Here is a 51,660-nt window from a genome sequence, read left to right as displayed (position 1 = left end):
GGCACGCTGATCTGCTCGTCCGACAGAGCACGGGGGAATCCCTGGTGCGGCGCTTTCTCGGGCCGAGGGGCCTTCCCGGCCGGTCCCGTGAGCTGGGCGGCTGCGGGCGGCTCTGGCACGGTTGCAGCCTCCCTCTCGCCAGTGACTCACTCGCAAGGGGCGGGGGAGGGGGGCTTCCTGGAAGCCGTGACGAGGAGGCTCGACCCGGACGCCCGGGTTCCTCTCTGTAACCAGGGTTTTGGTCGCCTGTAAACAGAGGCTTGAGGACTACGGGAAAAGGGGGGAAAAGGGAGATGCCCGGCACCCGCCGCCCAGTTGGGCTCCAAATCCCTGTGCCGATAGTAGGACTAGGGCGGGAGAACGAGAGGTGGGAGGCATTCTGGGGTTCCTAAGGGCCGGCTCGGCTCTGGCCGCGATCCTGGAGGAGGGAATACCAGTTTCGATTCCCTGGAGACGGGGAGCAGTTCCCATCCCTGAGTCAGGCTGACCCCCTCCCCTCTCCCATCTGCTGAGTCATCGGCCCAAGGGCCAGGGCGCTTCGGATTGGGAGATCTGAGAGAGACTGGAAGAGGCTTTGCGCGCCGAAGGGCTGCGCACCCATCGAAACACTAACAGGGGCGGGGGTACTGAGAATCCCGGCCTTTGCCCCCTCTTGCTTAGATCAAGGGGTTCGGGTTTCCAAGCCGCCTCCTTGCTCAGACCCAGGACACCCGGCTCCCAGGCCGTGGCTTCACCAGACTCAGGAGTCCTGGCTCCCAGCTACCCTGTCTCTCAAACGGAGGAGTCCGAGCCCCCCCAACCCCTCTCTCTCTGATTGAGGAGCCAGGCTCCCATCCCCCGCTCCACCCCGTCCAGGCCTCAGGAGTCCCAGCTCAGGAGGAAGTTCAGAGCAGGACTCCGCCCAGCTCCCCACGTAGCCAGCGGGAAAATCCGTGGCCTCGGCGAAAGCCGGGAATCCCCTCTGGAATGACGGTGGGGAAGGGGATGGCCGGGGTCCCCCGCGGGGCGCAGGGGGGCAGGTCCGGGACGGGCTGGCTGGGGGGAAAGGGGCGGAAACCAGAGAGGCTAAAAATACAGCGAGCGCTTCCGGCCTAGGGGGAGGGGAATGGAGAGCATAGTTTCCAGAAAAACAAGCGGGGACGGGAAACGCGGGGGTGTGAGAGCCGGCGCGAGTGCGCGGGCGAGCTGGGGACTGTGTACGCGCTGCACGTGTGACCTGGGCCCGTGTGCTCCTGGCGTGATTGACTGGCGGGAGCCGTGTGCGCAGCTGCGCGGGCCCAGCGGCTGGCGTGCCGTGCGGTGCGTGTGGACCGCGTGAACGCCGCATGTGCAAAGGCGGGCTGCCCTGGAGCGCCTGGGTATGTGGTGGGGCAAGTAGGTGTCGGACACAAATGAGCCCACTGTCCTATGTCAAGGCCATGTCCTTACAACCCTCTGACACCGCTCTGAGAATAAATACGGGAAACCGCCTCTGCCTGTGTGACCATACTGTGTTGACACACCATCGCTGGGTGAGGGAGTGTGTACTCAAACGTAACTGCCTTTGAAGTGGCATCCCATGAGAACTTGTGACTTCCATACCTACCTGCACATCTGTGTGTAGCTCTGAACCACCACGGGATCTGGAGTGACTAAGAGCTGGGAACTCCTTGAGGGAGGCCGCTGAGGGTGACTGTGTGTCCTTGGGGGTGATGAGGAGCTGTGAGCACACAGCCTGGGAGCTGAGGGTGTGTGTGAGAGCCTGTGTGGCTCTAGGTGGCTTAGCTGTGTTCAAGACCTCTGGAACTGTGTTGTTATCAGGTATGTGAATACTGTTCCTGTGTTTGTGTCCTTGGGGTGTAGCTGAAAACACCCAGGAAGCCAGTGTCTGGAAGCAGTTCCTCTGTGGCCAGGTCACAAGGCAGTGAAACTGGTGAACTTTGGTCCCTGACGTCTGCAGCGCATGATGGGAGGGTGGCTGGCGCACTCCTGCTCCTCTTGGTGGCCTCCCTGGGCAGAGCAGGGGCAAAAAGGCAGGCACACTTGAACCTGAGAAGCCTTATCTAAAGCCAGCCTCACTGCTTTTGATAACGTTGAGCTGAGGACAGGGCTGAGTCAGCTGGTGATGGGCAAAGTCTGAGATGGGGTAGGAGATAGCGGCTTAAGTGGTAGTTAGACGGTTGTTTATGTATTCATATGGTTGGATTGTTCTTCGAGTCTGTCTGTGGGACTGTATCTGGGACCGAGACAACCATGATTGCAGGATGGCGGGTCACGCTGTTCTCTACTAGAGAAGAGGGGTTGTGTGCCTGTTTCTCCTGGTCTGGTTTGCCCTGTGCAGTTGTGCATCTCATGTACACCCTTCCCTGGAGTGGGTGGCTGTGCACCAGGCTGTACAGTTTTCCTCTGGGCCTGCTAATCCACTAAGAACCTTCACTAAGTCTTCTACCCTGCCTCTTCACTGTGGTCCTGGCATCCACGTTATTCCATCAATGCACCAGCACAGCTCTGCCACAGGCAGGGCCTCTGCATTTGTTCCCTCTGGAATGTCCAGGACTTATTCCCTCTCCTTTAAGTTTACTCCAATACTGCCTTCTCAGGGAGGCCTTCATGACCCGGGTCAAGGATTAGAAAAGGTTTAAAAATAACCTTGTTATCCATTTAACAAATAATAAATACATCCATGGGGTCACAAAGAGTTGGACACAACTGAGCAACTGAACCAACAAAATACATGTACCATCCATTTACCCCCCCAACCTAAACTCTCAAACTTTCATGTTTTCCAATAAAGTAACATAATTCTCCATGTGCAAACCTTACACCTTTAGATCTATTCCTAACACTACCCTCCACCCCACCCCCCCTTCTACTTCTGGTCTCTTTTCCTTCTTAGAATTTCTCACTGCTTGACAATCTGTGTTTTACTTTATCACACTTAACTGTCACTAAAATATCAGCTCCAGCAAGGCAGGGATCTTTGGTTCACACTATACAGGGCTTGGCCCCAAACAGACACACAGCAAATGCGTGTTGCATGAACTCAGCTTCCTGGTGCACAATTCCCACCGTGTGTGCTGCTGAACTGCACATCTCTCACCCCACTGCCCACCAGGTGTCTCCCGTCTGTCTGCTGGGATGTGGTTTTCGGCACTGCTGGGTCCGGGGTCAAGGGCTGCTGGGATGTCCTGCCCCCATCTGTGTGTGATGCTACCTCACAGGGCCAGCTGTGCCTCATGAGTGTGGGCCTGTGGACTGTGTGCTGTGTGCCCCCAGGCTGGAAGCCAACAGGCTCTCACGGGGAAAGAGTGTTGTAGGCAAATAATTGTTACCATGTTAGGTGGAACAGGGACTTTGTTTTTGTGTTGATTTGGAGATTAAGTGTGGTTAAGGAGATGTTTAGGGGTGCCAAACTGACAAGGTTATGATGGTCAGTTTTATTTGTCAACTTGGCTAGGCTATAGCCGCCAGTTATTTAATCTAGATGAGGCTGTGAAAGAATTTTGTGGATGTGATTCAAGTCTATAGTCAGTTGATTTTAAGCAGATTATCCTAGATGTGGGGAGTCACATGGGTGGGGGACTGATCTAGTCAGATAAATGGGCAGAGCTGTGGCTTCCTCTCAGAAGAAATTCTCCCTGTGGAGAGCAGCTTCAGCTTGTGCCTGAGAGGTCTGCTACCCTGCCTGGAGCTTGCCCTGTGTGCCTGGTACTTCAAGGAAGGTCAGGGAGAAAGGGAAGGAACTGCTGGGATGTATAAACACACACACACAAGAGCTGGCCATTTCCCAGAACTTCATCGTGGGGAGTTGGGCTCTGGGTGATTTGCAGGGCTCCATGGTCCCAGGTGTTCTGCAATGATGTGGGGTCCAGGACAGCAGACTTCTGGGCAATGCCATGGGAACCAGGGTACAGAAGGTTCTGGGTGGGGCCATCCGTCCCCCAACCAGGCTGAGTCACTTGGGCCTTTCACACCCCACCAGCTGGGGCTGAGCTGGTAGCTCCGCCCTACACTTGCCCAGGCCTGACGGCCATGGCTGAGCTCCCTGAAGCTGCCTCTTGGGGAAGTGGGGAGCCCGGTGGGGCACACTCTTCCTGAAGCCTCCTCCTCAAGGTCTGCTTCCCGGAGCTGAGGCCAAGGTGCCTAGGTTCTTCCCCAGGACTGATGATTCATCCCTGCTGGGGCCTTTTCACTTCTCCTTTGGGGCTAAAAATACAGGGCTTCACCGCGGATTGCATAACACCCCTTGTTTGAGTGCTGCTGACGCAGGCCCTGGGTATGGCGGGGTGGGTGGGGGCGCACGCTGGGTTGCTCCCCGACTGGGACTGGGCATGCTGTCAGGGCCCAGACCTTCCACTTCCCTTTTTTGGGCCAAGCAGACTGGGGGTTGAGCTGACATGAGAGGTGCTGGGGATTTCTGGGTGTGGCTATGGCCCCTGGAAACGAAGCTCCTTCTAGCCCCAGGTGACCCTGGGGTTCTGTCTTCCATTCTGGCCCTGTGCATAGACACAGAATCCCAGTTAGGAGCTGGGGACAGTCTCAATTAGCAAAGGGGCACTGGGCAAGAGATGGTCAGAGACAGGGAGATGGGAACAAAAGGAGATCGAATGACACCAAGAGAAACAGCTAGGAAAAGGAGCAGACACAGAGCCACCCCCCAAACTGGGACAGAATCAAGAATGGACTGAGGGAGAGGGGTCCAGACAGGACTCCACAACTAGGCTAGGTAGGGGGAGACCCCCTGGAAGAGATCACCAAGGGGCACAATCCAAAGTCCACCCTCAGCCAAGGATGAGAAGGCAGCCCACAGAGGCAAGGCCCCACCCTGCGCGCGCCTTGCTGGCCTCTGCTGCCCCCTGCTGGCGCCGGCCACAGTGTTCAGGCAGGAAGAAAAGCCAGAGACAAAGCTGCTTTGAAGCCGCTCTTCATTCCCTCCCTGTCCCTTACCCCACTCCCAGCCCTGATGGCTCACAGGGTGCCTCCAGGGCCCGTAGGTGGTGCAGGTGTCTTGCCTGTGACCTTGTTGGCACAGTCCAGCAGGGCAGTGTGAATGTCCTTGGCACAGGCAATCTGGGCTTTGATGACTGCCAGGTACTGCGGGTAGGGCAGGCTGTCAGGCTGGACGGCATCAGGCTTGGTGGCTGTGGGCACCAATGTCGGAGAGTGCTTGGCACTGTCACAGCTCTGTGACAGACACTCATGTGCCAGGCGCTGTGGACAGGCAAGCAAAGTGCAGTATTAGCCTCACTCCGGGTACTGCCAATCCCATCCCAAGGGCCAGCCTGGGGTAGGCTTTTCAGCCTCTGAAATCCTGGGGTCTTGGGGTCAGAACTTGGCCCTGTCACTCACTTGCTGGGTGACCTCAGGCATGTGGCTTCTCCTCTCTGGGCCTGTTAACTCCTTTGGAAAATGGGTTTGATAAGTACTTCTGCTACCTCATAAAACGAGAATGGTGAGCACAGTGTGTGAGACACAGGCATAGGTCCTAGCAAGTTATTTAAGTGCTAGTTGATGGATGTCAACTACTATTATTGTGACTCTCCTAACCCTAGGCTTGGCATCGACACTAGCTTCTCTGGTGGCACCTGCCCCTCCTAGTTTTCCTTCTGCTTCTCTGGCTGGTTCTTCTACATGCTTGTTAAACTACCTAAGCTTTAAGTGTGGCAATTGCTGAATCCTGTCTCCTCCTCTCATTCTCATGCCCTCTAGGAGGTGTTTCACCCACATACACACCACTCTGCTCTGAACTCTGCACTGATGTGCCCACTTGCCCTAAAATTCCAGAGCTCCTATACTCTGCCCCCCAAACCACTCCCCTTCCTGGGTCCCTGTCTCAAGGAGGGTTCTACCATCCAAACCAGACCCCTGGGCCTCATCTTGGAGACTCCTCCCACAGCCCATCAGTCCCACTGCCCAGGCACAAAGCCTTCTGACTATCTCTCCCACCTGCCCTTCCCCACTTCCTCAGGACCCCGCCCTGGTGAAACCTAGTGGCTCTTGAATCCTGCCATGGGCCCCCAGCCTCCACTCTAAGCCCCTCGAACCCATCCCTCATTTGGCGACCAGAGGCATACCCCTAAAAAGACAAATGGGTTGATGTTTTTCCTTGCTTGAAACCCTCCATGGCTCCCTAGCAACCTCTGGGCTATATTCAAAATCCAACAAGCCCCAGTGCCTACCATACCTCAGCCAGACTGAATTTCATGACATTCTTAAAGGGAACTTAAAGTAGAAGCTGTTCCTCTTGGTTGGAACATCTTTCTACCACTACAAAGCTCCTCAAACTGCCTTTTCCTTTAAAATCCAGTCCAAAATGATGATGACGCTATAAGATAAAACATTTGCCACTTGTCTAAAACATTTGCCACTTGTCTAATACCATGTTAAATGCTTTACATGCAAGATCTTGCATGTAAAGAGTCCTTCGCCAAAATCCATTTTTCAAAGGAGGAATCCAAGGTTCAGAGGTAGAGATTGGTGGTCCCTCTGACTCCAAAGGCTGTGCTCTGAGCCATCGGCCCTCCTCTCAACTTCTGCCCTTCTTCCCTTTTGGTTCCAGCCTTGGCTCAGATGTGCTCTCTACTAGTAGTCTATCCTGAGCCACTTCCTCCCTAGACCCACCCTAGGTGGGGTCAGATGCCATCTCTGGATGTCTACAGACCTCTTATTTTAACCTTGCCCCCTCTGCCTGCCCCTCACCCCCACATCCCAGCCCTGAGCCTTCTGCCCATTTTCCCCTTCATGGTCTTCCATGTCTTGAGCTTCTCCTGTCTGAGCCCTGACTCTCTGAGCTATCACTGCTGGAGGATATATTTGTCACCCACTGAACTGGAAGCTCTGTGAAGGCAAGGACTGGGCAACTTTCTGTCCCCAGTATCAGGTGCAGTATCCACACAGGTCTGGGCCATAGGAGGTGCTCAGTGAGCATGTGTCAACTGAGTGAATGAAGGTTTCTGAAGCACAGGAACTGAGGTAGCTGTGGTCACCTGGTGGCTAGGAGGCCCCTTACCAGGCAGAGCTCTAGCTGGTCACAAAGTGCATAGAACTCTTCCAGACACTTGTCAAAGCGCTGAATGGGTCCATCGCTGCTCTTTCTACAGTCCAGGAGAAGAAGGTGGGAGATGGATTTCCAGTCTCTGGGACAAAGTGACTACCCAACCAAGTATCCATCAGAAAACGAGGTATAGGCCCAGGAGACCCAAAGCAAGACCTAGGGGACAGATGATAGTAGAAGGGGCAAAAAGAGCAAGGCCAGGGGGTAGGGAGTAGGCTTCAAAATAAAGAGAAAGGAGGGATGGATGGGGTACAAGGGGGATGTTTTTGAGACTAGGATGGAGATACTGACATCCTGGAGAAAGGGGAGTACTCACTGCCCATTGTCAATGTTAGTGTTCTGAATCAGGTTCTGGGCTGCAACCTTCATCAAGGTCTAAAGAGGGAAAGGAAAAAAAAAAAAAGGTGTGGGAGATGAAGAAACAGAAGAGGACACTTTTGATAGATCTTCACTCTTCCTTAAGATACATCCAACCTCAGGCCTCCTCTTGTTACTTCTCCTATCACTGCAGAGTAATTTCAACTTCCATACCTTTACAGCAATTACTATCTATATTTTTCCAGAGGTCCGCTTTCTCTTGCCAGTAATTTCCCAGACATACCTTAGGGTCCTCCTCACCCACCAATCACGGTCAGTCAAGGCTAGTCCTTTCCTCAGGCTTTAACGTCCAGAGCTAGGTTTTTTCTTTAAATTCCCTCCAACTCAAATTCCGGTCAGTCTCAAACTCAAGATTCTCTCTGATCCCACCTTACACTGTCAATCCACAGAACTTCGCTTTGGCATCACGAAGACAGTCTCATTCCTCTTTCCTTCTTAACGCTTCTTTTGCTCTCTCCCAGACTAAACAATCCCTCCGCCCACCCCCCGGATGGCAGAGAGCCAAATCTCCCAACCCATCACCTGTAGACTCTCCTTCAGCTGCGGGATGAGCATCTTATAGCGCTGCACAGGATCGAAGTCCTGTTGCTGTTGCTGCAAAAGCCCGCTCTGGGCAGGTCCCACAAGTTGTGCTGGTGGTTGTGGCTGCTGCTGGGGGCCCGACCCACCAGCTGAACCCGGACCCGACACACTGGCAGTAGAAGTCGCTGAAGCTTGCTGTTGGGATGCAGCCATCTTCTTCGCCTCGCGCACCGGAAGTGCATCACAAGTGCGTCTCCCCGTTTTCTTTTTAGCGTCTTCGTCTCTGGGCCATGTTTGCTGATTAGCTCCGCCTCCCAGACAATACAATCAATGAGAGGAAAGAACCCACCCTTCAACTCGTGACTCTCAAATCCGACGGCTACAATAAGACATCGATAAACCAATCACAAGAGGCTCTTTCCGCCTCGCTCCAGCCTTTGCACAGTCGCTGGCCAATCCGGGTGTGGATCCAATCAGACTCTATTTCCCAGAAGACCTAGCGGGCTGAGGCGACCTGCGGTCCTCAGAGTCTTGGCGGCAGTTGGTGCAGACGGACCTGTAGGGCAGTCCTTGGCGTTGTTTGCGCGTTTACCTGAGTACTACGTAGTACTCCAGTGTTCCGGGAACTCTTCTCACCAGCCCACCTCACTCCGGCCCTATCCGTGAGGAGAGCGGTGCCAGCCCGAGCCCTGCCTGGGATTGGGCGCCCGCCGAAGTCGGCACGCCGTTTGCCGTGGCTCTGTGAGGCTCTTGTCAGGATTGCCCTCGCCTCATCGCCATGGCGCCCACTATCCAGACCCAGGCCCAGCGCGAGGATGGCCACAGGTAGGCACTCCGCCACCTTACTGTACCGCTTTTCTCTAGGTCTGGGTGGGCGTCAGCGAGATGAGAGGGTCAGGTGGGTTTGTCAGTCTACAACCTTGCCAGCCCCCCAGGTCGGCCCGTGTCGTCACGGAGCGCACACCCGCTCAGGGGGGCGGGTCCCGGACGTGGTGTTCCCTAGCTCCCCCCACACCTTCCCTGCCATTTCTGGAATTAAGCTGTTGAGGATTGAGTTTTTATTCTTCCAGTCAAGCGTTTGGAGACCCCTTTCCCCCCAAAACAATTATTTTACTCTATTATTAAAGTATTTGAAGACGTGTCCTTGAAAAGGGATTTAAAAACATTTAGGGACACTGTCTCTAAGAGGCATACTTGACTCCCTCTGTTAGAGTACTTGAGGTACCGCTACCAAGAGGAATTATCATTTGTCACCCTCTTCTTCCCTTTTAAAAGCTTGGAAAAGCCCCCTTCGCTCTCCTGTCAATCCTGTTCTTTCCATCTTTTGTCATCGTCTCTCTTTTACCCACCAGGCCCAATTCTCACCGGACTTTGCCTGAGAGGTGAGCTCCATCGTGTTTCCCCAGGATGGGTGGGCCAAGTGGGGCTGGGCACAGAGGTGGGGCAGCAGGAGCCAGGTTTTGAGCCACTGTGTTCCCAGGTCTGGAGTGGTCTGCCGAGTCAAGTACTGCAATAGCCTCCCTGACATCCCCTTCGACCCGAAGTTCATCACCTATCCCTTCGACCAGAACAGGTGAGACTAAGAATGGGGCTTTGGGAAACACCTTAGAATGTGAGATCCTTGAGGGTAGGGACTGCTTTTTCTGACGGTTCAGGGCACAGAATGGTACTTAACCTGTAATAGTAGGTGTGCCGTAGGTGTGTGTTAAGAAGCAAGCAGTATCCAAGTCTCTTTACACTTAAGAGCTGCTAGCCTCCTGATTCCAACGTGGTTTTTTCATTCTGAATTCCTCCCTGGAGTACCTTAGCCTCTAGGAAGCTGGGCTGTAAGGGGTAAGGCTGGAATCAGGAAACAATAATGGGCATATTTTCCCTACCCAGGTTTGTTCAGTACAAAGCAACTTCCCTGGAAAAACAGCACAAACATGATCTCTTGACTGAGCCAGACCTGGGAGTTACCATTGACCTCATCAACCCTGATACCTACCGCATCGACCCCAATGGTGTGTTGGGAGACAGGGAGGGCCTGCTCTAGGCTAGCGAGGGCCAGCTCTGGGCCTCCCTCAGAGTCCTCCTCTCACCTTGCTTTTTTCTAGTACTCCTAGACCCAGCTGATGAGAAGCTTCTGGAAGAGGAAATTCAGGCCCCCACCAGTTCCAAGAGGTGAGGGGGTGCTGAGTGGGGACTTAGGACTGGTGCTGATGGGAAGGCAGTGGGGTCCTGAGGTGCCTGATTCTCCCACTCCAGATCCCAGCAGCATGCGAAGGTGGTGCCATGGATGCGGAAGACAGAGTACATCTCCACTGAGTTCAACCGTTATGGCATTTCCAATGAAAAGCCTGAGGTCAAGTAAGTTAGGGAGGGTAGAGAGGGAAGGTGGAGATTTCAGGTATGTCCAGTTACCTCTAAATGTTTCTCTCTTTCTCCTCAGGATTGGGGTTTCTGTGAAGCAGCAATTCACTGAGGAGGAAATATACAAAGACAGGGATAGCCAGATTACAGCTATCGAGAAGACTTTTGAGGATGCCCAGAAATCTGTAATTGAAGGACTGGGATAGAGGAAGCGGGGATAAAGCTGTGGCTCCAGAGCACTTTGTACTTTTTCTTACCCTGCTTTTTTGCCTCTGCCAGATCTCCCAGCATTATAGCAAGCCCCGAGTAACACCAGTGGAGGTCATGCCTGTCTTTCCAGATTTTAAGGTCAGATCCAGGGGAGGGGGGCAGAGAGGGACAGCCTGCCATCTCTGTCTATCCTAGTCTAACCCCAGTGCCTCCATCCCCCAGATGTGGATCAACCCTTGCGCTCAGGTAATCTTTGACTCAGACCCCGCCCCCAAGGACACAAGTGGTGCAGCTGCACTGGAGATGATGTCTCAGGCCATGATCAGGTGAGTGGCCCTGCTGTCCACCTCGGCCGCTTTTCATTGATTCTGTCCTCACTCAGTCTTCACTGCTCCTCTTTCCCCCTCAAACAGGGGCATGATGGATGAGGAAGGGAACCAGTTTGTGGCTTACTTTCTGCCTGTGGAGGAAACACTGAAGAAACGAAAGCGGGACCAGGAAGAGGAGATGGATTATGCACCAGATGATGTGTACGTGGGTTGGGGTTAGGTTTCAGGTATTGAGAAGTGTCTCCTTTTCTTCCTCATAGGGAAGCAATGGGGCTGACCCTGTCCCCTTCATCCTCAGGTATGACTACAAGATTGCTCGAGAGTACAACTGGAATGTGAAGAACAAGGCTAGCAAGGGTTATGAGGAAAACTACTTCTTTATCTTCCGAGAGGGTGATGGTGTTTACTACAATGAACTGGAGACCAGGTACTCAGCACAATCGTACCTCACTCAGATTAGCTTGGGCTTGTACTTCAGAATCAGGATCTTGGGGTGTACAAAAAGCCACCTTGGAGGTCATTTGTATCTAGGGATTTGCCACGTGCATTTATAAGAGTGGAAGCCTATAAAGCTGGAGCCGTTTCTAACACAAGAACCCAGAAGAAAAATCTCTACCTAATACTGGAGATATTTGGAGCTTTCATGTAAGAGTAGGACTGCTAAGTTGTAAACATAGCTCAAAAATATGGAATAATGTGTAAAATTTAATGTTTTAAATAAATGAAATGCTAGATACCCAAGTTCAAAAAACATGACCCCTGAACTTCCCTGATGGTTACAAGTTTACTGCTGTGCTGGGACCCTTGGTGTAAAGGTTGGGAAAGAGTGACCTTGAGTTTCTGTTTAAAGCAGAGATCACAAATTCTGATCCCATTAAGCCAGGCAAAAAATGTAAAATGCACAGTAGGCTGTTGGGGTCTAGGTGACCTGGAGCCCTTGGCAACCTTCAAGAACACCATGACCCAGCATAGCAAAGGGCTCCAACCCACTGCTGCTATTTTGGGGGGGTGGGGATCAGAGGCCCAGTGGAGTCATAGAATCTTATTTTCTAAAAGCCAGAAATCCAGATTCTCTTTTTAAGTGTTGGTATCTAATTCACATTAAAATCTACTTTATACATTTATGTGTTTATGTAAAGGACATACATATACACATATATAAAGTACAAGGCACTCAAACTGATACCTTTGGAGCTATCTATTTTCTTGCCTGTGAAAGTGAAGTTGCTCAGTCATGTTCGACTCTTTACTACCCCATGGACTGTAGCCTGCTAGGCTCCTGCGTCCATGGGATTCTCCAGGCCAGAATACTGGAGTGGGTTGCCATTTCCTTCTCGAGGGGATCTTTCCTGACACAGGGATCAAACTCCAGGTCTCCTGCACTGCAGGCAGACTCTTTACCATCTGAGCCACAAGGGGCTCCTTTTCTTCTTGCCTGTCCCCTATCCCAAATTTAGTTTCCCTTATTCAGTTTGTATTTATTCTGGTCTTTTCTGGGCTAGGTATAAATGAGTAAAGATGAGTAAGAACCAAGTTAGACCAGATTCCCCACAGGGGTCTTTAACTGAATCTCATGTACTTCTCCCCAATTCTACCACTGCAGGGTTCGCCTGAGTAAGCGCCGAGCCAAGGCCGGGGTTCAGTCAGGTACGAATGCACTGCTTGTGGTCAAACACCGGGACATGAATGAGAAGGAATTAGAAGCCCAGGTAACAAGCACCACTGACCCCGGTCTCCCATGGGGAGGGTGGTAGTTGGTAGAGTGGCACAGGAACCAGATTGAACCTTCTCCTTCCCCTCAACTGTCCTGCTTCCAGGAGGCACGGAAGGCTCAGCTGGAGAACCATGAACCCGAGGAGGAAGAAGAGGAGGAAATGGAGACAGAAGAGAAAGAAGCTGGGGGCTCAGGTAAAGCTGGACAGACCGAACTCTGACTCTGGGTGGGTGGGTGGGTGGGTGGGGAACTTGGGCCTCACTTCTTGCTCCCTTGCAGATGAGGAACGAGAGAAGGGCAGCAGCAGTGAGAGGGAAGGCAGCGAGGATGAGCGCTCTGGCAGTGAGAGTGAACGGGAGGAAGGTGACAGGGATGAGGCGAGTGACAAGAGTGGCAGCGGCGAGGATGAAAGCAGTGAGGATGAGGCCCGGGCCGCCAGAGACAAAGAGGAGATCTTCGGCAGTGATGCTGATTCAGAGGATGACGCTGACTCTGATGATGAGGACAGAGGACGGGCTCGTGGCAGTGACAATGACTCAGACAGTGGCAGTGATGGGGGTGGCCAGCGGAGCCGGAGCCATAGCCGGAGCCGGAGCGCCAGTCCCTTCCCCAGTGGCAGTGAGCATTCTGCTCAGGAGGATGGCAGTGAAGCTGCAGCTTCTGATTCCAGTGAAGCTGACAGTGACAGTGACTGAGTCCCAGAGCCTTCAGCCCTGGCGCAGATAGTTATTTTGTGCAGGAACGCACTTTTCGAGTGGTCTCTTTGTGAGCCTACTGCTTTGTTTTCATCTCCTCCAAACCTTTGCTGTTAATAAAGCCAGCTTCTCTTTACTTCCCCTCCCAGGCACCATGGTCTCATTCTGCCTGTCCCACACAGAACCCCCCTGAACCACCCCAGGTGCTTAAGGCACAAAAGCAAAGGCCACAAAGGCAGGGTCACTATGTTTTTCAGGAAATGTAGCATAACAAAGATCAGAATCCTTTTTGTTTGTTTGTTTGTTTTTTTTTTTTTTCCAAAATAAGCCCAGACCATTAAACAAGTGAAACTCCATCAAATAAGTCTTCTCCAACAGCGAGAAAAACTGTACAGTTACTCAAAGCTGATTCTGCCAGTGGGGCTGGGAATAGAAGGGAGGGTGAAATCATGGTGGAGGGGCAGGGGCTGGGGAGGGGCAGGAGTGGGTCAGGATCCTGCCCATCAGAGTGGGGCCGCCTGCGTCCTGCACACTCTGCTGACAGGTAGGGGGAAGGGGGCAGCTCTTGCCTCCCATTATGTAGGGGGTGTCCCTCACCGCCTCCCAGTGCCAGGCAGACCCAGCTCACCCTGATGGGTAGTGAACAAGACAGGACTGGCTGGGAGGAGGTGAGGGTCTCTTAAGAGGGACACCCTGCTGATTCCAAAAAACGAGGTGGCCCCTGTCCATCCCACTTCCCCGGGCTAGGAGGAGGATTGGAGAAGCCCTGGGAGTTGGAGGGGAATGAGCAAAGGCACAGAAACATGGAGGGGCCGGGATGGGGGACTTGCATAGGTTGATGAGTGTGCAAGAGGTACATAAATAAACCTGACACCCCACCCAGCCCGGCACTGGGAGAGGAGGTAGGGACCTAGAGTAGGTCCCCAGGGCCACCCCACCCCCTGGCTTCCTCCCCAACCCTGGGTCAGAGTTGAGGGAGGTCCACACCAGGGAGGCAGAGGCAAGAAGGACTGGGGAATGGGTGGGTGAGTGCAGGGAGGGTGGTGGTTTAAAATTTTTTTTTTTGGTTTTTTGTTTTTTCCCAACATTTTGTTATCTTTAATAACATACACAATGGTTACCAGCCATATTCATAACAAAAGTTATCATAAAATGTATCTAAAAATAACATTTTTTCCTTTTCGGTGTGAAAAGCTTGAGAATGTCCCAGTGAGGGGGGGAACGTTGAGGGGATGGGGTTGGAAGAGGGGACCCTGGCTTCCCCATAGCCTGAACCCCCAAATCCCCTCCCTCCAACTGGGCCCCAGCACAACCCCTCAGTAGGAACAGAGATTGGTATGATTCTGGGGCTGGGACGAACCTCTGGGTTATGATATATAGTGTTCCACTTAAGTGAGGTCATGACAATGAGGGGGTGGGGTGGGGGAAGGGTAAAAGAAAAGGAGATACGGGTGGGGAAGGAAACCAAAAACCATCCCCTTTCCCTTATTCTTTACCCCCAAGTCTTTCAGCAGCTAGACTTGGGAGTGGAGAAGAATTTGTGTTGGTGGGGGTAGGGTAGGAGACGTTAAGGCAACAGACTTCCTGACCTCGCTGGCTGCCCTGGCTCCAGCCTTCGACCTCTGCATCTGTGGAGCCGGGGCTAGGGGTGGGGTGGGGAAGGGCTAGGGGGTGTGGAGGGGGCTCTGCCCTCTCCCCTCGTAAAATTCAGGCTCCCCCTGCCACTTTCTTGGCTCAGAGAGAGGCCTGAGGATTCTAAAAATGAGAGGGAATGATCAGAGAGAAAAACCGTTAAGAACTATATAAATATGTATCTTAAATAGACCTAAGAAATTAATTGCAGAGAACCTCTGATAAACAGGGCAAAAGGAAGTGAGTGAGAGGAGGGTGGCTCCTGTCCTTGGGGAATGATGGGAATGGGGAAGAAGAAGGTGTAAGGAGGTGAGGGAGAGAGAGACAGGCAGACAGACACGCTCCTCTCCTCACCGGCCTTTATCTCCTCAGCTCCTCTCAAATAACATTCAGGAGAGCAGATTATCTACCCCACTCATCTCTCCCCAAATGTCAGATAGTTCTGAGCGGGCCCCACAAGAGAGTGGGTCAGTGAGTCTGGGGGAGACTTTTTCCTTGGGAGGGGCAGGTGGCCGGCAGTCTAGAGGAGGCAGGGGTGGGACAGGGCCAGGTGGGGGGTGAAGGAGGGAAGGAGGGGGCAGGCAGGCTGGCCAGTCCCTGCCCCCTTTATCCTGGCTGCCCCCTACCTCCCCGGGCCTCAGCAGAGATCCCTCGACGGGCCTGGGAGTGAGCAAGGCGTGTGCCAATGTTAAACCAAAGTTAAAAGGGTGAGAGAGTAGAAAAATATTAGAATGTATAGCTGAGCCAGCCCACCCTCTCGCTGTTGCGGAGAAGCCCGTTGGGGGTTGGCCCCCGCCCGCCGCCCGGGGAGCCTATGGGTGCGCTGGGCTGTGGGTCCTGTCAGATGGTGGAGGTTTTGTCTGTCCCATCTGTGGTAAGAAAGGGAGGAAGGGAGGAAGATCAGGAGCTGGTGGGAGGCCCAAAAAAAGGTGCTCAGGTAGCCTGTCATCCCAGTCAGGCCCTCCCTGGAGTCCAGCCTCCCCTAGGGACCCCTCAGGATGACTCTGAGTTGCTCAGTTCAGAGGTGGAGACGCTGCTGGGTAGGTGGGAGCTGGGTCAGGGAAAGAGGAAATGCTCACCACCCAAGGCGTGTTCTGTCATGCTCAGACATAGAGACTCCAGAGTGGGATTGATCTCCAGGTCAGGCCCAGGGACCGGGCAGTCTGGGTGGGAGAGAGGAGAACAGAAGCAGTAAGGACTAGACTGGGGTGAAGGGTAGAGTCATGAAGACAGAGGCTGGTGTGAAGGAGAGGCTGAGGGGGACGAGAAGGAAAGGAGAGGCAAGAAACAGAGACACAGAGCCTGTAAGACATACACACCCTTGGTACTGGGCAGACCTAACACCACTCACTGCTTAAAAGCCTTTCTGGGTTCCTTACTGCTTCTAGAGGAACTCTGAGCTTTTTACCTGGGTTCACAAGACCCTGCTCTTTCACCTTCCAGCCTCACCTCTCATGATGTCCCCTATAAATCCACAAACCATGTCGGACCATCTAATTGTCTCTCCTTAATAATAAAAAAAAAGTTGACCTCTCTGAGACTCAGATTCATGACTAATAAGATGGGAATATCAGTGCCTTCACAAGTGCAGCTGGGAGGATTTGACTCAACAGTGCAGGAAAGCTGTCTGACACATAGCATACTGGTGAAAAGAACTGGTCTCATTTTTCACTCCTGCAGTTCAGCCATCCAGTCATTTAATAGTGTTTACAGATGCTTACCATGTGCCAAGCCCTGTGCTAGGATAAACAGGACAAATGGGGTCTCCTGCCTCTCACATAATCTCATAAAAGAATTCTTTGTGACATAAAGAGTTTGGCGTCACAAGCAAATCTAAGCTCTCTCTAGAGGCAGCCCTTTCCAGACCAGACTTCTCTGCTTCTGCAGCCTCAGTGCCAGGACAGGGGCTGGCAAAGGGGAGTCACTCCTGACTTGCTGAGCAAGGCAGGGCTGCTGCTGCTGCTGCTAAGTCACTTCAGTCATGTCCGACTCTGTGCGACCCCATAGACTAGCGCATCTCTAACCTCCCTTTTGCCTGCTTTGCCCTCCTTCTGATGTCCCATCTCTAGACTGATCTGTAAGCAGAGGGAAGACAGCCCTTAGGGTAGAACCTGTTCAAAGAGCCGAAGTCTACAGGTTCCAGCTTGGTCACCTGGCTTCTGAAAGAACACTAGTGGACTGACAGGCAGGACTCCCTTCTACAGAAACCTGGCCGCTCTGTCTCATCCCCTCCACTCCTTTCAAACTGAGTACTTAACAATCCTTGAAAAAGATGCAGACAGACACCAGGATGAGCACTAAGATTATGACACTGGGAGGGAGAGAGATAAAGATGGGGGGTGGGTGGGGGTAAGGAGTGAGAGAAGATGGGGGGAGGGGGAGAGAAAGAGAACAAATGTATGCAAGGGATAGTGTGTCTAAGACCCAGAAGAGAAAAGAAAGGCCAGCTAAGAGTAGTGTTGAGGCAGAGTCCTAAGGGTGGGCACCTTACCTGGAGGGAACATGAGAATGGCCTGGGGTGACGAGTGGACTGGGAGCGAGTGGGTACGCTGCACAGAGCTGCGGCTCTGGCTGGGCATACTGTTGCTGCCTCCAGGGTTGGCGAACCACAGGTTCTGCATGGGGCATGGGCAGAGAGAAAGCAGTGGGTGGGTAGGGCAAAGGCCCAGACCCAGGAGTGGCAGAGTTGGCAGGAGTCCCCTCCCCACTAAGCTGGGCCCACCTGGACGCAAACATATGGACACACACATCACAGGCACCACCACTCCAACCCCAGAAGTGCCAGGCTCTTTGCTTCCAGCTGGCTCACCTGTCGGCCCTGGCCCCCAAGGCTGGGGCTGGTGAGGGCATGTCGAGGGGAGATGCCCCCAATGCCCGAAGGGCTCAGAAGGCCCATCCTGCCAGGCGGAAGGGCCCGGGGAGGCATTGGGAACTGCCGCTGGGTCCGCCGGGCCACCCCCATCCCCACAGAACCAGCTATGGGGAGTGAGTTCGAGCCAAACGCCCAGCTGTGAGAGAGCAGAAGGCAGGGTATCAGTTTAGGCGTATGGGCCCATCTGTTTAACTCTTCCTCTCACCCCCCACAACCCCTGTGGTAGGACAGAACATAGACCTGCATGAGCAGGGATTCCCTGTCCAAGTCCTTGCACTGTAATTCTGTCTCCTTCTGCCCCAAGGGGACTCCTAAGATGGAGATGGAGAGAGTCCAAAGGTTTCCTCAAGCCCACTCAAAGCAGTTCTAACTTCAGTTCTCAAGTGTGATATTTCTGTTGTTTGTTTGGGGTGAGAAGCGACTTCAGCCCTCTGCACACAGGTGAAGAGAACAAGGGACAGGCAAGGGGCCAGCTATCGAGATGGGTACTAATTCTGCTAGCTCAGCACTCTATTCTAATGGAAAATCGGGCACCACCTGATTTTCTAATGGGAAAGTCCTCACTGGGTGACTTATACAAGGCCACTCAGTTACTGAATGAGGACAATTGGACTCCCAGCCCAGGATGCAATCACCCCTCTAAGCACTATCTGTCAAACAACAAGGGCCTACGAAAGGAAGGTCCCTGTGCCCTGGCCGCCTGCCTACCCTTTCTGCTGCCTGTAGTTCTGCATCTCTAGTGCAGCTTTGCGCGGGAAGGTCCGGAGGAGCTTCAGCACTTGCTGTTTCCAGGACAGCAGTCGTTTCTTCTGTGTCTCCGTGAAAGCCTAGAATTGGGGGGGGAGGGGGGGGCGGCGGGGGAGGTGAAAGAGGCGTGTGTGCTTCTTTCAGATCTGCCTTCTATCCATTCGCTCAAGTATTTATCAACTGCCTGTCCTGTGCTGGGCAACGCTGGGACACAGAGGTGACCTGTGCTCACACAGCTTACAATTTAGCTGGGGAGACGGTACATGAGAAGTTGTAACTAGGGAGCATCTCAGGAGGCACAAGAAACCTGATGTTATGAGGGGCTGGTGAAGGCATCTTGTTTTACTGAGAGCTGAGAGATCAGCAGGCAGGAGGGGAACTTACTCCCCAGAGAAGAATTATGTACTAAGGCTCTGAGAATGGGAGCTCAGGGCATCCACGGAACCCAACACTGGAAGGATGGGGGCTGGAGAGGTGGGCAGGAATCAGTTAGGCGGGGCCCTGTTGGACACATAAGGAGTGTTGGTCTGAGAGGATGGGGGCAGCCTTTCCATTCCTGAGAGCCCTAGGGAAGGCCTCACCTCATGAGACAGGCACTTTTCGATGAGCTGGAGGTAACTGGTGATGTTCTCTTCGTCTGGTCGGGACACCAGCAGCTGGGTGCACACTTGGGGACATGGAAAAAGGTGGGAGGTTAGCCCCCAGAATGCCCTCTGCCATGTTCCAGCTCCCCTGGCCCATGAGAAGGTGGGTCAGGAAACTCATGCTGGATGAGTACTAGCTATATGCCAAGCATTGCACCTGGCTTATTATGAGGATATATAAAGGGCCCACCGTACTGCCGGGCATACGGCAGATATGAAGTCAATGATACTTTTCCTCCTTTTAAGTCTTGTGATAGTCTCATCAATGGAGAGATTTTTAGCCTGATGAGTCTGAGGCTCAGAGAGGTTGAGTCACTTGCCTCAGGTCACACAGCTAAAAGAATTCAGACCCAGGTGTAAACTTGCCTACGCTGTGCTGCCTTAGGGAAAGGTGAGCCCATTAAGAGCATCAGGATACCCATCCCGTGAACTTCAGTCCCCTCTGAAAGAACCAATGGATTTGCCTTATCTGTTTACTCTTTGCTGTATGCAGTTTCCACTGACATAATGTCCTGTCTTCTGCTCAGGTTGGAGATGCTTTGAGGGTAAGGGCTGTCTCTCATCGTCAGCCTGGACATGCCAGAGGGAAAGGGGCCTTGTCATCCTTAGTCTTAGTCCCTTTCTTCAGTACTCTAGTCCCCAGGGTGCTTTGAAAAGTTCTGCTCCCATCATTTAAACTGGATTTGACCCCTGATGCCTGGGTCAGTTGGTACCCTGGCCCAGAACTTCCTGCTGGGCCCTGGGTGGTCTCACCTTTGCCCATCACCCGTGTAAACTGGCTGGGGATGTCTCCATCAGCGACGGGAGCGGGGGCTGGCTCACTACCATCAGTGGGAGCCGGAGCTGGTGGAGGGGGGTAGCTCTCTGCAGCTGGAGGGTCATTGGTCTCACTGCCCTTGTCTGTGCCAGGGTGAGCCAGGGGAGGCTCAGCACCTGGCAGCGGTGGCTCCCCCCGGCCCCCATCCTTGGCAGTAGAGGTGGCGGCGGCGGTGGCGGCCACGGTGGCCTGGAGGACACTGTAGGCCTTGATGGGGGTGATGATGATCTGCTGCAGCTCCTGCAGAGCATTTCGCAGATTTCCGCCTTCCAGCACATCCTGAGTGGGGAAGACACAGCCTGGGTCACATGCCAATCCCTACAGCTCTGCAGAATGACTACACGTATGGGGTCAAACAGCCCCTGCAAAGAGCTGGCGGGACCCTGGGTTCCACCACACAGAGAAGGCAGGTAAAGGTGCTGCCGGAGTGTGCACACACACATACACACATACACACACATTCGTACATACATATTCCCTCTTCCCCACTTCAAGGTGGAGTGCCATGGAGATCTGGAGAAGGTGGGCTAATCCTGGGGTCTCAGGGTCCCACTGAGGACAGAACCAGATTCAAACCCACAGATTTGGACTAAGACATTGAAGGGAGCAAAAACCAGAAGGCAAGTGGCAGGGAAAGAGGAAAAGGAATGCAAATCAAGGCAGATATGTAAGGATAGGGTGCAGATAAGAAATAACCAACTGGAAAGAGAGATCGTGTGCACAGGGAGACACTCTGCTCTATCAGAAAGAGCTGTCAGAAATGGAAAAGTGAAATGGAGAGAAGGGGTTGAGTCAACAGATAAGATTCCTGAGACACAGACCAGGACAGACAGGGAGGAGAACTTCTCAGCTTAGCCACAAGCAAGTGAGCCCTGTGATCTGACTTGCACTTGGTTCCCAGAGCGTGGATCCCTAGGGTTGGGGCGATCCCGAGGTAGGGGGCCACATGGGCAGCAAGGTGGACCCAGAGCCCTCAGCCATTAGCACTACTGGGCAGTCAGTTGACCTTGGAGATGGGGATACCAGGTCCTTACCTTCTCCAGGGATTTGAGGACGCTCTGCCTCTCGCGCAGCTTCTGGATGCTCAGGGCTATCTTGTGGCGGGCACCTTTGGTGACATTCTGTGGAGGGGGCAGAAGGGGACAGGAAGCTGGAAATGGGAGGTTAAGGTACTCAAGGTGCCCCAACAAGGCCCAAAGAGAGGAGGCTTGGACTGCAAGGGTCATGTCAAAATGGTACTGCCCTCAACCTTGCCCTGATGGTCCCCTCAGCTTCACCTGAGACTCCAAGTGCTGTTCAGTCAGTGTCATCATCTCTTCATAGCTCATCTGTGAGAAGAGGGCTGCGTACTTGTGCAAGCGGAGGCTCTTGAGCCATGAGGGCACGTCTGCAGAAAAGAAGGGAGGGCATAAGGTCAGGAATCTGGCCCTGGTGACAGTTGTGGGGAAGGACTAGGCATCAATCACAGGCAGCCTTAAAAGCTGTAGGATGTTGGAAGGGGGTAGGGAGAAGCCCAGGATCCATATGCTACTTTTCAGCCAGACCCTTCCAGGTGGCCTTCCCTGGTCAGGACACCCTATCCTTCTGAGTTGCTGGGTTGGACATGTCCTAGGATAACCTCTGATGTCCTTAAAAGTATTCCTGGAACCTCTGTTCCATCAGTCACCTCTAGATCGTAGCTTTCTTAGTCAGACTGGGCTGCCTGAGTGCAGGGGCTTTTCCCTAATCAGGCTGGGACTTGTGGGGGTCTCTCTGCTCAGTCTTGAGCCCTTAGATCAGGGACTGTCCACTTTCCTCAGACCTGTATCCCCTTCTCAGAGGGCGGTGGGTGTGGGAAGAGGAAGAATTGGGTGGGGAGGGGTGGCAGCTCCAAGCTCTCTTCTGTCCTTTTAAGCTCTGCACAAGCCTCTTGAGGAGGTCCTAGAGCTAGTCTCCCCAACCGTACCTTTCATGCCACTGCCGTCCTCCTGGAAAGTGTTCCGGCTGGAGCCCTGCTCCTCCGTCTGCTCACTGCCAGAGGAGGCCACGCTGCTCTGGGGTGAGAGGGGTGCGTGGTCGGGCGTGGTGAAAACAGCCCGGGCCCCAAGCTCCTCTGGACTCGGCCACTCACCAGGGGCCTGGGGGCTCGTGGGGATGAGCGACATGGAGCGCTTCAGCGGGCTGGGGTGGATTTGGCAGGGGAGACCTGGCCAGAGTGGGAGAGAGACAAGAGGTCAGGACTGGGAATCTGACCACAGGAGACCATGTTCCCCTGGTCGGTGCCATGGATGGCAGCTCAGCCTCGGAACCCAACAAGGGGAAAGGACCCTGGGGTCTGAGGGGAACTACCTACCAGCTACTGCTAGTTCCCTCATTCCCCTACCTACCCAACCCATCGGCAAGCTGTCAGCCACTTCTCTGAACTGCTCTACTTTCTCTGCTAGCACCCTGGGCTAAGTCACTGGAGTCCTTAGCTGGAATTGCCATCACAGCCTCCTCACAAAATTTCTTGCCTTCATCTTCACCCCCTACAGTCTATTCAACTCACAACAGCCACACTGATCTTCCTTTAAATGCAAATCTGACCCACTTAGTCCCTGATTAAATCCTACCTGTAGCTTCCCTTTACAAAAAGAATAAAATTCAAATCCTCCTCCCAACACCTATAAGGCCTTGCAGGACCTTGCCCCTGCTCATCTCTGAGGTCTCATCTCTCATAACTCATCCCTCTGGTTCAAGCTTTTCTAGCCTTTACCGCACCCCTACCCCCAATTTGTTCCTGGAACAGTGGAGCTTGTTCCAGCTTCAGGACTTCTGAGTTTGCGCCTCCTCCTTGTTCTCCTGATCTTGGCAGCTGGCTCCTCCAGGTCTCCTCTCAAAAAAGCATCACTTCTTCGGAGGCTCTCCCTAAACCCTCAGTCAGAAGTAGCTCCTCCTCACCAACCTCCTATCATATTACTATGTCCTGTCTTTCTTACAGCACTGATCACAACTTTAAATGACCTTATCTAATTATCTGTTCACTTGTTTATAACTGTACCCCCTGCTTCAAGACCTGTGACAACAGGGCCCCATCCTGTCTTAAACATTATTAATTAAACTCAGTAATTACAGGGGGGTTTCTACTAGAGGAGGTTCTGCACAATTATGTGTAAAATAAGTGAATGAGGTACATAAACTGCTTCCTCAACATCTATTATTGGGCTTCAACACCTCCCAAAGGATGTTTTCTTGTTCTGAGCCCAAACAAGGGTGAATCCAGGCCCTTATTCACCGGATGTTTCATATCCTCCATCCATCCCATTCCTGGGATAGGAAAAGGGATCCGATTTGATTTTTAACCATTCTAAGGACAAGGCAGGTGCCCACGAGCTTCCAGACCTTTATGCATGCTCCTCCCTTCCCGTAGCTCACCAGTCACCTACTCTTAACTGCCAGCCACTTTGGCCTTCATTCCTGGCTCAAATGTCCCCTCTTCTGCAACTGTCTCCTCTGTGTGCCCTGAGCCCCTGTGCTGCTATCTCAAGTCCAGCCCTCCTGTCCCTTCCCTAGGCTGCCTCCCACTGGAATCTGGGCTTGTGTAGGATGGCGGCAAGCTTGCCCAACCATTTCTGCATCCCCAAGACAGGCCAAGACACAGGAATGCCTGAAAATTCAATGACTCCAAAAGGAGGACACCCATTATCCTAAGAGTGCTAAGGGGGCCTCTGAGCTTGACACAGGAAATCTAGAAGTACCCCAAGTCAAAAAGGAAAAGAAAACAAAGCCAAAAAGCCTCATGCTGGGTAGGTGAGACCATCAAGGTCTAGGGAACAGAAGTCCCTCACCCCAGTTCCCATAAAGAGTTAGGAGGCAGAGACAGAAGAACCCTAGCCTCATTTCTGATGGAACGGCTGGGTTTCCTGTGAGTGCCTCACTGATACCCAGATTCAGGACACCCAGCCTGGCACAGGCCCCCAAAGCACCTTCCCTCACCTGTGACAGTTATCTACGCTCCTAACCAGGAAGTCACTTCAGGGAGGGGGCAGTGCACTGATCCCACCGATGAAGGCTACCCTCCACCCATTATCAGTGACCTCTGGGATCCTCTGCATGGGGCTCCTCCAAAGCCTCTCGACTTGTAATGGATGTCACCCCCTGGGCATGGGGGGCTGGAGAACCCTTAACGCAGGGCTTTTTTTTTGGCTTGTCCTGGTGCCCCTGGCTTCCTCCTTTCTCCCCTCTCAGCCAAGAAGGGGGCAGGCGAGGCTTAGAGGACAGGAAATTATCCTGATTGGAACGATTGTGTAGTTCCTGAGAAGCCCTGCTTGGCCCCACACTAGGGTGGAGGCTGGCCACAGCATGAGAACTATAAAAACAGGAATGCTGGCCAGATATCCAGGGCCTTGCACTCTCCAAGAAACCCTGGTCTGTCCTTGGCAGAACCCCAAACCCACCCTGCCTGCCCTTACAGGCCAATCCTCACTCCCCACTCAAAAATATTTTAATGACTTCCTGTTTCCTGCAATTGCCTTAAATTGAAAAGCTTCATCTTATCCTTCAAGCCCTCCTGCCCTTGCCCCCAAATGTGACCCTAATCCTTGTAGCTCAGTTGGTAAAGAATCTGCCTGCAGTGCAGGAAACCCGGGTTCGATCCCTGGGTTGGGAAGATCCCCTGGAGAAGGAAATGGCAACCCACTCCAGTATCCTCGCCTGGAAAATCTCATGGACAGAGAAGCCTGGTGGGTTGCAGTCCATGGGGTCGCAAAGAGTCGGGCATGACTGAGCGACTGAACTGAACTGAACTGAACATACTGAGATCTGAGAGTCAAGACAGACCTGAGTTCAAATTCTGGCTCAGCCACCTATTAACTTCACGATCCTGGGCAAGTCACTTCATTTCCTCCTTTGTTTCCACTTTCATGTGAAGTTTTTGGTACAGGGGCAGACCCATGGTAAACATGAGTATTTGCTATGGCTATTACTCATTTAAATCCCTGCACCTCTCCATCCTTGCCAGACCTGTCTACATACCATTCCCTCCAATTTGACATCCCTATCTATACCTTCAATCCATGCTATGCCCTGTACTTGAAATGTCCAATTTCTCTTCTGGTTCAAATCCCCTATCCAACATTGCTCCAGCCTGGTCTTTTAAAGTTGCTGCAAGTATGGGCACCCTGCATGGATGACCCCTCCCCTCGATGAGCATCTCTGGGAGGGTCACTTTTAGGTGGGGGTGGTGTAGCACAGTAATAAAGAATATGAGCTGTATAGCCAGACTGCTGGGATTTAAATTCTGGCTACACCACCTTGGACAAGTGACTTTTCTGTGACTCAGCCAATGAATTTTTAAGTATAAAGTTCTCAGAACAGCTCCTGGCAAAGACTAAACGTTGAATATATTTTAGCTAGAATTATCAATATACCCTCCCAAGTTGGACACAGGAACTGTCATGCTCTGAGACTGGAAAAAAAGGTCCAAGACACCTTGGGTTGTTGCTAGAGCTCCTGGAAATGCCCCTCTATCCCTCTATCTTTCCTGATTCTTGCCAACACTTGGGAGGGAAGCAGGTGACTAGGATATCCACATTCAACTGGGGAAGAAAGAGGCTCAGGGGTAACTGATATGTACTAGGCGCCATACAGCTCGGTACCAAAGACCCAAGGTTCACTCTGCCCCTGGCACAGGCAATGTTTTTATTGTCGCCCTCACCTGGCCTGCTTTAACCAGGGCTTGCAAAAGGCAGCTGGCATTTTGAAGTTAAATCTTGGCAACTTCTTGCCCTGAGTCAGGTCACGTGACTATCACTTCATCAATCCTTGGAAATGTCAGTCTCCTTTATCCTATTCATTTCAACTAACACTTTAAAAACCAGAAAGCAACTATACTCTAATAAAAATTAAAAAATCAAAAAACAAAAATCTGACTGGAATACCAGCCCCCTGCTCACCCCAGCCTCTGGAGGTACTAACTAGGAGAGTCATTTTGAGACCACTTAGTTGGAGGATAGCATAGCATCAGAGGCAAGCACTGGTATCAGGCTGCCTGGTCTAAACCCTGGCCAGTTTCACTACTTGCTTTGTCGCCTTGAATACAAGACTTCATCTCTTTGTGTCTCAGTGCCTTCATCGGCAGAATGGAGCTAATGATACTGTTGTGATGAAGATTAAAGGAGACCATGCCTGCAAAATGCTTTTAAAAATAGAGCACCTAGCACAGTCAATGCTAAACAATGTTATCTACTATTACTAATGCCTTGCAGTATGAGTTACATCTTATATGAACAGGCTTACAAACATACACTTCTCAGAAATGAGTCTGGTAAGCTGGAGCCAGATACAAAAATCCAGAATGTCTGAGCTAGAAAGAACTTCAAATTATGGTCATGAACTCAATGCTTTCAGAGGTCAGGCAGTTATCACACGTGCCCGAAGTTGGATGGTTGCGGCAGAGGCCTATTGGGACACGTGTAGGTCTAAAGGTGGTAACCAATATTTAACTCCATCTTATGACTGCCACCAGACCACAGGCCTTGATTTACCTGATCATTTGATTTTTTAAGAAAAGCTGATATCTGGATTTTTAGGGGAAAATTCCTTACATTGCTGATTTATTTTAAAATGTAACAAAATAAAACCAAAGTTTTGTTGAGTTTGGGCTCAATAAAGCATGTTGGCGTGTCAGAAATGGCTCTGGGAATGCCAGTTCACAACCTCTACACTGACTCACAGGCCCAGAGAGGTTGGTTATTTGACTTGCCCAGGGACAGAGTGAATGAAGAGAGAGCCCAGTCTGACCCTTTTCAAGTAGGCGTGGCTTCCCAGGAACTCCCACCTCCTCACCTGCATTTGCGTTGCTCCCAATACTGTTGATGGCTGGCGGCACTGAGCTGGGTGGGTGGAAGGGCACATGTCCATTTTCCCGGGGTGGCTTGTCCTGCCAGGCTGGCCCTGCATCCCCAGGGCCCAGCTCTGCAGGGCCACCCCACTCATCCGAGCCCTGGCGAGAGTGGTAGGTGGGCTCAGGTCGGGTGCGAAAGCCGCTAGCTAGCCGCTCTTCCAAGTGGCTGAGCCAGAGGGCCAGTGCATTGCGGTCCTCCAGTGTGGTGGCCGGGTGGATGAGGGCATAGGAAAGCAGCTGGCGGCTCTCCTCGATGAAGGCATTGCTCTCGATCGAGTAGGCCAGCACTTTCTGCAGCAGCCTCATGTACTCCGACTTGGCTTCCGTGTTGCCTGGCTGAAGCAGGGGTAGGTGGGACAGCAGGAGGGACACCACCTTCTCTTTGGACTCCTGCTGCCACTGGCTGACAATGGCTGCAGAGGGGACAAGAAGGAATGTCAGGGCAGCCAGGGTGGGGGACCCCCCATAAAACCAGGAAAGGTGTCTACAATCCATTCCCTCAGCTCCAATCTCATTCCCTTCTCCTTTCATGACTCCAATCTTGTCCCTCATATAAGTGATATCTAACATACTCTGCGTGCTTCCACGGTAATTTTCTTTTTTCCGGTTTCATTATTCCTACTCTCAGAAACCTGCTATGGCTCCTAATCAGCCAAACATGCCACTCCAGAACCTGAGTCCCTCCTGCTGTCCCCAGGCCTGCTCTTCTTGTTGTATCCCTACTCCTTACCTTCATGGCCTCTACCCTCTTTCCCCTGTCAAAACAGCCTTTATCCTGACTTGGAGGACAACAGAATATAATATATTGGTTAAAAGCTTGGGCTCAGGACTTCCCTGGCAGTCCAGTGCAGAGGGCAGGATTCAGTCCCTGGTCGGGGAACTAAAATCTCACATGCTGTGTACTGCTGCTGCTGCTAAGTCACTTCAGTCGTGTCTGACTGTGTGTGACCCCATAGACAGCAGCCCACCAGGCTCCCCCATCCCTATTCTCCAGGCACATGCTGTGTAGTGCAGCCAAAAAAAAAAGCTTGGGCTTGGGAATCAGATGGTCTGGACTCCCCCAACTTACTAGCTTGACCTTAGAAAAGTCACTTGAACTTCACAGAGCACTGATTTCCTCACCTGAAAAATTTAGTACCCAATTCACAATGTTGCTCTGAGATTCAATGAGTTAATAAAAAATGGAATGTGGCCTGGCATATAGAACATATCTAATAAATGCTGATGGCTGCTTTTTAAATTGCAATCAGCCTCTAGATTCTACCCTTCCAGTTCATTCCATATACCAGATGGATTTATCTTCCTAAAGCACACCAGGATATCATGTTCCTGACCTGAAGCTTATAATGGCAACCAGCACCAATAGACTCAAGTTCAAGAGCTCCTAGCCCAACATCACCTTCATTTCTAGGGCATTCTTCCAGATAAAGACTTGGTTTAGGATACCCCATCTTCCCTGGAGCTCTCTAAATGCCATATTTATCCAAACTTCTACACTCAGGCTGAGAATCAAGGTTTTAGTCTGCAACAGTCTTCTTCCTCCTATCCAAATTATGAGTCTTTTATGGATTGCCTAAACACCTGTCCTTCTTCAGGACGTCTTCCCTGGCTACTCCACGCCTTGGGGATCTGGTGATGTCTCCTTTCTATACCAACCCATAGTCTGAGGGCCTATCTGTACTGTGAAGATGAGTGAGGCTTCCTTGTTCTCAGAAGTGAGCTCCCAGAGAATAAGGCCCCAAGCTAGTCCCACAAAGGAGGCCTTGGGAAGGAACTGTTAAAGGACTGACTGTCCCTCCTTGAAAACCTTGTTATCACTTCCACAACTAGCTTAATGGAGTGGAGGATGGCAGGTAATGCTGACGGGGAAAGGAAAAAGGACAAAGAATACCAACACTTGAAAAAAAAGACAATGATCAGGATCAACTCTATTCTCACTCTTGGGCAACTGAGCTCATACCTGCACCCACAGTAACGATCTTCCAACAATAAACAAGGGAGTTCTGAGAGGTGAGTTATTGGGCTAATGGTAAGGTCTCAGAAAGGCACAAAGGAGCTGAATGGAGCTAGAACCCCAGAGGGGAGAGTGAGGAAAAAGAACAGGCAGTGATGTGGCCCATGTCCCTCCTCTCCTACTTACTGACATAAACATGATCATTGCAGAGAGCCCTTTCTCTAGCTTAAACAGAGACTTAGAATCATTCCTACCTGGCATGGTTGCCATGAATTTAGACCACAGCACAAAGCAGGACGTGAAGTAAGTCCTCAGTAAACATCAGCTGTCATTCCCAACACCATCGTGGTTATACCTTACACAAGCTTCTTCTTTTCAAATACCCACAAAGATTCTCAAAGCATAAGCTAACTCCCAGACCAGGAAACAGAGAGGCTAGGAATGGACATATACAGAAGAGGCTCAGAATTTCAGGCATCTGGATTTCAAGTGAGCCCTGATCTGGGTCCCTCTGCCTCCAAAGGTGTCTCATCTCAATATCCTTAAGGCTTAATACTCTAAGCACTTCTGGTCACCTCTGCCCACACTATAGGCTGGACACCTGGCCACTGGGAACATGGCATAAAAACCTGAGAAATACCTTTTTTATACACATTTATTTCTCTTAATGATGTGTCTGGAAATCTGTGGCTTGGGAATTCATATGAACTTTTAATTCTTACACTTGTAGCTCTAAGAAAACAAAACACATACAAGTCCAAACTCCTGGCCATATCAGTGCACCTTTTCTTGCCTGGCCTTTCTACCCTAAGCTGTTAAAGTGCTCAAGGGTTCATCCATTTATTCAGAGTCACCAGTTCATGCTTATCCACAGTACTGGCCAAAATAGAACTAACTACACAATAACAGTACTAAGCATAATCCCATAACCCTCCACTGTATCTCTCCAATACCATTATCTTCTTCTTCCCCTTGTTCCTGGCTTTCCAGATCCCTTTCAGGACCTGGCACACGAGGCCAGGAAACCTCATCCCCTCCGTCTTTAATCTCCTGAACTAGCTCCCCATGACCATGAAGCGTTCTCTTAGGTCATCTCCATATCGAAAGATCTTTTCAAGGTGGGACAAGTCTTCCTGACTTCAGGGAGCCTTCACTGTTTGAGTTCTCCCACCTCCATATGCCACTGGATCACAGGGAAAGGAACTCCCTGGCACTCTATCTCCTTGACTAAGTCCCCAAGTTTTCAGTTCCTGATGAGAAGGAAGAAGAAATACAGTGACTGAAGATGAGGGACAGAAAGTCAAGGGCTTGCACCCTAGCTGTGTGGTACAGATTGGGACAACGTGCTTCCTCCTCTGTGAAAGAGGGATCACAGGGCTGCTAAGAGGATTTAGGGAAGACAATCCACATAAAGCACCTGACAGAGTGTGCCCATAGTAAACATTCAGTATGTGACTCAGTGATAGGTGATTTTCTCCCTTCTCCTCCAGCGCAGTTGGCCTACCCCTTTAGCCCTACCCTGATGCTCTCAGTTGCTGTTGTTTAGTCCTTACAGGGTAGCTGGAGGCATCTGGGACAGAGAAAAGCCTTGTCTAGTCCCTCCCCCACCCCCAGAGTACTGCCAGGACTCCAGAGCTAAGGGGCACAGTTTCTCCTCTGGTACTGCCAGGGGACATGACAGAAGAGCCCCAAGGGTTGGGCTCAATGAAGGACCTTGTTCTACTGCAGTGAAAGGGGAAAGTGGTTTTAGATGAATGGAGGCTGACCCTAGGGAAATGTGTGTTCATGTATCTGTGCGGCAATGTGCTGAAAAGGGTGGGCCTCTCAAGAATGGAAAGCATCAGTGAACACTGGAGCTGGTCCAAGGACTCTGGGCAGCCTCAGGGCCCTTGGGGTGAGCCCAGTGGGGGCTGAAAATGATGGGTGGGGATGAAACTTCTAGGTTCCTGCCCAGATCAGAAGAGTCTGGCCCAGAGCTGAGGCACAGCAGAGCCCCAATGAATACTGGTACAGCTGAACCCAGACGGTCCCCTGGAAGGCAGTATTGTCTGTGTGTGTATAATATACCCTGTCTAGGATCACTCTGTCCTCAGGTCACTCTGTCTCATGTCCTAGCAGATTATATGGTGTAAAGAGTATAAGTTCAAGAGGCAAAACTGCCTGGATTCAAAATCTAGCTTTGCCTCTAAGACACAAGTCAGTATAACTGTGGGCCAGTCCTTTAACCTCTCTGAGCCTTGGTTTCCTCTTCTGTATAATGAGGGTATTTAAAGCCTTTAAAACACAGGGTTGTTTTAAAGATTCAATGAGATAATCGTGCAAAGCATCTGATCTGTGTTAACTGCTCCATGCACTTCAACTATTATTGTTGTTGGCTGCTGGTTGAGATCTAGAGTCAAGCTATTTTGGGGCTAGAGGGAGCAATTCACATAGGAGAGCACATCTGGGTCTCCCCCTTAAGATTCCCGACAAGGGTGGGGAATTTCATGCAGTTATTTACCAAAAACAGACACGTTTCTGGTTCCTCTGAGCTAGAGGCACAATATGCAGTGATGAAATTCTGGAGGTGGGCGGATGGGGGAGGGGACTGGGGAATGCCATGACGTCAATGACTGCAGCTCACCAAGCTGCAAACCTGGACTCCAGAGAGGATGAGGGAGACTGTGTAAAAGTGCTCTCCTTGGCCAGGTGACCAGAGCTAAGTAGGTCATGACCCTGGGTGCTGCAAATCACAGGAGCCAAATATATCTTGGAGACTGCCATAAGAAGAAACTCATTTTTACATGCTGGGCTGTTGCAACAATCTCGGCAGCCTGTGGCACTAGTCAGAGGGGCTGGGTTTTGGCTCCAACATGCTCTTCTATGCTTCACCCCATCTCACACAAACGTAGGGGAGGGCAAAGGGGCTCACATTTTTGTTTGATGAACTGTGTTAGTAGAGCTTGAAAGGGGAGGGTGGAAGTATCAGAGTTGAGCTTGGGTGACTCACTCAGCCACAGGCCCCTCTTGACCTCAGTTTCCCCACCCAGATTCAATGAGCCAAGGAGGGAAGGGCTTAAACCTGCTGGATACAGGGACTCTGACTCAGAGAACAGGAGGAGAGAAGAAACGCAGGAAATGTGGCCCAGGAAGCCAGAGGACCAGGGAGAGAAGGAGACTCCAGCTTCCCGGGCCCCACCCTTGGGCTCCAAGTCATCATGGGAAGGTGGGGGTGGGGCGCGGGTGATAGGATTACTATTGTAGCTGCAAGTAGGCAGGGCAGACAGCACTGAGACAAGGAACAGGGATAGTGACAACGGGAACCTGGGGCTTCTCCTTCCCTGTTTCCAGAGACCCCTGGGGTGTTGCTTTTCTGTTTCCAGGTTTTATCTCAGACTCTGCTCCCATGAAACCAACACTGGCTGCGTGGGCTGGGGGACTTCCTTCTACCCTTCTAGCTGCTTGAGAGGAAGGGACAGCCCAGACCAGTGCCTCTTCCATGCCTCCCAACTCTCCACTTCCAGTAGGTCATGTGACAGTACCCTCACCACCTTAATGGGCCCACCCAGAGTCAGTGTCAGCAAGAACAGCAGTTCTCCACTGAATGTACGTAAGTGCCAAACAGCAAGCTTAAAAAACACCAAAATCTCTGGAGATAGGACCTAGGCCTCAGGTTCTTTTTATAAAGTGATTCTGACATGAAGCCACCATGGGGACCCACTTACCAAAATTCAGCTCTCTGTACTCTCTGGCCCATTCTGAGGAGGCTATGGGGGGGTAAGCAGCTCTGACCCAGACCCAAACTTGAACCCAGGCTCTCCCTGGGAGAACTGAAAGAAGTAGCAGGGTTGGGTGGGTGAGACATGAAGTACAAACCCCCAGAAAAAGGCAGAGAATCTGCCTCACTGTTCTGCTCTCCTGGCCCAAAGGGATTGACAAAGAGCATCAGACCCTATAATAGGTAATCCTTATCCAAGAAAAGGTAGACCAACTGAACTGAAAGATTTGGTTTGCAGGGTAAGTGTGCATCTTGGTGGGAAGGAGGGACAGGTTCTCTGAGGTGCCCATTCCATAAAATACTAGGAACTACTGCTGCACTAGGAGAGTATCTAGAACAATCCCTTCCTTGTCTAGATGAGAATCCTCAGGCCCAAGAGGGATGGGGCTGGCCCAGGTCACAAGAGGTGTTAGTGGCAGAGCTTGATCTAGAACTCTTGGGTGTCCTGATTCCTGTTCTCATGTCCCATGACAAATGAATCATCAGTACAGAATCATCTCTCAAACTGCCTAGTCAGCAGAAGAACCAGGGTGCCCATTAACAGGCCTATCCTCTAAGGATTCTGATTCAGTGGGTCTGGGACAGGGGCCCAGGAATCTGATTTTAGGTCACATTCTCCCCCATCAGGTGATTCTGATGATGACGTAAATTTGGGAAACACAACAGGATGGGAAAGCCATAATGGACAAGAGAATGCAGAGCTCCTCCTACAAGGGAGGTCTCCAAGTCCAGCGCATAGCTCCTTCCTTCACCAGTGAGATTGGGAGTGAGACAGGAAACACAGGCTTGGAGCCCCCATGCCTATTAGGACGAGGCATTCAGGGTCCAAAGGACTGATCTCTATGATCACCTCTCTTTCCAGTCATGTTTTTGCTCTAATCCTGGCAGGCTTCCTGCTGACTCCAGAACACACCATTGCCTGCCCTCTCTTCCCTCACTCTAAGTTTTCCCTAACTCTCCATCCACCTAAGTACCAACTTGTTTTATTCTTACCACCTGACATGGGGCTGGGGATAAAGACCTTGATTCATATATTCATTCACCAGTCAAGTCATTGCAAGGCAATTCTCAAGGACAGGCATTAACCACAACATCTTAAGGCCAACTGTCTGAGATGGGTCTCAGGTTCTTGGTATAAGGTATGTCATGTCTTTCAACGGCAATGTGGTAACAATAGATATTTTAAATGTATATAACTTCAAACTAGCAGTCCCACAGAATTCTAGGAATTTATCCTAGAGATGCTTAAAGGGTACTCAATATAGTACTCCTTTTAAGAGCAAGACCTTTAGAGTCAAACTCCAGCTCTACCTCTGACCAGTTGTACAATCAAGGCAAGTCACAGACCTGTCTCATTTGTAAATGGGGGAGTTATAAGATCTTCCTTACAGAGCTGTTGTGAGGATTATGAATAATATAAGTAAAGCACTGCTTGATACACAGGTCAGGCTCTGTTACTTTACTATTCTTACTATCAAGCAGCCATTAACAACAATGAGGTGTATGTGTTGAATAAGGAATGATCCTAAAGTTCCATTTTTAAGTGGAAAAAAACCCAAATTTATATGTGTGATGCTCTATGTGCTAAAACCATCAAAATAAAGAAAAAGCTGGAGGGAGAACTTGAATGTACTCAAGTGCAGAATGTGCTTTAATGTGCACAGAATCTCTTATAAAACATACACAAATTGGGAATGTGGAAGTCTAGAAGACCTCACTTTTCATCTTTCATATGGTTTGATTTTACTGCAAATTTTGAAAACAAAAGCAAAAACTAAAAATGCTCTAGTAAATAAACGACAGTAAGCAACCAGCGATTCTGATAGATGGCCAGGATTGGCACCCAGGGCTCATCCAACTCTCTGCTCAGAATGGCATGGTGGGGATGCATGACCAAGCTGCTTAAGACACTGGTCTGCCCCAAAGGAGCTCCTATGCTGGGGGTACAGCCATACCACAACCACAGGTCCCCTGCCCTGGTGCTAGAACAGAGAAGAACCCTCCTTGGTGGGGAGGATGGGAGAACTGTGAAACAGCTGAGGTGTGAGCTGGCTGCAGCCAAGCTGGGTTCCTGCTGCTCACTGTCTGAGACAGGAACATAAGCTGGTGACTCCTGGCCTGAGGAACTGACTTCCCCTAAAACCACGGCACTTCTGTGATTTGTAAAAAAAAAAAAAAAACGTGACTGCTAAGGTGGGTAGGCCTCAGAGGAGGTGGAAGCAGTTCTGGGGGTCCCCAAATCCCAATCCTAGCATCCCATGATGATTTTTCTCACCTATAAAAAGGGGAAAGCAACATTACCTATCTCAAGGGGTTGTTATATGGGCGAAACGAGTTACTGACAATAAAAACAACAATTAACATTATTGAGTGTTTACTGCATGCCAGACATTGTTCTCAGGGCCCATAACTAACCTATAAGGTAAGCACAGTTTTCATCTTGATTTTAAGGTGAGGAAACCAGGGCTTAGAAAGGTGAAGTTACTTGATTATATAGCAAGTGACAGAACTGGGATTTAAACCTAGACAGTCTGATTCTAGAGTCACGAAGAACACTTTTCAAAGTTACTATATAAGTAAAGTTAGTACTTGGCTTGTTGTAGGGACTCAGTGTGAACTGCTATCATGAGGAAGAAGGTGGAAACATTAGGGCACACTCTACATGGGTCCCTGGGTACCACCCCCATCCAGCTAGCTTTCAGGTGCATATACTCCCTCTCTTTGGTTTCCATGGGCTTCCCTTGTGGCTCAGCTGGTAAAGAATCCGCCTGCAATGAGGGAAACCTGGGTTCAATCCCTGGGTTGGGAAGATCCCCTGGAGAAGGGAAAGGCAACCCATTCCAGTATTCTGGCCTGGAGAGTTCCATGGTCTGTATAGTCCATGGGGTCGCAAAGAGTTGGACATGACTGAGCGACTTTCACTTCACTTTGGTTTCCATCTCTCCCACCTGTCACCAAGGTCAACACCTCTCCATCCAGACTTGGGAAGCCCCAGAAGGCCTGAATGGCTTCAGCAGTGCCCTGTGAGATAGTTCTCTGGACTGACTTCTATCTACAATTCAGGTCTGAGGGAGAGGTTCTAGAGAAGCCTTGCTTCACCCACACCAGTGTCACCCTCATGAGACAAAGAGTACTTCTTTACTTTACTGAGTGTTCAGGAAACTAATTTGGACTACATGTAAATTCAAAACTCTCTTGAAACTGTTTATGCCTTAGGTGCAACCTACCTTCGAGGGGGATAAAGAATAATATGACTTGTAACTTTTGGAAGAGTTCTAAAATTCCCTCTTAGCTCTGATGTCCTGGAGCTTGAGAAATGAATGAATGCTCACCTTCCATCCCCCTTTCATAGGTAATGGCTTCATTCTGTTCTTGTCAGCTGCCCTATGTAATCCCTCCTCTGCTGTGGGTAGTTTCTAATCTGCACTGCACTCCCCCAGGAGTGTCCCATTCCATGTCTGAGGATTCTGACAGCAAAGCCCCAGAAGAGACATGATGATGACTTTAGAGGTCAGGGACTCCTCACCTACCAACAAGCCTAGAACCACATTTCTTAGCACCTTTGCTGGGTAGGCCTCCTCAGCCACCTGACATGTTTCCATCCCAGGTCTCCCTCCCACCTTGCGCCCATCTCTGGGGGTGGAGACTCACCAGCACTGTTGGCCTCCGACTCCAGCAGGTGAATGTCATTGCAGTCTGCCAGTGAGTGCTCCAGGCAGAGCTGCAGGAAGCGAGCCTGGGTGCGCGTGACTCGCTTCAGAAGTGACAGCAGGGCCACTGTCTGTTCACACTCATTCCAGCCCTTGAACCAGCCAGCAAGGATGCCCACCTGGTCTCGGAACATCATGGTGCCAGGCCTGGGGCCAGGGTGGGGGGACGGCGGTGGCGAGGGCCAGCGCCGTCACATGGTCTCGGCTCTGGGCTCCTGTTTCCTCTCCCCTGAGGGCCAGGGCTTGAGGACGTTCCCTGGCGTAGCGGCAATGGGTGATGAGGGGAAGAGGACACCTGCTCACATCAGGGGAGGTGTTGGTCCAGCCACGCCTCTCCAGGCTCCTGGAAAAGGAAGAAAGCGGGTCAGAGGGAAGGGGCTGGAACTGGTCTGGTGAGTGTGGGTTCAGAGGTTAAGGAGGCCTCATGTCTTCCCTTTAGCTCAACTCTGCTGAGCTCCCGGGAGAAAGAAAGCCAACACCAGATACTAAGCCAACTCTCCCTCCAACCTTAAGAGCCAGAGAAAACTCTTGATTGGGACTCAGAGACTCAGACAAAGGAGAAGATGCTGCCCCTCACTTTTGGCTGTCACAGGGCCAAAGGAAGTGGATTTAAAGCAGAGAGTAAGTTGGTAAGATTTTCTAGATGGAAACAGGAGACAATGCACACTATGGCAAAAGATGTGAGTTAATGGAGACCTGGCCCCAGGTGACATGACTAAGCAGACATGTGATGCTGAGCACATGTCCTGACCTTGCTGATCTCTGGTCACCTCCTCTAGGGGACCGGGCCGAGTCACTGCTTGCCTGCTAAAAGGATCCTACAGAGTCTGTGTATTATTTCAAATTAAGATGCACAAAGCTGGGATATGGGTGAGTGGTGACCCCAGTGGAGATCTCAGGTACATGGATAGCCATCTGATCAGCAACTGGGTGCCTAACGGTAGGAGGTCTTTTCAAAGATCTCTAACATGCTGGTGGGGCGGAGGGGATCTCATCCCCTCCAACCAAGCTCTCCCACTCTGATCTCTAAGACCTCATTTACCCTTGCTCTGAGGTGAATCTCTCCCAGCGTTCTTCCTCATTCCCTTAAGGATACTCCTGACTCAAGTCCTCTGGAGTGGGATGCCCCCTTGGCTCTCAGAGGTGCGAGCTTGTCATCCATTTTCCTAAAAGCCAAGAGGATACTAACCTGAGAAGGGGATACATCAAATGTTAAAAACTCCAAAGCAAGGAAGTGTCCAAATTCCTTAGGCAGGAACCACACAGAAGCTGTGTCAACTGGGCAGACAACAGATCTATTCTTCAGTTGATTGGTTTCTGGACACTACTCTGAAGCCTTTCTTTAAGTGGCTCCTGATCCAGGTCTCCACTCACATTTCCCCTGTCTCTCCTGAAACCCGTGCCCTTGGCTCCATCCCGAAACCACATTTGGCTCCATCTCCCTCTGACTGCCAAGAGGACTGAGAACTCCATACAAAGATTCATTGAACCTGCTGGGCTAGGTCTTAGGGAGCTACTGCTGTCTCCCTGAATTCCAAGCTCCTGCTGAGGACAGCTGGGAGGCGCACCTGGCAACGGCAGTGCCTCACCTCACAGACCCTCATGGGCCACCTGAACAGAGCAAACTGGCCTGGCTGTCGATCCTTTTGGATACAAGAAACAAGAGAAAGTGTGGGGGGAAATGAAACCTTATTCCCAATTAAACAACCCTCCCAGAAATCTTTCTAAACGACCTATCAGGAGCTTCCCCAGTGGCTCAGTGGTAAAAAATCTGCCTGTCAATGCAGGTGACACAGGTTTGATCCCTCGTCCAGGAAAATCCCATACACCACAGAGCAACTAAGCCTGGGTGCCCTAACTACTGAGTTTGTGCTCTAGAGCCCATGAGCTGCAACTACTGAGCCTACGTGCCAAAACTACTGAAGCCCTCGGGCCCTAAAGCTTGCACTCTGCAACAAGAGAAGCCACTGCAATGAGAAGCCCAAGCACCGCAACTAGAGAGTAGTCCTTGCTCCCTGCAACTAGAGAAGAGCCTGAGCAGCAACGTATATCCAGCACAGCCAAAAATAAAATTAAATACATTAAAAAAAAAAAACCAAACAACCCAATGACAAATCAAATATTGCCTCCCTGGCTTAAAATCCTCCAATGACTTTTCACTGCATTTAAATAAAATGCGTAGAGGGCTCCCTGTAAGACTCTGGTGGCCGCTCCAACCTCACTGTGTACCGAGTTCTTGTTCACTTGGACTTATGCACAGCTTCCCCCAACCTATCTATGGCTTGCTTTTATTTGTCACTCAGGTCTCAGCTCAGTGTCACTTCCTCAGAGAGATCTTCCCTGATCATCCAAATCTAAGAAATTTCTGTCACTCTACTGAATTTATTCTATATAGTTTGGCACCCTCAGATATCTTATTTGTTTGTTGTTTCTCTCTTCCCAACAATTGCAAGCTACACAGCTGCCCAGGGCCCAGAATAGTGACTAGCACTTAGAAGGTGTTCAACACATACTTAATGAATGAATGGATGAATGAAAGTGAGCATGGAAGCCACACTTGGGACTTCTACAGCCCTTGGGGCAAAGACGACAGAAGGAATGATCAAAAGGATGGTAAAGTGATTTGGAAACCTTGCCCTAAGAGAAAAATTTGAAGGCACTGGGGAAATTTCCCCTGAAGAGAAGACTCAGGAGGAATGGCATAACTGACTTGAAATACCTGAAGGGGTAGCGCACAGAAGAATTAGAGTTGTTTATTTACTTCAGAGGAGAATCAGGGTAGATGGCTCTAAGTGAGAGGCAACCTGAGACAAGAGAAATGTTGAAAGTCAAGAAAATTCAGTTCTAGTCTTGCCCCAGCCACTGTGTCACTTTAATCTTTGAGCTAGTCTGGTCAGACATGACAAGTGGGTTTTACCTCACAGGCTAACTCCAATCAATTGGTAGTGGCTGCCTCGAACACTGTGGTGAGAAGGATCCTAAAAAAATGAAGCAATAGGAATATCCATCAGTGGAGAAAGATTAATAAATTGGAGAATACCTCATACAAGGGGATATTATGTAGTAATTAAAAATGTGCTTGGTTCTGACAGCTGAATACAAACAATGTGCTTCTAACTATGTGTAGTGTTTGATCTTTAACTACAACGTAGAGTGTTACAATTAGTCCATAAGTACATAGAAATGTGTTCAGTCATTTTTGTAAAGTGAAAAAGAAAAAGCTGTATATAAACTCCTTATATATATTATATATGAATGCCTATGCACCTATGTATATAGAGAAATGTGTAGAATGATACACCCTGTGCCGTTCACATTGGTTACCTTGGGGAGAGGGAGGAATTAGTTACACTCTTTTCATATAACTTTGTGCTATTTCACTGTTCCACATGAACACAAATTACTTTTGTAATTTTTAAAAGATAAATTTAATTTTAAAGAAATCTAAGGCAGCATTCTACTTTCTGGCTCAGTGAGAGAGTGCTGTGATTGATTATCAATGTTTCCCCTGGATACTGGACAGATGAGTGGTAGTTCATGTGCCTGAAAAAGTCAGTTTCCCTTCCCGGCTCCAGTATTTTGTGGCTTTCAGTCCTAAGGAGACAGCAGCTGCCTCAACATAAGGAAGAATTTTAAAATAATGTATCTGTCCAAGAATGGAACTGGCTGCCATGTGAGGAGGTAATAAGCTCCCCGGCTGCTGGAAGTGGTCAAGCAGAGGCTGGATGAACATCCCTTGGGAGTGGGAGGGATTCCTTCACTGGGTGGCAACGCATAAGACAGAAGGACATGTTACTATTTCAGAGGGAACATTTGTGATGGGATGTTTGCTATGCCAACAGTGTTTACGGCAAAAAGATGACCAAATCCACAAACAGACCTAAGTTGTGAACTCTTGCCTATAACCATTTTTACTGGGTGGCTACTTTTTCTAAGCAACAGCACTGTGCCCTCGAAATAAAACTACTGACTGAACATTAATCCAGCTTCTTCCCCAAGCCAAATGCTAGAAGCAAAGCCTTGGGACACAGTAGGATCTCAAACATGATGCTTACAAGGCCAGATTTTGAATGGAGCAGACCGGTGAGTGCAATGGTGAGCTGAAAAGCACACACATTGTCTAAAGGGAGAATTTACTATTGAGCTCTAATCAACTGCTGCCATGTAGGAATTTGGGTCCAGTATTGTTAGATTTTTTTTTTTTAAAGAGGAGCCAGAAATCTAGATTTTTAAATTAAAATTCCCCTATTTTTAAATGTTGGAAACGAATTCATATTATAACAGCAACAATGAACCCTATATAGAAGAAACAAAGCCTGTGGCTTAGGCCAGATAGACAGAAACTGTGAAAAGATCAAAAGTCTGATATATATCCCTCTTAAGGGCCTCTCTGGTGGCTCAGACAGCAAAGAATCTGCCTGCGGTGTGGGAGACTGGGGTTCGATCTCTGGGTCTGGAAGATCCCTGGAGAAGGGAATGGTAACCCAGTCTAATATTCTTGCTTGGGAAATCTCATGGACAGAGGAGCCTGGTGGGCTACAATCCATGGGGTTGCAAAGAGTTGGACACCACTGAGCAGCTAACACTTAGCAAGGGCGTAGAGAAGGTCCTACATCTTCAAGCCATTTCACTGCTCAGGAAACGTGATGAGGAGAGAGGACCTAGTGTCCAAGGAAGGCTTGGAGACTCTGCATGAAACCCTGGGGCTTTAGGAAACAAACGGTCACTATCACGGGAGAGAAAAATAAGGAGTTTGGGATTAGCAGCAGATACAATCTACTATATATAAAACAGATAAAACAACAAGGTCCTACTGCATAGCACAGGGAACTTTATTCGATATCTTGTAATAAACAATAATGGAAAAGAATATGAAAAAGACTACTCATACATAGCTGATTCACTTTGCTGTACATGAGAAACTAACACAACACTGCAAATCAACTATACTTCAATAAAAATAAATGCATAATTAAAAATAACCCCTAAAGGAAGTGTTCCTATGTTTTAGACAGAAGAATGCTGGGTGTTTGGTCTAGATGGTGACTGCAGACGAGGACTGGATGGCTTTCTTCCACCAAAGGGCCAAAGACCTCCAGCTTCTCTCCTGGGTGCTTGGCAACAGTGAGAAAGGATGACTTGGCTTGGTGAGATTAGCCAGGGCAAAAGCATCAGCACTGACTATTTGAAGGCATCTTACTGTGGTAGCAAATTACTATGATGGATTCAGTGGATTTGCCTGCCAAACATCCACACCCATCTTCTGGTACCAGGCCCCTAAATTCCCTTTGAAGAATTAACTGTCCTTCTTGGATCCAAGAGTAGACATAAAGTAAAACCTGGCCACGGAAAGCCCTCCCTGGACTTTGTTGTAAATACTAGGGAAAATAAGTTCTTGGTTAGGGCTGCTCAGATTATACACTATTTCCTGATATTCCTGGTTGCCACTGCTGCTACCTCACAGTGAGGGCCCATCTCAGAATGAAGCCAATACAGATGAAAGCAAAGTCAAAAGTGGAGAGAAAAGAGAGACTTGTTCATATCATCAGAAGACCTGTCTCTAGCTAGTTGGAAGCCTCTCACCCCACTTCCTCATCCCAGACTTTTCAGTTACATGAACCAACAAACTCCTTTTGGGCCGAGGCCAGTCTGATTTGGGTTTTTACCACTTAACGTTTCAACTTTAAGCCTTGACTGTTCCCATACAGGAGAATTCACCACTGCTCTGGTCTCTTTATCCTTGGGTGACAAAAAATGACTCCCTGTCTTTGAGAAAAGACACTAAAGGGAACCCTTCTGGTTAAGTCCTTCAAATAATCCAACAATATGGCTACCATACTTAGTCTCTAAGAGACCAAGGAACCTTCTTGAGAAGCATCTTCCAACCCTGGAAGGTGGGAAATAGAGACAAAAACTGGCTAAGATGTTCCAGGAAAAACTAGTCACTGGCTCTTTCTCCAAACAGTGAAAAGCAGCCCACATACAGGAAGCTCCTCTGGAGGTCAGCTATCCTCTCTCAGAAGTAGCACTGCAGAGTCAGTCAAACCTGGCTGAACCTGAGCTCTCCTACTGACACTAACTTGCCATGCTGATCTTCCACAAGTTACTCAGTTTCTTCCTCAGTGAAGCTTAAGAATGAAATGAAACAATGTAATAAGATACTTAGAATGATGTTTCACATGTCTTCACATATCACATATTGTATTATGTGCCAGGTCTTATGCTAGTAGCTTTCCACTGATGAGCTTGTATGATCTCAAAAACTATAAACACATACATACATATCCTTATTTTACAGATGAAGACACGGGCACACAGAGAAGGTTAAGTCACCTACCCAAGATTACACAGCTAAGCTGAGATTTTTAAGGCCAAGCACTCTGGTTTTAGAGTTCTTGCTTGTTACTGTGTATAATGCTACAGCCTCCTGTATGTTCCCTTCTACTGCCTAGAAAGTTCAACCAAAGTGTACACACTTTAATGGCAACATCTCTGGACAAATGAGGGGTCCTATTAGCCTTCCCACCTATCCCTAGCCCTCGTAGAACATCCATGTAGGCCCTGGAGGAACTTGTTCATTTCATGATTACGATAATAGGCTAGTTACCTATGGTTAATTCACTATCTCAACTTGAGAACAGGAGAATGTGAGAAGCCAAGGGAGCCCAACTAAGAATTATTTTCAGAAACTCCTAAAATATGTGTACAAAACATATATATTATTGCCTCAACCAAGACTGTGGGTTTTGTATGAATGGTCCTGGAGAAGGGAAAGAGAGGAGGGGAAAAGCCAGGAAGGACCTCCTGGAAGATAACACAGCCTGGGGAGCTATGGGAAATTTGCATAATTTGGAGTAAGTGATTTTACCTTGTGCTTGTTTTCTCATCTGTAACATGGGTTTAATAATAGCACTTACTCTCAGAGTCGTGAGGCATAAATACCCTCACAGAGATGTTAGCTAGTATTATCATCCTGGATTCCTCGCTCTAATCCCACCATCAACTCCTGTTTGCTCAACACCAAACAGGTATCTGTATCTCCATTTTTACTACTACCACCATATTCAAGTCATCATCCTTTCTCATCTAGATGAATGTATTGCCTCCTGTTTCCATTCTTGCCCATTTTCCTTGCAGAAACCAAATCTTCTTTAAAAACAAACAGATCATGTTACTGTCTTGCTTTAGAAATCCTGTAAGAGCTTCCAAATGCTTGTAAGTGAAAATGTAAATTCCTTTTTATGGCCCACAAGACCCCAGATAATCTGGCCTCTGTGAACCACTCCAAGCCCCTACCCCTTCTGCCTCACTTATACTTCAGCCACACTGATCTTACACATCTCAGGGGTTTCGTGCTGGCTGACTCCTCTACCTGAAATGTCCTTCCCCAGGTCATCATATGGCTGGTTCCTTTTCATCAGTCAGATCTGGGTTCATGTGTGCCCCAATCTTCCTCATCTCCCCAGTAGGAAGGAATCTTTGGTCTGATATCATTGTCAAAAAGTGTTTCTTCTAAGGCTATAGCTCTTCTGGAAACACTTAGACTGGAAGATCCATGAGGGAAAGGAAGACTGTGGCTGTATTATTCATTGTTATATAGCACAGTGCCTGGGACATAACAGACTGTTAATAAATATCTGTGAAAAATTTCCCCACCTTGCAGCAGTCTTTTCTTCACATGTAACAATGGTTAAATTAGAATGCCCAAATCTCAGATCCTCTCACAACTGGTGCCTTCTTATCTTTCAGGTTATCAGGCTCAATTGTCACTTCCTCAAAAAGGCCAATTCTGACCACCCTGTGTACAGTGGACAATCCCCTAACCCATTCAATTTAATTCCTTCATAGCACACACCTATCTGACTTATTCATATATCTTCCCTCCATCAGAATATAAGATCCAAGAGCTCTAAGACCTTGACTATTTCATTCACTGCTGTATCTCCAGTACCTAAAAAGTGCCTTCATAAACTGTTTGACTGCTGGAGACATTTGAGATGTGCATACTCTATATAATAATGTTGTTCTGTTGCCCTCAAGCAGACTCTATTCAACAAATTTACCCTAAAACAAACAAAACAAAACTTACTCACAGTAACCTATTTAACCCTCTTCTAAAGCTCTGAGTACTGGAAACCCAAAGTTGAGGTAGGGAACTGAACACCAGTACTCCTGGATTCTACTACCTCAAGACTATAACCAAACCAAGTCAGTCATCTCATTCCTGTTTCTCCCAAGTGAAAATCGTTCAGGCATGTCTGACTCTTTGCGACCCCACGGACTATACAGTCCATGGAATTCTCCAGGCCAGAATACTGGAGTGGGAGGCCATTCCCTTCTCCAGGGGATCTTCCCAACCCAGGGATCAAACCCAGGTCTCCCACATTGCTGCTGCTGCTGCTAAGTCGTTTCAGTCGTGTCCTCCTGCATTGCAGGTGGACTCTTTTATCAGCTGAGTTACCAGGGAAGCTCTGTTTCCACCAGTGAGATCCCAAAGTCAAGTCTGGTGGGGTCAGACTAGCCAAAAACAATCTCTGGATCCAAACGATCATAGAGAAGAGAATGACTGGGGCTGGGGAACAGTGAGGAGGGGACTATCATCAACACTCAAAGGTCAAAGGATGGAATCACAGTTCTATCTGGTTCAGCAAGAGAATCTCTAAGAGCACTGCTCACCTAAAACATGTCTCTGCGAATCTTCTGTCACTGTCTCACAGTTAGCTCAGAGAAGAAACTGTTTTCAAACTGGGGCTCTCAGCAAAGAGTTCTCTTTCCACTGAGACTGCTAAGGAGGCAGAGATCAAGTCTGGGGTTGCTAAGGGCCATTTTGTTGTCACAAAGGAGAAACCAGCAGAGGATGAAGTTAAGTCAGTGGAGAAATGGGGCGATTACTAGGAAGACTGTTTGAACTTCTGGATGCAGCTAGGTCTATCTAGGAACCATCCTAGTTCTGGACTTTTCAGTAACACGAGGCAATTAATTCTTTTTTTTTTTATTAAGCCAACTTGAGCTAAGGTAATGCCACTTACATCTTTAGAGTTTTGGCTGCTGCAAGCTTTTTTTTTTTTCTGAAACTGAGCACTTTCATATACAGGGCATTGTTCTAAGTGAGTGTTTGTGTGTCAGTCACTCAGTTGTGTCCGACTCTTTGTCATACCACGGACTGTAGGCTGCCAAGCTCCTCTGTCCATGAAATTCTCCAGGTAAGAATACTGGAGTGGGCTGCCATTTCCTCCTCCAGGGGATCTTCCCAACCCAGGGATCAACCCTGGTCTTCTGCATTGTGGACAGATTCTTTTCTATCTGAGCCACCAGGGAAGCCCTTGTTCTAAGTACTATATACATATTAACTATTTAAGCCTTATAACAATTCTATAAAGTAAGGTATTGTTATTACCTTCATTTTTTAACTCTGGAAACTAAGGGCTAGAGAAATTCAGTAATTTGTTGTAGGTCACAAAACGGGTAAGCAATGAGTGGGATGCAAATCCTGTCTACCTGAAGAGAAAATCCAACTCTGACTTCAGACACTATCATCCTGGGATGGACAGAGCCAGAAACCTATTTGAGCCACTTGTCCTCAATTTCATCCTTTGTAAAATGAGGATAATCATACTTTAGCTACCTCACAGAGTTCCTGTGGATATGAGATGAGACAATACACGTGAAGCACTTCAACAGTGACTGGTAGATAATAATTACTCAATAAACAATGATCATTATTTCTCTTTGGGTCACTAAACTGCACCTGGCAAATACAGTGCAGATAGAGGAGATCTGTTTTCTTTCATCTGTGTCCTTCAGGTGAAGAGAATAGATGCCATGGGTTAGAGTCTTTCTTGCTTTTGATCAACTGCATAAGCTGCTTCCTCTGCCTGGAAGGCCAATCATCCTTGTCCCAACTCTTGTGGAACAGCACCCAGTCTTACCACCTCTTCTATGAAGTCTTTACAGATAGAGGGTTCCTTTTCTCACTGCCAAATTCCCACAGTATATAGTTTTTACCTCACATTCTGTCCCATGTACCTGACCAACCTCTCTACTGGGCTGTGAGCTCCCTGAAGGCAGACCCCAGTGTTACCCTTGTAATCTGTTTACTCTTCTCGAACTTAGCTGCCGGTTAGCCAATGATTCCCTACAACTTACAGAGGGAAGAGCCCACTTTGTGGAATTCAGAGAAGGACAAGTTACATTCCAGTACTTTCCAAACTCCCAATCTGGTCAGCGTGAGTGGAAAAGTACATGAAAAACTACAAGGGAGATGAGTGGCGCTCTACGAAGTACAATGGAAGGCCCTGGGTAGTAAGAGAATGAAGACTGGAAGGTGCCTTAAGGGAAGGGTGTTTATGTGGAGAAGGACAGATGAGGAATAGGTAAGAAGAGATGGACATGTGTGTTCAAGGAGGGAGCAACCTGAACCAGAAACACTGAAGGATATGGGATGGTATGGAGCAGTAGAGAGGAAGCCAGAAGGAGAAAATGCTGAGGAAGATCTGAAAGGGAACCATTCAAAGGCAGAATCTGAAGTAACTGCTCAGAGGGTGGGGTAACCTTGTGGACAAGCCAGAAACCTTTCAAGGAAGGTAAGGAATCTTCTGGAAGGTAAGGACTTCACAAAGGGGGCTCCCAGGAAAATGGGGGTGAGCAGAAGGGCACAGAGGCATACTTTGAGGCATCTTTCAAGGGGCCTTTATGTGGGGAAAGGGAAACCCTCTTAGAGGGCAGTGGTTCTCAAACTTGAGCATGCATCAGAATCACCAGGAAGGTTCCTAAAAACAGATAGCTACTGCCAGGCTTTCTGATTCAGTAGGTCTGGGTTGCGACCCAAGAATTTCCATTTCTAACAAGTTATCAGGTGATGCTTGTGCTGCTGGTCCAGGGTCAACACTTTGACTACTATATGGGGAGGGATTCTTTTGTGAGGAAGCTCTCAATGTGGAAAAGGAAGGAGAAAACTTCTGAGAGGAAAATTGAGGGAGTCCTCAAGAAAAGTCTAAGAAAGGGTCTATCTCTGAAGGGAAGATCTGAAGGGAGGGGGGGGTCTATGAAGATAGAGCCAAAGAAAAATGTCCTGAGAGAAAGAGCTCTGAGGGCTGGAACTTCAAGGGGTAAGGGTATCTCTTGAGGATCTTTTAATAAAAGGGGACACAGAGGCTCCTGATAGGGGAAGTCTGTAGGATGCTGGGGGCCTATGGTGGGATAATGGGGGAAAGAAGCTCAGATCTGAAAAGGATCTCTAAGTGGATTTCACAGGAAAGAGAATGGAGGAGATGAAAGGGTATAAATGGAGGTTCTAAAAGGGATATGTAATAAGGCCTTGAATAAGGTTTCTTGGAGATGTCAGAGGGAGAATCTGAGAGTGTGTTCTGAGGAAGTCTCACAAAGTGGTAGAGTTGTTGATGCACAGCAATTTTGGAGAAAATTCTCTAAAAGGAGTCTGTGGATGTGTGGGCTTCTGTGAGAGATCTTAGATTTACTGGAGCAGGATGACAGAGGTCTTTTTAGGAACAATTCTCAAAGAGCTCAGATGAGAAATCTCTGAGTAAAGCCTTCAATAAGGTATATGGGGAAGGTGGTTCTTCTGAGAGGGAACGTGGCAATGTCATAGTAAAGGGTTTTTCAGAAAGAATTCTGGGACTTTCTAAGAAAATGAGCTCAGAGTTATTTTGAGGGAAGACTGCATTGGTGTTGGGTGTCTTTCACAGAGGGTTCTAGAGGATTTGAGGGAAGCTGTAAGGGTGAGTTCAGGGAGGGAATTATCTAGCAAAAGTCTCATAGTAAGTAAGTAGTAGTAGTGGTGGTGTTAGTCACTTAGTCGAGTCTGACTCTTTGTGACTCCATGGACTGCAGCACCCCAGGCTCCTCTGTCCATGGAATTCTCCAGACAATAATACTGGATTGGGTTGCCATTTCCTTCTCCACTCTCAGTAAGGCAGGAGGTCTGTAAGTAGTGATTCAAGGGTTACTGGAAGAGTCTCTAGGAGAGGTTTTAAGGGCATATCTCAGAGGGCTCGTGAGGGTTCCTGGGGTCTCTGAGAAGGTATGAGGAGGTCTTAAAAAACTGCATCTCAGAGGGGTTGAGAAGAAAGGGTCTTAGGGTTTACAAGGGTTGTGAGGAGGAAAGTTCATCAGAAAGCGGGTCTATAAGGAGGGACCTTGAAAGGAGGATTCTAAGGGGGATTGAAGAAAATATCAGAGAGAAACTATGGGAAACCTTTTGGAATCCTAGGAAGCAATTTTTGAAACATTTTGTGTAGGTTAATGGGAAAGATTTGGGATACATAAAAAAGGTTTTGGAAGAGGCTCGTGGAATGTGGAAAAAGAGTTCTCTGTAGATTCAGGGGATCTTTGGAGATTTTTGGCATAAGTCAGGAGGGTCTCATGGGAAGACTTTTGGGGTATATGAGGGTGCTCTATAGAGCATTTCAGGGTGGGGAGATTTGAGGAACATGAAGAGATCTCTGGGAGAGATTTTTGGGACGTGTGGAAGGGTCCAAAGAGATGACTTTTGGGATGTGTATATGCAGAGGAGGGAGTGTATATGGGAGATGAATTGGGGGAGGGGTGGGGCTCCAGGTGAGTTTTGAGGATCCGAGGCCATTTCAGAAAGTCTCTTTGGAAGATTTTCCAGGGTACATCAGGAGCATTCCAGGGGAAGGGGCTCTGAAATTTGGGGGCCATAAATGGAAAATCTCCAAGGCGATTGCTGGTATGGGGATAGATGGGAGGGAAAATTCTTGGGATGTGTGAGAAGGAAGTCTGGGCGATATTGTTGGGATGTGAGAAGTAGGTCGCCGGGGGAGATTTCTGGAATGCATGGGGTCTGGAGGGGATTTCGGGGAGTCTCTGATCTGAAGATTTTTAGGGCTTATGAGGGAGGCTCCTGGAGAAGATATCTGACACATATTGTTGGAATACGAGGAGTGGCCCGGGGGGAATATTTCTAGACTGAGGAGGAGGACGGGGAATCTAGGGCCAGAGCAGGGTTCTCTGAGGAAGATTTCTGAGGCGTAGGACAGAGTCTGGAGCAGACGTGGAAATATCAGGGATGGTCTCTCGAAAAGCCTTGCGCACGGCGGGAGGGGACGGAGGGCTTCGAGTGGATTCGGGGGGGTCTGTGGGCGTGCCCTCTAGGGAGGTGTCTGAGGTAGACCTGGGCGGGGGGATCACGAGATGGGCCGCTGGCTGGGCTCCCGGGCCACCCCGAGGGGCGAGGAATTCGGGGAGAAGCTCGAGAAGCGGCCTGTGAGGGCGACTCCGGGTACGAGTGTGAGAGATTCTCTCGAGGGTCGGGACCCCTGAGGCCCGCGCTCCGCGCCCGCCGCCGCCCGGGGTCCCTGAGGGGGCGGGGCCGTCCGCGCGGCCTGGGGCGCCCTGAGGTGAGCCCCGAGAGCCCCGACCCGCCGCCGCCCCGCGTCCGCCTGGCTCTGCTCGCCACTCACCGCCTCGGCTGCCGCCGCCGCCGCCCGGGCCTCCTCAGGCCACCGCCACCACCGTCGCCCCCTCTCCGGCCCGCGAGCTCCCCTCCCTCCTCCCGCACCGACCACCACCGCCGCCACCGCCGCCGTCGCGCTGCGTCACCGCGCCGTGCGTCACCGCCCCTGGCCCCTCCCCGACGGGACCGCCGCGCGCCAGCATTAGTTGACGCCGCGGTGACGAACCGCGCGCTCGCCAACGGGCGGCGAGGGCAGTCCGAAGGGCGGGAGGTGTGCGCGGAGAAAGGCTGGGTCCCGGCGGAGAGGGGGGCCGCGGGGGTTGAACAAGGCCCACGAGGCCCACCCCCCGCCCCGTCGGATTGGTCGGCTGCTCAGCGGACGGGCAGTCGGCCCTGCGGGGTAGGGGGGGAAGAGGCGGGGCGCGCGGGGCGTTGCCATGGGCAACGGGCCCGGCGGCGCCCGGGATTGGGCCTCCCGGCCCGCAGGGGGCAGTCTCGCGCTTGTCTACCTCAGCTTTGCAACTAAGTCACAATTCCTGATTCTGGCGTTCAAGGCCCGGTGGTCCGCCTGGCCCGCAAGCCGGGCTCTAGGCCTGGGCCCCACCACGCCCTGATCATCCAGGTTGCGGGCAGACGCTAGGGCAGCTGGAGTCTCAGTTTCTCCATCGCAACCCTGAGTCTGCTGCTGCTTCTGCTGCTGCTAAGTCGCTTCAGTCGTGTCCGACTCTGTGAGACCCCAGAGACGGCAGCCCACCAGGCTCCCTCCTGGGATTCTCTAGGCAACAACACTGGAGTGGGTTGCCATTTCCTTCTCCACTGCATGAAAGTGAAAAGTGAAAGTGAAAAGTGAAAGTGAAGTCGCTCAGTCGTGTCCGACTCTTAGCGACCCCATACGCTGCAGCCTACCAGGCTCCTCCGTCCATGGGATTTTCCAGGCAAGAGTACTGGAGTGGGATGCCATTGCCTTGTCCGTCTGAGCCTATTACTTCTCTCAATTGAGAATAGGACTGAAAGAGACGATGTATACAAAGCGCTGGGCACAAAGCAGGCGGTCAATAAATGGGAGTCATTGCTCTGCCAGTAGTAACCTATTCATTTCACACACTGCCCTGGAGCAGCGTGAACTAAGCACTGCGGGGGCACTCACTGAAGGCTCCCAGGTGACAGAGGCGTGGTTGTTAGAGGAACCCAAAGAAAGGGAGTCAGAGAGGAATGTAGAGTTTAAGGCAGGGAGTGGTGGGAAATAAGCCATGGTCAGAAATTTGGCCACCTGAAAGAGTTTGGACTTGTCCCAAGGGCGCTGAGGAGCCATGGAAGGTCTTTGCCCCAAGGAGAGTCGGGGGGTTGAGGGGAGAGGAAGGTTGGAAAGCTGTCCCTGGCTTCTATATGGAGGATGGATTGGGGGGAATAAAGCTGGAGCTGGGTGTTCGCGGAGCCAGCTGGGGTGGAAGAGGGGCGTTTGCATCAGGGGAGGAGGGAAGAGGAGGAGGAGTAGGTGCCAGGGACCGATGCCCAGGAGCTTCAGAGAACCTACTCTGAGGCCACAGATGGTGAGGGAGGGAGAAATTCAAGACAAGGTCCTCTGGCTGGAAGGTTGAGGGGGAGGGGTTGGGGGCTTCCCTGAGGAGGAGACCCAGAGGTGAAGCTGCTGAGGTTAGGAAGTTGCTGAGTCCAGTGTTGGCTACCCAGCATCAGGATTTAGGAGGCACCGCAACCCCTGGGACTGGGGCTTAAGAGAGATATTGGGGCCAGAAGCCTATATTTGAGAATGATCCAAGATAGTAAGTAAAGCTGTGGGAATTAGTGACCTAGCCTGGGGAAGGTATGAAGGGTGAATGGAAACAAACACCAGATAGAACCTTGAGAAGAGGAGACACATAAGGTTTGAGCAAAGAAATCGACACTTTCAACAAAGATTGAGAAGCAGCAGCCAGAGAGAGCGAGGAGGTAAACCAGGAAAACCAGGCATCTCTGGCGCTGTGAGGATAGGCCGTTTT

The 51,660-nt window shown here is 50.1% G+C and overlaps 3 protein-coding genes across 7 annotated transcripts; 1 reads left to right on the top strand and 2 right to left on the bottom strand.

Annotated features, from left to right (window-relative positions):
• Positions 1-1,664: 1,664 nt before the first annotated feature.
• Positions 1,665-13,369, top strand: PAF1 (PAF1 homolog, Paf1/RNA polymerase II complex component). Of its 2 annotated transcripts, none has more exons than XM_052656283.1 (15): positions 1,665-1,800; positions 7,873-8,758; positions 9,286-9,315; positions 9,414-9,506; positions 9,815-9,936; positions 10,030-10,096; positions 10,181-10,282; positions 10,365-10,470; positions 10,565-10,633; positions 10,718-10,821; positions 10,909-11,025; positions 11,123-11,251; positions 12,428-12,533; positions 12,642-12,732; positions 12,818-13,369. In XM_052656283.1, the coding sequence occupies exons 2-15, from the start codon at positions 8,712-8,714 to the stop codon at positions 13,231-13,233; spliced, it is 1,599 nt and encodes a 532-aa protein (XP_052512243.1). In that variant the 5' UTR covers positions 1,665-1,800; positions 7,873-8,711; the 3' UTR covers positions 13,234-13,369. The 2 variants fall into 2 exon arrangements, with proteins under 2 accessions (XP_052512243.1, XP_052512244.1); XM_052656284.1 differs by having other exon boundaries at positions 1,689-1,800; positions 8,206-8,758.
• On the bottom strand, positions 4,888-8,227 carry MED29 (mediator complex subunit 29). The gene is made up of 4 exons (XM_052656285.1): positions 7,934-8,227; positions 7,350-7,408; positions 6,989-7,073; positions 4,888-5,190 (listed from the first exon to the last, which is right to left on the bottom strand). The coding sequence occupies exons 1-4, from the start codon at positions 8,144-8,146 to the stop codon at positions 4,948-4,950; spliced, it is 600 nt and encodes a 199-aa protein (XP_052512245.1). The 5' UTR covers positions 8,147-8,227; the 3' UTR covers positions 4,888-4,947.
• Positions 13,370-13,543: 174 nt separating the features above from the next.
• Positions 13,544-49,781, bottom strand: SAMD4B (sterile alpha motif domain containing 4B). 4 transcript variants are annotated; one of them, XM_052656279.1, is made up of 14 exons: positions 39,146-39,177; positions 38,948-39,032; positions 36,170-36,571; positions 26,750-27,220; positions 21,891-22,130; positions 21,223-21,332; positions 20,980-21,066; positions 19,882-20,224; positions 19,066-19,151; positions 18,446-18,564; positions 17,675-17,873; positions 17,357-17,480; positions 15,945-16,028; positions 13,544-15,734 (listed from the first exon to the last, which is right to left on the bottom strand). In XM_052656279.1, exons 3-14 carry the CDS (start codon positions 36,363-36,365, stop codon positions 15,706-15,708), a joined length of 2,088 nt encoding a protein of 695 aa, XP_052512239.1. In that variant the 5' UTR covers positions 36,366-36,571; positions 38,948-39,032; positions 39,146-39,177; the 3' UTR covers positions 13,544-15,705. The 4 variants fall into 4 exon arrangements, with proteins under 4 accessions (XP_052512239.1, XP_052512240.1, XP_052512242.1 ...); XM_052656280.1 differs by lacking the exons at positions 38,948-39,032; positions 39,146-39,177 and adding an exon at positions 49,671-49,781; XM_052656282.1 differs by lacking the exon at positions 17,675-17,873 and having other exon boundaries at positions 39,146-39,180.
• Between the last annotated feature and the right edge of the window lie 1,879 nt (positions 49,782-51,660).

The sequence above is a fragment of the Budorcas taxicolor genome, chromosome 18 (genome assembly GCF_023091745.1).
Source record: "Budorcas taxicolor isolate Tak-1 chromosome 18, Takin1.1, whole genome shotgun sequence".
NCBI lineage: Eukaryota > Metazoa > Chordata > Mammalia > Artiodactyla > Bovidae > Budorcas > Budorcas taxicolor.
The sequence above is the reverse complement of the archived record's forward strand: the minus strand, read 5'-3'. Positions and strand labels throughout refer to the sequence as shown.

Excerpts from the sequence above, each read along its gene's own strand:
- MED29 (XM_052656285.1), bottom strand. The coding sequence starts at position 8,146 with ATGGCTGCATCCCAACAGCAAGCTTCAGCGACTTCTACTGCCAGTGTG. Across the intron at positions 7,074-7,349 it reads ACTAACATTGACAATGGGCA|AAAGAGCAGCGATGGACCCA; the intron begins GTGAGTACTCCC and ends CCTGGACTGTAG. Across the intron at positions 5,191-6,988 it reads ACCAGCTAGAGCTCTGCCTG|CGCCTGGCACATGAGTGTCT; the intron begins GTAAGGGGCCTC and ends GCCTGTCCACAG.
- PAF1 (XM_052656283.1), top strand. The coding sequence starts at position 8,712 with ATGGCGCCCACTATCCAGACCCAGGCCCAGCGCGAGGATGGCCACAG. Across the intron at positions 10,634-10,717 it reads CTGTCTTTCCAGATTTTAAG|ATGTGGATCAACCCTTGCGC; the intron begins GTCAGATCCAGG and ends TCCATCCCCCAG. Across the intron at positions 11,026-11,122 it reads GATTATGCACCAGATGATGT|GTATGACTACAAGATTGCTC; the intron begins GTACGTGGGTTG and ends CTTCATCCTCAG.
- SAMD4B (XM_052656280.1), bottom strand. The coding sequence starts at position 36,365 with ATGATGTTCCGAGACCAGGTGGGCATCCTTGCTGGCTGGTTCAAGGGC. Across the intron at positions 18,565-19,065 it reads AAAAGTGCCTGTCTCATGAG|GCTTTCACGGAGACACAGAA; the intron begins GTGAGGCCTTCC and ends CCCCAATTCTAG. Across the intron at positions 16,029-17,356 it reads CATTCTCATGTTCCCTCCAG|ACTGCCCGGTCCCTGGGCCT; the intron begins GTAAGGTGCCCA and ends TCTCCCACCCAG.